Source organism: Prosopis cineraria, unplaced genomic scaffold, assembly GCF_029017545.1.
Source record: "Prosopis cineraria cultivar Desert tree isolate PC_DT_omini unplaced genomic scaffold, ASM2901754v1 PC3, whole genome shotgun sequence".
NCBI lineage: Eukaryota > Viridiplantae > Streptophyta > Magnoliopsida > Fabales > Fabaceae > Prosopis > Prosopis cineraria.
In genome coordinates this window covers 44,381,662-44,452,733 of record NW_026555334.1, presented here as the reverse complement: position 1 = coordinate 44,452,733, position 71,072 = coordinate 44,381,662, and the positions used below count along the sequence as shown (strand labels likewise).

The 71,072-nt window shown below is 34.5% G+C and overlaps 8 protein-coding genes and 1 long non-coding RNA gene across 18 annotated transcripts; 4 read left to right on the top strand and 5 right to left on the bottom strand.

Annotated features, from left to right (window-relative positions):
• Positions 1-2,208: 2,208 nt before the first annotated feature.
• Positions 2,209-2,809, bottom strand: LOC129304449 (monothiol glutaredoxin-S6-like). Its single transcript, XM_054944109.1, has one exon. It carries the CDS (start codon positions 2,688-2,690, stop codon positions 2,376-2,378), a length of 315 nt encoding a protein of 104 aa, XP_054800084.1. The 5' UTR covers positions 2,691-2,809; the 3' UTR covers positions 2,209-2,375.
• A 1,874-nt stretch (positions 2,810-4,683) lies between these two features.
• On the bottom strand, positions 4,684-5,371 carry LOC129307244 (monothiol glutaredoxin-S6-like). Its single transcript, XM_054948147.1, has one exon. The coding sequence runs from the start codon at positions 5,280-5,282 to the stop codon at positions 4,962-4,964; it is 321 nt and encodes a 106-aa protein (XP_054804122.1). The 5' UTR covers positions 5,283-5,371; the 3' UTR covers positions 4,684-4,961.
• An 870-nt stretch (positions 5,372-6,241) lies between these two features.
• On the top strand, positions 6,242-9,924 carry LOC129305168 (glutaredoxin-C11-like). 2 transcript variants are annotated; one of them, XM_054945131.1, is made up of 2 exons: positions 6,242-6,704; positions 8,776-9,924. In XM_054945131.1, the coding sequence occupies exon 2, from the start codon at positions 9,349-9,351 to the stop codon at positions 9,655-9,657; it is 309 nt and encodes a 102-aa protein (XP_054801106.1). In that variant the 5' UTR covers positions 6,242-6,704; positions 8,776-9,348; the 3' UTR covers positions 9,658-9,924. The 2 variants fall into 2 exon arrangements, with proteins under 2 accessions (XP_054801106.1, XP_054801105.1); XM_054945130.1 differs by having other exon boundaries at positions 8,771-9,924.
• Positions 9,925-13,288: 3,364 nt separating this feature from the next.
• Positions 13,289-14,282, top strand: LOC129306733 (glutaredoxin-C13-like). Of its 2 annotated transcripts, none has more exons than XM_054947462.1 (2): positions 13,289-13,614; positions 13,720-14,282. In XM_054947462.1, the coding sequence occupies exon 2, from the start codon at positions 13,758-13,760 to the stop codon at positions 14,061-14,063; it is 306 nt and encodes a 101-aa protein (XP_054803437.1). In that variant the 5' UTR covers positions 13,289-13,614; positions 13,720-13,757; the 3' UTR covers positions 14,064-14,282. The 2 variants fall into 2 exon arrangements, with proteins under 2 accessions (XP_054803437.1, XP_054803436.1); XM_054947461.1 differs by having other exon boundaries at positions 13,300-13,614; positions 13,698-14,282.
• A 13,189-nt stretch (positions 14,283-27,471) lies between these two features.
• On the top strand, positions 27,472-32,142 carry LOC129304696 (membrane-anchored ubiquitin-fold protein 3-like). 7 transcript variants are annotated; one of them, XM_054944446.1, is made up of 6 exons: positions 27,472-27,740; positions 28,044-28,093; positions 28,200-28,343; positions 29,060-29,137; positions 30,932-31,102; positions 31,237-32,142. In XM_054944446.1, exons 3-6 carry the CDS (start codon positions 28,244-28,246, stop codon positions 31,290-31,292), a joined length of 405 nt encoding a protein of 134 aa, XP_054800421.1. In that variant the 5' UTR covers positions 27,472-27,740; positions 28,044-28,093; positions 28,200-28,243; the 3' UTR covers positions 31,293-32,142. The 7 variants fall into 7 exon arrangements, with proteins under 7 accessions (XP_054800421.1, XP_054800419.1, XP_054800420.1 ...); XM_054944444.1 differs by having other exon boundaries at positions 28,017-28,093; XM_054944445.1 differs by having other exon boundaries at positions 27,991-28,093.
• Positions 32,143-41,756: 9,614 nt separating this feature from the next.
• Positions 41,757-43,130, bottom strand: LOC129305642 (aspartic proteinase nepenthesin-2-like). The gene has a single exon (XM_054945621.1). The coding sequence runs from the start codon at positions 43,128-43,130 to the stop codon at positions 41,757-41,759; it is 1,374 nt and encodes a 457-aa protein (XP_054801596.1).
• Positions 43,131-49,938: 6,808 nt separating this feature from the next.
• Positions 49,939-53,981, bottom strand: LOC129305314 (protein TRANSPORT INHIBITOR RESPONSE 1-like). Its single transcript, XM_054945356.1, has 3 exons — positions 53,332-53,981; positions 51,608-52,100; positions 49,939-51,504 (listed from the first exon to the last, which is right to left on the bottom strand). Exons 1-3 carry the CDS (start codon positions 53,793-53,795, stop codon positions 50,704-50,706), a joined length of 1,758 nt encoding a protein of 585 aa, XP_054801331.1. The 5' UTR covers positions 53,796-53,981; the 3' UTR covers positions 49,939-50,703.
• Positions 53,982-62,192: 8,211 nt separating this feature from the next.
• On the top strand, positions 62,193-62,700 carry LOC129307451 (uncharacterized). 2 transcript variants are annotated; one of them, XR_008592371.1, is made up of 2 exons: positions 62,193-62,292; positions 62,460-62,700. It is a non-coding gene; the product is annotated as an uncharacterized LOC129307451 (long non-coding RNA). The 2 variants fall into 2 exon arrangements; XR_008592370.1 differs by having other exon boundaries at positions 62,247-62,363.
• A 2,383-nt stretch (positions 62,701-65,083) lies between these two features.
• LOC129306452 (tubby-like F-box protein 3) lies at positions 65,084-69,349 on the bottom strand. Its single transcript, XM_054947066.1, has 6 exons — positions 68,382-69,349; positions 67,327-67,414; positions 66,988-67,117; positions 66,726-66,905; positions 66,052-66,531; positions 65,084-65,636 (listed from the first exon to the last, which is right to left on the bottom strand). Exons 1-5 carry the CDS (start codon positions 68,733-68,735, stop codon positions 66,063-66,065), a joined length of 1,221 nt encoding a protein of 406 aa, XP_054803041.1. The 5' UTR covers positions 68,736-69,349; the 3' UTR covers positions 65,084-65,636; positions 66,052-66,062.
• Between the last annotated feature and the right edge of the window lie 1,723 nt (positions 69,350-71,072).

Sequence of the window (71,072 nt, the reverse complement as noted above, 5' to 3'; positions counted from 1 at the left end):
AAAGCTTAAAAATGACTTACCCTCCATTGCATTATTGGTTCCAACGACTGATGGGCATATGCGTCTGGAGAACTGGGATAATTCAGTGACAGTAGTGCGAGGTCAGTTCTTGGCATCACCTAGTGGGGACTTCCTAAGGATTCCTCCGCGACTGCTCGTCATGTCCAATTTTTTCTCATTGATGTCTCGCCTTGAATAATATTCTAGGTAGAAATTTTTTTTTTTGCTTTTTTTTTTAAGTAAAGATAATAAAGAACGAAAGTTAAATGTATGAACTAAGCAAGGGACATTTCATTTTGAGATATCATTGCGTTCGGTTGGCGTGGATGAGAGGATGCAAGTGTTTGATTGCAGATACTGGTTTCAACCTGTTTGGCCGATCACGTGGTACATGCAAAATCGAATTCTTCAAGAAATAGGGTGAGTTTGTGAATGGTCATGTAACCTGAGAGGTCCTTTTTTCTTAAGGTTGGTTGGGTTTGTTCTATTGTCAGATATAAAAGTGTTAATGGGCGGATGCGAGCTATATGTGACCGTACCCATTACCCACCCATACCTGCTTATACCCATTTGCATCTGTTCCAAAACAAGTGCAAACGGGTATGTGCAAGTACGGGTGGGTCTGGATCACCTGTTTGGCTGTAGCACCCACTTTTTTTTTTTTTAAAAAAAAAATCAATTATCCTTTAATTTTAAGAGGCAGTTTACAATTCTAAGTATGTAACCATGAAAAATTACCAAAAATGTGAGAGGATTCAGTAAATTAAAACATAAAGAATAACCATTCTTTACAGAATAAATTATTCTAAATAATTACCAAGTGTGTTCACATTACAAGCCAACACATCATTCTGAATTTTTGATTAAGCAAAGGAACAGGCTAAGAGAGAATATTACACCCATAAATCTATGAGAGCATTTTGAGTAAAAAGACAATATAACTAGAGTGAATCAAAACACATAATCAGGGCAAAAAGAACACATTTGATAAGGATTATAAGAACATGTAACCAGCAACTCAAGTGTATCAGAGTTTGCATTCAGATTTATGGATGAAGTCACGTCAAGGAGAGGATGAGACCAAAGAGTTTGCTCAAGTCAAGGAGAAGATGAGATCACGAGAACGAGACGACTTACTTGATGGGAGATAGAACAGTAGAGGTGAAGGTGAAGTTTGCAAAAAGGTGAAAGCCGAATAAGCTAAAATCTCTCGCAGTCTCTCTCTGAGGCACTCACACCAACAAAGGAGGGAAGACGATCGAAGGGGGCACTAGGCATGGGTGAGGACGACTGGCTGTGGGTTGTGGCTAGCGATTGGCAAAGGTGAACCATAACAAATGAGAAGCTTGAAGCAAAGTGGAGGAGATTGCAGAGAGGTAGCTCAATCGAGGTTATTTGCTCAGTTAGGGCATAGCACGTAGCACGAGTTGAATGATGAAGGCATCACACTTCTTGGCCTTCACTTTAGGAGTTGGGCCCTAAGTTTCTCAGTTTTTGACTTTTTTAAAAATGTCACCCCAAACCTAACTGAAGGTAAAGGCCATGATGAGAATGGAGAAGAATTGAATAATTTAATTGAAAATAGCTAATTATATACGGGCAGATATGGGCCACCTGTGACCTTATCTATTACTTGCTCGTTTATGGTTATACAAATATATATTTGCTTATATCAGTTTATTTTTCTTAGAGAACATGTATGAATTGACCCGTTTAAGTACAAGTTGGGCAGGTTTGTGCACAAATTGCATACCCCTAGTCAGATACTGAATTTTTAGTGTTTGAAGCAGCTTTTCCAAAAGTTCTCTGAGAGGAGCTTATTAAGTTGGCTATCTCAAAAAAACGAGCAAACGTGATTCCAAGCACACGTATGGTCAATTGGTTTTAAATAAGGTGTGCTCCATTGAAATCACACTAAAAAGGGGATGTTAAACCTCATGTGCTCGTGCAATTTCAGGACCAAGGACTCAGGCACGAGTATTATTATCTAGAGAGGAACCTCGTGCGAATCACTGGAATGCATAGATGCATTCACATACCATTTCTGTCTCTGCCAAAATCACCATTTAATTGCCGTTAATTTTTAAGATCGCATTATTTTAACGTCTGGATTCCCTTATATCTTATTGTCTTAACTTAAAGAGACGCCTTTCTACAATAATTAATCGAAACAATTGTCAACTAACTGGAGCTTTGCATCATATAAAGTAAAAAGTAAACCTTACGCTCGCATTACAGCAGACATACATTATGTTTTACAAAAGTTTCTCGTGAGATGCGTTGACGGCGCAAAAAGACACAAGACGAAAGAACGCTGGAAAAAAGGGCGTGTGAAAGGGATTACCACACGGGGCGTGAGAAGCTAAGAGAGAGCCTTAGACAAAAATAGCTCGAGCCTTTAAAAGCAGCTCATTAAGCTTGTTTTGAACGTTGAGACTTATGACTTGAGCGGCACCGCCGATGAACTGCTGGCCTATGAACACAGCTGGTACGCTTGGGTTGCAACCCAATTGGAGCAGTGCTGTCTCCACCTGTTCTTGCTGCCCCTTTGGCAATTTGTCAACCTCTATCACTGTGGGGTTTGCTCCAAAGTTGCATATCAGAGCCTTGACTGAGTGGCTCATGCAGCAGCTGCTCTTGCTGAATATCACCACTGGCCTCTCACCAATCAACCTTCTCACTGTGTCCATTATATATGTATGTATATATAGATTTCTGCTTACACTGAATTTGGTAGGTAATTGAACGCTAGCTAGTCCTCACTCCTCAGGCTTTTTGCTTAATCTGCTCTGTGGAACTTTGTCTTCGGAGCAGGTCTGTTTATATACTAGCTGCCTCGGTTTATTCTGGCATATATGAGATATGATTGAGCATTTTCCCCATGTGGAATAACATATCGGAGAATAAGTCTTGTAAAAGTTGTGCCATCTATGGGTTCCAAAAAGGTGCCATTTCGTTATACCTTTGTGCTTTTCTAGAGCGAATGAATGAGGAGTAGCTTATGATGAGCAGTTATATGTACATCCATCAATGGATCCAACCCTAGGTATTGACCATGTTCAGGTTTCCTCTTCATTATTTGCATTTGCCTTAAATGAACAGGTCATTTCATATGTATATTATCACATTTCTTCGCAACGTTCGCTCTATTTTGTCATTTTCCCTTGAATAATTATGTGTTTTGGTAGCATCTGGGTCAGTTTAGAGAGAAGATGGGGCTTATCATTTTGGCAACAAGTAGAGACTTTTCATGTCTTATCAAGATTCGCATGCATCCATTTCAAATCTCGAATACTGAAAGCTTACTAAGAAAAAGAAAAGATGCGCAGCCAGGAGAATTTGCCTTTTTTTTTTTTTAATCTGGCCCTTAATAGCATGAAAATCCACACATATGTATTGACCGTACAGGAATGGGGAAGATGCCTAGAAGATGTTCTCACACAATAAAACTTAGGCATCGATTGGCGGCTTCCCAATACCATATTCATATTACGTGCTACATTATTTTTCTAGTATTAACAAACCTATTGACTAAGTATATAAAATTATCTTACACAATGTCTTATAAATGGACTCATGTTTTGATTTAATATATGGCTCTGCAGGTTAGCTGCACCATGTAAGCGAATGCTGTCACTGACATTAGTCAATTTAGTGAAACACATGGGAATAAAGAAAGCAGAACAGAAGAAATTCTTTCACTATTCGATCACGGGAAAAAACAAAAAGGAAGGAAGAAAGAAATCTGAGGGGGGTGGTGTTAAATATTATATCTAATTAATTAGTGTGGCTTTGCATCCATTTATCAGATCTTGCTTTATCTTTGCCAGGCATTTGATAACATTAAAAATCACTTTATCATTCCGATATACATAGTTGATCTTCTAGCGACAGAATTTTCCACGTGCCTGCAACTTGCAAAAGCACCCCCTTTCATTAGTCTCAAAGGCACGTTTTAACTATTCGCATAAATGGCTCAAACATAAAGCAAAGGGTCACTTGAGTACGACCATCTCGTTCTTAAAACGTTTTCATTTCAACTGTTAAATCATTTATCTTCAGATCGACTTGGAAAAATATGCATCAACTCGGTTTTTTTTTTCTTTTGTGAAATGATATTTTTACTGCTACTAATATTCTCGCGTATAATTTCCTAGCGCAACATCAGGACATAAAATTTACATAGAAAAGTAATTTGACAGAAATATTCCATCAGCATATTATACGGAAACAAATAGATGCCGATTTCTTCTCCAATGACATTAAGTTACAGTGAGTGCACCCTTGTTGAATGCTCTAAATGCTTCTCTTCGGATGGTGCTGGTGGGGGTTCAGCATATCTAAAAATTCCTTCTTTTTTTACCAATATTTGTTTGGGCCATTTTTTTTATCAATATAATATAATCACTGTTAGCCAACAAAATTCTTTCGGTCTTTCCCCCCTCTTTTACTCAGGCTTGTACCTTTCGTTGTTATCAGCAACTCGTCTACCGTGGCCTGAAGTATCAGTTTCCAATTTATCAGGGGAGCTTGCTGGGTTTCGTTTTTATGTTGTGGGCGTCCATCAGGTAAACATTACCCATTCATGCATTCTTTCTTCATGCATGAGTACTGTTCTGTTCTTGATGAGCCGACTATTTTATATGATAATGGCGATGAAGAACATACAGGAAAAGAAGAAGCTAAGGCACGATAATGATGCGATTGAATAATATTTTAACAGTCAGAAATGCAAGCATGCATTCATTTTGTAGAAGAAATTAAACCACCAAGATCTTCATTTTAATAAAAAGACAAGAAACTAGTTTATATGCTCATCAGGGGGGTTGTCTCTGTGTGTGTGTCATAATACTCTTCAGTCAACAATATATATATATATATATATATATATAACTGCCATATATAGCTGGGCACAGCAAATTAAGCCTCTTATTTGAACTCAAAAGAACGTTGTCGATGGATTACTTTCTTTTCCAAATCCAAATAGCTTTGGCATTCATGAGGAGTGGGACGAGCTCATTGCGGAGATGGAGGCTCATGATCTGGTTAGCACCACCAATGAATTGTTGGCCTATGAAAACAGCTGGAACACTTGGTTGGCATCCCATTTGAATCAATGCCCTCTCAATCTGCTGGCCGTTAGCCATTTCATCAACCTCGTACACTGTCGGGTTTGCCCCAAAGCCACTTATCAGTGACTTGATGGAGTGGCTCAAGCAACAGCTGCTCTTGCTGAATATCACGATTGGTCTCTCACCTACCATGCTCGTGATCACCTCCATGACTGCAAAAAGAATTGATATGCAGTGCAATAACGTGTACGTAGCTAGTGATTGAGTAGAGCTTGGTTATGTGGAAACTAGGTTTCATCAGAGGCCTATTTATAAACTGAAAAAAGAATAAGATCGTATCAGAAAGTTGGCCTTTCGGTCTCTGAACTGCACGTGTTGTCATTGTGGATAAACAAGTTGCCTGCTAGCTAGCTGGTGTAAGGTCAATCTAATGAGTTCCGAGCACCTTTCTTCAAGAATAAGATTCATGTGGTTATGTAGGGAGGCATCTTCTTTGGGCAAATCGATCCCTGATTATGCCTTATCTTAGTTCACGACGGCAATAGATAAACCTGTGAACTTTTGTCATTTTGCTAATTAGAATTTTCTGCGTCTGTTTCGTTGCCTCTGTCAGTTTCGGAGATCCAACTAAGATTTACCTATCAACTTTTCTGGGCCTATTCATCCTACGATTCGCAGCCCAAATTGAACTCACAAAACATGATAGAAGCTTGTTGAAAAGGAATATTTATTATTGGGCGTTAAAAAGCGAAAGATCAAGGGCACGTACGTACTATACGTGTGCATCTATATCTGTCTTTAGTGAGGTACATACACGTACTACAATCAAATTCGATCGTCGTGTATGTAATCGCAGTATATATGGCCCAAAGGTACACTTGCTTTAAACGATTAATTCACTTGATGTGGCCGTCAATTTCTAATTGCTCCGACCACCTGAAGTGAAGATAATGTATAGGACGAGAAGATCGTGAGTTGATAAGAGGAATATATGTGAGCAGATAAGAAAGCGACAAAGATTATAGAAAGAGAAAAGGGACGAATATTAACGAAAGTGGAAGAGAGTTTGAGATAAAGAAAACGAAGACGGTCCGTGGCATGCAGGCATATTATTGATGAGAGATGATGAGAAAAAGTGATGCGCTATAAACATATGAAAAATGTTGGATCTCAATACAAAATCGAAATCTCAAGTCTCAAGATATATTCTGAGATTGATAGATCATCACAAATATATGCGTGTCAGTTTCAGCGGATTCTCTAATCTTTGTTCATGCTGTTTCACGTGACAGAGTTGACATATGAGAGATATCATTGGCGGTGAATCCGCAAACGTTATAGAAGATCGCTGTCTCTTATTCTAGGGTCTCCGTGCATTGTCAGAAGTGATGGAAACGGGGAAACCTCTTAACTGTCTGAAAATGGATTCCTTCAAACTCATGGAGAGCAGTCAGATTTTCACCATGAATTGGTGCTCAGAAGGAGAGAGGATGGGGAGCATGTAACGTCGTCGATCAGCTGTGAAATGGGCGGAGCGCTGTTGGACGTTGTGTTGCTACCGGAAAAAATCAGTGCTTTGCCGTTGGTGATCATATGATCCAATTTGATCCCAGTGCTGAAGATAAACGACAGGTAATCATGCATTAGCTTCAACACTACTTCCGTTGATTCCGCCTTGACGGGCAGTTTCATTAATTATATGAAATGATTAATTAGTATGTATTCTTAATTTCATTTGATTAAAACAATCAGAATTAGTTTTCCACATTCAAATTAAACTCATATTAGTTTAAATTAGTTTGAACAGATAAAAATAATCAAGATATCCTACATTTTGAGAAATCTGGAGAATAAATCTTCGTAGATGTTAATTGACCACTCTCTCCTTCATTACTCCCTCCCTCCCTCCCTGAATTTAATATATAAGTTATTACACATTTTGAAATATTGATATCGAATATTAGTATGTTGTATTGATAGCATACAAGGATTCAAGCAATATAGGGTGGATTTTAAGTCATAGCACCTACTTCAAGATTGATATAAGTTACAGGATCAATATATATACTCCTTGGAAGTCACCATTTTCAAGTTTCAAATCTTTTACTGGAATAAAAAAAAAATTCGAAACTCCTTAACCTTTATATAAAAATTTAACAAGTTTCTAACATTTCAAATAGATGTACATATTTAAATAGCATTATTTATTTTTTTTCATTAACATTTAATGAGAGGTAACAATAAAAAGCTTGTAATAAAAATTTAATAAGATGACTTATAAATAAAAAAATATTATTCTATCCTTATTTTATAAGTAAAACTAGAAAAGTGTGTTAGCATATATAATATCATATATATACTCCTTGGAAGTCACCATTTTCAAGTTTCAAATCTTTTACTGGAATAAAAAAAATTCGAAATTCCTTAACCTTTATATAAAAAACTTAACAAGTTTCTAACATTTCAATTAAATGTACATATTTAAATAGAATTATTTATTTATTTTTTTATTAACATTTAATGAGAGGTAACAATAAAAAGCTTGTAATAAAAATTTAATAAGATGATTTATAAATAAAAAAAATATTATTCTATCCTTATTTTATAAGCAAAACTAGAAAAGTGTGTTAGCATATATAATATCAGGAGTGGGCCGTGGGAGTAGGAAATCAGATAGATCTATCTGGAAGGAGTCCGGACTCTGCCATACTTGGGCGCCCGCGCAATGGGTCATGTGTTCTTGATGTCCAGCTAGTGACCAATGAAGTGTTTTTGTGGGGCAAATCAAAATGAAGAATCACAGGCCCAAATATTTTCGCATTGGGCCGAGTCCACAGAAAAGATTTTCCCAGTCCGGATTTGAAGCTTGATCTAAATTTATTCTCTGATGAGGTTCAATTATATCACATTTTGGCCTTGAACCGAGATTAATTTGCTCTCCTACTTAGATGCCCCATATCTAAATCAGTATTCCTTACGATTAAATCAACCAGTCCTTCTAGTAGGTTCTGACATTCAAGTTGACATTCCCTTCCCCATTAGTGGAGATACTTTGAAACAGTGAGAAAGAATCTCATACGCTAGGGACATGCTTGCTACTTGCTAGGATTATCGCTAGGCAAGCCGCCCGATCATGATGCAGAGCCCTGGAATTTATACCCCTGGAAGTTGGAAGGTGGAATCACAATTATGAAAATCACGCTATAGTAATAGCACTGGGATTTTTCATGCCATGCTCACTGTGCATGTAATTTTGAGATTAAGCAAAGAATCCCGTCGATATCTAAAGGGCCAAAGAGAAATGGTTTGTATTCCGTGAATCTGATGCGGGGACCAAAAGTGTGGAAGTGGAATGCACTGGATAAACTCTATCTCTCTCCACATCAGCCCTACACAGAATCAAACACACCAAGTTACAGAAGATGGCGAGAGCGAGAGCACGTCAATAGTCAGAGCATTTACTTAGGCTAATTAAAGCTGTACATGCTTCTTCCATCTAATAATCATCTCCCATTTATCGATCTTAGGATATTTCCCTTTCTTCAAGAGTTTTAGTTAAGCACGGTGGCCTCGCATATGGCTGGCAAAAATGACACCTGGGCTTCCTTTTTGCTTTTATTCGGGGTCTCTTGACCTTTGCATAATACTCATTCTGATTGGATAATGGATTCCGCTATGATGGCACATTTTGTTGACAGCGCAGCACTGGCTCTGTCCCACCAGCCTCTTGAAGCTCGCATGAATTGCTGCAAGAATAATGTGTTGATGCTGCGAGCTAGGGCCGAAAGAGTTTTCAGCTGATAACAAGTAACAACAATGTCTTATCCCACCACTGATTGCTCTTGTACGGACAAACCTCCAAAGAGATTTCAATAATTGTCGTTTACAGTGTGATGATATATAAATTTATAATTATGCAAAAAGCAATTTGGTCATGGCAGGGTCACCATCGACCAAATGATCAGGTGGTAGCATTCCCCTTATCCAAACAAATATCTTAACCTACTTTCTCCCCCCCCCCCCCACAATCCAATTAACCAAAATTAATTTGTTTCCTCTGCTTTTCTACAATTATATAATGCAAATCCGGTGATCCACTATCTTCAACCAACCACTATAAATACTGGAGAAGAAATCTCAAAGTCCACCATAGAGGAACCTGAGTGATTGCAATATTCCCCCACACTCATCATCATCTTCCCGCTCTATTATCATATTATAGATACTTCCCGAGCTCATACACGAAAGCTGATCAGAGAGAAGTCGCGGTAAGACAATGGACAGAGTGAGAGATTTGGCATCGAACAAGGCTGCTGTGATATTCACCAAGAGCTCGTGTTGCATGTGCCACAGCATCAAGCAACTGTTCTATGAGCTGGGAGCCAGCCCAGCAGTGCACGAGCTCGACACTGATGCGTATGGGAGAGAAATGGAGAGGGCTCTGAGAGGCATGGGCTGTAACCCTTCAGTTCCAGCAGTCTTCATTGGAGGAAAATTCGTGGGCTCGGCCAAAGATATCATATCCCTCCACGTCGACGGCTCTCTCAAACAGATGCTTATAAATGCCAAGGCCATATGGTTTTAATCAGCAGGCTTGGCTTCGACCTTTTCATCTCAAAGAAGCTCCCTGTACTACGATCACACGTGATGCTACGTAGTGTAAGAGGAGTGGAGTTCTGATGCAAGCAATCTAGTCTCACTGTTTTTACATAGGACACCCCTGCTTTTTCTTGTGTCCTGTTAATTTTAGAGAATGAAGAAGTGTTCATAAAAAATAGCCTTTTTTTGGTATTTTCTGAAAAGGCTGACTTTATATATACATATATAACCACTACTGTTTAACAGTTAATTAGTTGAACCTTTTTGTCATGCATGGTCGACGCAGCTTTAAACTTCGAGTGATCATCATATTTAATCTCTTGGGTTACTTGGTGAATGAACCACGCTTCAAGTGCACGCCTTATCCAATCTCACCACCACTTTCGGGAGGATTATATTTATTTATACTCATTGATCAAATCAGTGTTTCAAGTGAACAAAAAATGGTGGGATATGGGCATAGCATGATATTTTCTGAAGGAGAATCTGCTTTTTTGAACAGCGCAATAGTTCTCCATCAAAGTCACGTCCACTGATAATAGGATCCAACGTCAAAATTATAAAACCCCAACATATACACAAATGCCTATTATTTTCACTTTCAAGGACACGTAGGCGTTGATTCCTCGCCACTCAAATTGCGCGCACCTTGTGCAGGTGCTGATCTTCCACCTGATTAATTAGCACCTAACGTGCATGGGGGCTTTCTTAAGCTTGACACGAAAAGGTGATGCTATATGGCTTTTTGTCTCTTTGGCCATTAAAAAATCTCTACTTTTTGTTCTCTCCATGTATAGTTATTCCCACATATCCATAAAATTATCACGAAGGCTTATTAGTCTGACCTCCATACGCGATTTGTATGCATGTAGACCAAGCCGTCATTGTTTCTGTTGCAAAATAATCGGCCGGCTGGTGCGTGTAGTATTGGTTATCAGTTAATGGTTAATTAAATATGCTTCTTCGTATATTCTGTATGAATTCTTGAAAAGAGTTCTGATGCTCATAATTTGCAAGCTATATGATTTACTATAGATTTTATTGTATTTTGTACTGAATAGTAAATTGATTTTTCATCTATTGCACGTAATGAAGAATAATTAAGTGTCTGCTAAATATTCTAAAATAAGATCAAACCTTTTCCAGACTAAACAATGCATTTTGTGCCACAGAGATATATATTTATATGATCCTTGTAATATGAGGACCGATCGAGTTAATAATCAGGACTTATTTTTCACGGCAGTAGGGTAGTGTGGATTCCAATTTCCAAGTATCTAGTTGGTGCGTGATTTTTAAGTACTTTTATGAGCATTTTTTAACATTAATGAAACTTTACTGGTTTTCATGAGTTCTCAGAATCTATCTCACTTAAATTTCTATTGTATGAAAAAAAAATTAATTATGCTCCGTGCATTATGTGGCCAATCTCTCTAGACCACGTCCATTATGTCTACGGGTCATATATACACTATTGGAAATATTTTTAAAGCTTTTTCGAACGACAGTATGATGTTGGCAAATGCATTTTAATATTTTAAGCAAATAGGCTTTATTATTCTTGTATGTTGAAAGGAATACCGTGGGGAACTAGTTTGCTGCGTTCAAACATATTAGCGTATTTTGTTATTTCATAAAAATTTTAATGTTGATGAGTTCAGTGTGATTTAGGATCAAGTGGTTATAGCTGTGAAACTAGCCAATTGTTAACAACTATCACATTCACCATCAATTGAAAGATAGTAACTATATATTTATTGAGGCATTTTGCATATAATTGGACGAGCAAGAATACGATATTAATGTCTTTTCTTTTTGACACAATATAATATTAATGTTTTAACTTTTAAATAATAAAAAAGATTGACGAACCTCATTCAAGCGAGCAGCCCACTTCCTTCAAGATTACATGGGCTGGATCAGAAGTGGCCCCTTTTAATCAAGGTGGTTAACAAAAAAACAAAACGACACCGCCTGCTTTGTAGTGGCGTAAAAAGCGACGAACCCTGTTGACCCCCGCAAATATTTACCTCCTTATAATCATTTGAGGTCATGCTTTAGAAATTATTTATAAAAATTTTGTAGCTAAACCTTGCCTACCATAAGTAGTAGAAGAAGAAAATTTGATCCCCATAAAATAATTTTGGATCCGTCACTGAGTGTATATATTATATACATGTATACACACATAATGTAGCCATGTGTGTCAATTAGCCAGGACACTGAGCAGGACTCATACATAATCTCGAATCCATGCTTGATTTTTTAAGTTGTGCTTTTCATAAAATTACGTCCTACTTAAGTAATGTATTAAATAACTATATTTGGGTTTTATTACTGTTTGAAAGTGCATGCATGTGCCTTAGACAGGGACCTGCTCCCTCTTTAAAATTGTAATTTCGTCCATAAATTAATTACTCCACATTCCTTTTAAAATTATCAAGCATACATATTTACAAATATTATTTACTCTTATATTTATTATAAAAATAAATTTATGATGCAAATCAAATTAAGATATGTTTTTAAAACTTCTCATATATATTATTTTAATTAATATCTATATTTATATTTAAAAAATATTAATATTTATATTTTATATAAATATTGTCCTTATTATTAATTTTTCTGAGTTTATCACTTATCTTATTGGCCAAATAATGATGAAAAAACTTTTATTTTTCAGTTTATTTGAAACTATTTTCTTAAATTTTGGATTTACCCCTCATTTAATGCATGACAAGACTGGGAATATATACGGGTATGAATATAGTTTGTGTCAAGTGGAAGATATCTCTTATTGAACATGAGCACACCCAAAGATACCTGTTAAAGTAAAGAGGAATCCGAGACCAATTTGACCACTCGAGGGGATTCACTTGCCATGCAAATTAATTTGGAAATGAGAATTGCTTTTTTCACTCTAAATTAAAAATGGAAAAAATCAGATACAAAAAATTCAGACCAATTTGATCACACACACTCCCCCCCCCCCCCCAAATTCCCCTTCCTTCCCCGGAAAAAATCACTTGTCATAAAAAATGCACGTAACACAATGTCATCTAGAGCAGTGACACCTTGATGAGAGAGACAGGCCCATGCAAGCAAGCGCGCATATATATATATATATATATATATATATATACAGAATCATACATAATCAAATCGAAATCTGTATGCATCTGAGCAGGCACATTATAACGTGACGAATAATATGCTAGATTCTAGGCTCTCCCAATGATAAAGGAATGGAATTTCTTTCGCGCTCTTTTGCTCAAAGAATATCGTACACGTGTGTGTCCATCATCGCTTCTCTTCTCCACACACGAGTGCCGGAAATGTAGAGAGAGAATCGCAACACGAAGAATCAGAGCCACCGAAAGCCATCTCAGTCGCGATCTTCTGCATGTACAGGAGATTCTAAGCAGTAGATTGCGAGAATCCGAGTATAAATTGACAACCTCCCCGTAACAGCCTTCCCTTCTTTTGGATTAATTCGGCCCATGGTCAGTCCAACATATACCATTTTCATCTGTTATTAATTATACGGTTATATATGCTCTCGCACAGCCTGTCTATGAATTAATGGAGGCTTATGCAAGAAATCAATAGCATCATTTCTTCTTCCAACTTGTCGAGCGCCCAGTGTGATAAACTAACTGTGGTCTTTACCTCCCATGGGTTGCTTTAGTTGGGCATCTAAAAAGCACAACCTCTTTTAGACGTGCTTTGTTCAAAGACACAGGTCTCTGCTATAAGCTGTCCCTATAAATAGTCTAGTACACTAGCTCATTTCAAATGACCCCGAGCATCGATCATATAATTTTCTATATATTTCCCCACTCCTGCTCCTTAGACATCCAACCCCAACACAAACCATTGGATCGAATTCAGCTTTTGGATTCGGTCTGATGGTTTTGGAGTTCTAGTGAGTCTAATTAAGGTAATCTAATCCTCTATGCTCAGCTGGTTTTTTCCTTTTTTCCTTTTTTTGTTCTGTCTTTACCCCTTTCGTGTGTGGAACAGAATAACATTTGTAAATATTCAGAAGAAGGAGGGAAGTACGCGCGTGGTTGAATAAGAAAGATGGACAAGGTGATGAGGCTGGCATCAGAAAATCGGGTAGTGATATTCAGCAAGAGCTCTTGCTGCCTGTGCTATGCGGTGAAGATTCTGTTCCAGGAGCTGAAGGCAAACCCTGAGGTTCATGAAATCGACCAAGAGCCTGAAGGCAGGGAAATGGAGAAAGCCCTACTGAGGCTGGGCTGTCCTGCTCCTGTCCCGGCCGTTTTCATCGGAGGGAAGCTCGTGGGGTCCACCAACGAAGTTATGTCCCTCCACCTAAGCGGCCAGCTCGCTCAACTCCTCAAAACTCCTCAATCGATCTCTTGAATTGATCACTCATCTCCTACCTTAAATGGAACAATAAATTGCACCCTTCACCAGGCTAGTCATCTTAATCAGTATTGAATGAGTAGCCTTCCCAGTCTCGTGTATGTTTCCAGTGTTTTAACATTCTAGCATTTCATTAGTTATATATAATAATGTAATCCCATATTTATATGTATGTATGTATCTGTATTCTCAATGAAGTTTGATCCATTTTATGTACTTTCTATTGGTGTCGCGGTGAAATGATTGTGCTATCAATTGCCTGTATGATCTGCGCTTCCGCTTATGTTGTTTACCATTTGACCAGCCACCTTCGAGTCAAACCCTGATCATAGGTTCAGGCGTAGCATATAACTCGAGCCATGCTTCTGGGGTGCTGGATTTGATGTGGGAGTTAGCTAGGGCTTTTTGGCGTTGGGACCAGAAAGTGAAGTTTGAGACAAAGCGGTGTAGTCTTCGAAATTTGTGTTAGGGGACTAAGAGAATATATGGAAAACGCATGTATAGAAAAGGAGGGGGGTAAAAAAAAACAAAAGAAAAGGCGTTGGGTCGATAACTTAATGCAGGGCGTGTTAGCGTTGTCCGCAGCTCCGCATGGTTAAAATTCTCCTCTTATTTTTCTGATATGTAGTGCTGAGGATTCTTCAAAGTTATCCCCAATAAAGGGAAGGAATTACATTCCTTACTTTGGAAAAAAGAAACTGTTATTGCATTTACTACTACTTTTATTCGTTTCCTTTTTCCCCACTAACTAAATGAGTCAATATCATCAAATCACGTGAGAGGATCGTGCGGTAGTCTCGCTCGAGCCAACAGCAAACCAAACTGTGAACCAGGTTCTGTGAATGAAAAAGCTTTTCAAAACGCGCGTTTTCCCCTACGTCCCATTATTGAGCTTTCGGGATATCTCGGCGAAAAAAGGCGTGGCTTGTAATAAGCAACAGGTAGGAATTAGGAAGTGTTTAACTAATTCCACTACAAGCTTCTAATTTTTCCCCGTGGAAGAGGCTTTTATTCTTTGGTGAAAAAAAGGTGTCGTCTGATTTCAACAAATAACAAATAAAACACATTTATCTAAAGAATGTTAGGTTTTACGTTGTATATATCCTCCGACGATAAGAGTTTTTAACCGTCAGTTTGTTCAGAGAAATAATGAAATATATTTATAAGGTACTGCTCAACTGTTTTACATTGCGTAACAATATCAAAAAGTTGTGATATTTCCATAAAAATATATCTACAGGGCACCTTTTGGACCCGAAAGACATAACGATAAGGGAAGAACGTAACAGTGAATAAGTTGGTTGGTTAAAAAAAAAAAACCAGTGAATAAGTTGAATTTTTTTTTTAAAAAAAAGGTGGGTAAAGAGGCATGAGAGAGAGACACATTGTATAAAACCTGACTTTTAATGTTTATTAGGACGGGGAGAAAAACAAGAAAAAACAAAATTAGGAAAGAAAACTTTTAATAATGGTAAACAAATTTCTTTTCTTTCCTTTTCGTGATTTTCTCTCTCCTCTATTTTTTGACCTTTTGTTCCGTCCAAACTAATAGCCTTAGTTAAATTTGATTATAGACGGATATTTATTTGCAGATCTTGATATGATCAAGAGATCGAAAAAATTGGCAAAATAAAAGATCAGATATCGAAAAAGAAACTTCTCATTATGAATGAATAAAACAACTTTTAATAATCTATTATCAATAAGGAAAAAAATATAAAGTGTAATAACATATACCATTTAATTTGTTGTTTCTTTGATCACCGTAAAATCATTATTGCTCATAATTCGTAACGCATATGCTCCTTCGATTCTTAATAAACTTAACAATTTCATGCTTATTAAAAAAATATAGTTAAGTCATTAAAAGTTAAAACTATTAAAAAGGTAACTCTTTCAATTTTTTCATTCTTTGTAATCTATAACTATATAATAAATTGTTCTCCAGAAATTCAAATCATAATAGATAAATAAGTAATAAAATTCAAAAAGTAGTCACTTTAATTTTACCTTGTATTAAAGACAAAAAAACTTCTTTCGACAAAAAAAAAAATTTAAAACAAACTACTTTTAAAATTTATCTTATACTTCTTCTGGCCTAAAATATAAACACATTTTGACAATAATTGGTGTACTAGTAAAATCTTTGTCATCATGAGAATATATATTATTTTTTACATTCAGTTTCAATTTATGATAAGTGATGAAAAGATTACAACTAAGATTAAAAATTAATTGAGGTTAGGAGAAAAGTTTATGATTATAATGTGATTTGGGTTTAAATATTTTTTTAAAAGTCAGTTAGACAAACTAAATTTTATTTAAATAATTTGATTCAAAAGTCAGTTGACATATATAATTATAAAAATGAACATGAGTTTTATTGTATATATTTTTGTGACTAATTTGATATTTAAAAAAATGTTAAACTTGAAATTATATATTATTTTAAAAATAGTAGACTATAAATATAAAATATATTGATAAATAAAAAATTTTAATTTTCAAAAATGTAGAATTAAACAATGGAATTCAAAATATTCAATTATGGAATGTTAAAATAAATACCTTCTAGGAGGCACCTTCACACTTTCAAAAGCCAAACCAAAATACAAATTCAAAACGTTCAAGTAACCAAAACAATAAAGCCATGAACTTGAATTATATGCTTGAACAGAATTAGACATATAAAGTTCCAAACACAGGGAAGTAATGTAAAAGGAGGAGCTTAGCTTGGAGGTATGAGAGGATTTACACAAAGAAAAGAACATTAATCATTTACAGAAACATTGTTTATTTTTTATCCTCTGCATGTATATCCAATAATTATTTTGCCTATTTTAGATAGAATATCGCACTTCATAGGAAAAACATATGTAACCCAAAATTTAACAGATAACTATCACAAAGTTAACATATGCAGTCGCAATGGCACCTCGATCGATGAAACCCCTTGACCTCCACGCATGGTGACGGCGGAGATCACAAGTACAGTCAATGACATAGTAGAAAGAAGAAGGATGGGTAAGAGATAGTGAGGTGAAGACATAGCAAGGAATGATCCATGGATCAAGTAAGACGAGGCAATGAGAAGAAGAAAGAGAATCTTAAAATTATTTAAAAAATGCCCCAATGTTCTAAAGCCAAAGCTAAGAGCATGTTTGAATTAACTTCTAATCTCAATTAAAAGGGCCAAACTGAGGTTAGGATATAAGATGGTCAAAAAGTGTTGTTTGCATTAACAAAAATTATTAACCTTAGTTAAAGCTAAATGAGCATTTTTGAGAAGCCATCAAGGTTGGCTTTTTCCTCAACGTTGCATCAATCAGCTGGTCAATGGAAGCATTGATTGCTTTTTAAATTTTTATACTTTCTCCCTCTTTTCATTCATCTACCACCACGAGTTCTGCTTTTCATCCTTGTGCGTGTTTTCTTTATCCCATGACCTCCCAAGCTCTAAACTTTCTAGATCTGCTTAACCTTCTGTTGCTCATAAGTGGCACTGTCCAAACTGCTTTTTATTCTCTCTCTTCATTATTTGCTATCTCTTGAGCCTGTGGTCCCAAGCCTTCTCTTCGTCATTACCATCGGCCATGGTTGCTCTAGCTTACCCTTTACTCTTCCAAATCTACTGGATTTGATAAGAGATCATAACCATTGCTGACCTCATCTCTATTGTGTCTGTTGCTCACACTGATGCACCCATGAGACACGAACCTATAGCGATGGACAAGGACGAAGATGATTGGAAAAGATCTAAACACATACACATAACCACATGGATTGAAGAACTATAGTCGAATCAACATTTTCAATTGCAAAAGTAAAGAGCTTGAATGACGAACTCATGCCTCTCACGTTGGTGTCCAAATGAGAACAAAGAAGGAAGGAGGAAAAAAAAACAGGGATGGCAGTGTGTTCCCAGTGAGTTAACTTTTTGTCTCTAGCATTTTTATGATTGGAGAGGAAAGATGGAAAACAATCTGATTAAGGTGGGGCATGATTGTAATTTCATGTGGCTGAAAAAAATTAAATAAAATAAAACGAGACTCGAACACAAGACCTAATTGTACCAATACACACACACACAATATCATTAAAATGTCTCACCATTAATTTTTTTAATTTTAAATAAATTCAAGGTCATTACATTTGGAGTATAGAAGAATAGATTTGCAATTATACGAGAAATGCCTACATTTAGGCATATAAAAAATTATTCGTGATATAATTAGAGTTTAACTTGTAAATCATATCAAATGAATAGTTTATAATTGGTAAATTTATTTTAGCTTTTGACAATTGAATATTGAATATTTTTTACTTATTAATTATAATTTCAAGTTTATTATTTTTTACTTATTAATTAATAAAAAATATATATACAAAAAATTTATGTTTATTTTTGCCATTAAAAATTTCAAACTGGCTTTTGAATCAAATTAGCTAAACAAATTTTAGTTTATCCAATTGACTTCTGAAAAAAAAAAGTATTCAAACATAAATCACATTATATTAATTGACTTTTCTTCTAACTTTAGTTGCAAATTTTTTAATCCAAACACATACTAAAGCGAGTTAAAAGGCTCATTCCCTTGGGCTCTAGTTGAAGCACACAATGAGCCTAAAGCACATTGGTATTTTTATTTTATGCCAAATAATATTTCATCAAGACAATGAGCTTTTCACCCCTTAATTAAGATTGGGTGAGGAGTAAACCAATCACGTTCTAAGTATTTGAGAGGTGATTTGGACAGTGGTTAGACAATTTTTTAGGGTCATTTCTCTACTTTCCTTATACTTATTTAATTTATAGGCACACACTATAACATTTTAAAGTTATGCAATAGTTAACTCTGTAAGGGGTAAAAAAATGTTGCCTATTCTTATAACAAGTAACAATTTTTGAGTGTTGCACACAAGTAGTACTTTAAGTAACATATGAGCAGCAACACATAGAACAATTGCTTATTATCGAATAGGCAACACTTTTATATCTATTGTAAGCTTCTTCTTTTTTTAATAAGCAATATAAATTACTTGTTGTCCATGACATTTATGATTAGGCAACAAATAAAAATTGAGGAGAATTACATTCAAGTCCCATAAAAGGAAATTAATTACTATAAGATTCATTAACAACTGAACTCACATAAGAAAATTAATTACTACAAGGTGCATTGATAACTAAACTAAGGAGATTGATAATACAATCAATGGTCAATCTCCTTAGTTCAATTGTCACTGGACTTTGTAATAATTAATTTTCTTGAACGAGACTTCAATATAATTCTTCCAAACAATTGTTCCCTGCGTTATTTTCACTCTTACTTGCCCTGTTTTTTTTAATTTTAGTGCCTTTATTTTTTTTGTTAAATAATTATTTATATTAATTTTATTTTCTTTAATAACTTTTTAATTAAAATTATGATTGATGAAAACACAATGCAAGAATACTTCCAATCTCCCTCTAAACCCTAATACCTAAAACCTTTAAATCTAGTGAATACTCTCCCATTTGCCTATTTAAAACAATAGGGTCAAGTTTTAGTACCACAGCGGGTTGATAGTTTTGGAGCTATTAAGTTGGATAGATCTTTAGTTGAACCTTGGGAGGGTTCAGATCTAACCACTTTTATTTTCATAGCGAGTTTGAAAGCTTTTAGATCAAAGGAGATAAGGATACTAGTTCCAACATCAGAAGCAATTGCATTTATTCTTTAAAGCTTAACACACAGCCCTATCGTGAGCTTTGAAGCTCTTTGTAGGTTTAAGGTCTAAAGCTCTTTATCGTAATGGAAGGGGGTAAGTTTTTCTTTACCTAAAATGCTAGAATATAAATATATTTTATTGTTTTTATATTATTAATGTGATTGCTGTTGTCATTATTTTGTGGACCCACTAAGTGCCTTAGCTTTAGAAATGCTTATACATTTATTCATTTATATTACATATTTATGGATCCATTAATATAATTTCAAGTTTGGAGAGAGTATGAGCGGATTGTTTGCTCCTAACTTTTAGTAGCAAGAAATGATAAAGTTATCAGGTGTAGGTTTTAGATATATAAATAAGCTAGAAGCTAATTTTGTTTATGATTATTTTCAAGTGTTAGATAAAAGGTTTAAAGCATTGTGCTTGCCTCGGGTATATAAGACTCTCCTTGAGTGCTTAAAAGATGAAAGTACATCAAGTTTGCTATAAGGAGTGTTATGAAACCAGAGACAACTAGCGATCACTTTGAAGAGATTCCATGTACAATTTTGATTCATTGCTTTGACGAAGATTGTAAGGAGTTCAGGTCAACTCATCTACTTTATATTGCCAGTTGAAGCAAAGCAAGAGTTCTTTTAATGGCAGTAGACTTGATAATGTGTATTCCATTTTAAATTATTTCAATTCACATAACATGGAATTAGTTCTCACTAATGATTTAATTCTAGAGCATCTTTCCATTTAGGAAAGGGCAAATCACTAGATACACGTATTTTCTCTTTTCATTCCTCTTCATGAAAAAGCATTACATACTATTTTATCTCGAAAGAGATGGTAGGGGTATTGAATGCTATGAATATGATGAAAGGAGATTAGTAGATTATTTATTACAAGTTGTTCCCATTTTCATGTTGTAAAATGAGATTAAAAACTATTTGGTTTTGCATAAGCAATTGGAGGTACTGAAATTGAGTTTTTTTTAATCACAACTTGATGAAGCCTTTTCATCAACTTAGCAATATATATATGATGGGGAAGTCTTTTCATTGTTCATATTCTACTTTTTCCATTTTCTATTCTTTGAACAACTATGTACTTATTTACAGTTAGCCTTTAATGAAAATAAGCATTAACACATAGTAAGAATTGAATGCTATCTGATTTTTTCATGGAAGCTTCTTGGTAATGCATTATGCTTGTATGATCTTGTGAACATATTTGATTGTTGAAGTTAGAGAGAAACTATCGGTAGAAGTTGAAAGTACATTGCTATCCTTTTATTTTCTTTAGCTTGTATCTTCCCCTCTCCCTCTCCCTCTACTCACACACGCACGTACTCACAGGTAATACATACTAACTATTTTAACTTTCTTGATATTATTTGACCATGTTCCCTTTTTTGTGTGAGGAAGTGTGGATCGTGCATTATCTTATTCCTTATTCATGGCACATCGCTTACAATCTTCTATAACTTAAGTGGCAAATAAATGACCCTATATGTAGCAGGTTGTACTACTCAATATTGATCAACGTCTTTTACTACCTTGATCTCTTTCATAGATCTTCAGTATGACCATGTAGAAGTTAGAATAGCTTTATTTTCTTTTCCATGACAACAGGATTAGTATGGAAGTAATGGAAGCTCTTTTAAGACCCTCTTTAAGTGATGCACATGGTGTAGAAAAGTTAGATAGACAACCTCAACAAGTGTTCCACATTTTGAATAGGTTCATCTAAATCTTATATGTTTGTTGGTTTTTGTAGGTTAATTAAGATGGAATATTGAACAAAAGGTATATATACTATTTTTTGGTTATGAAACTAATAAATGGTTTCTTTTGTATTAGCTTTTCTCAAAATATAGATCAGTTGACAATTATGCATGAGGAAATGATCAAAGTAAAACCATAATGTGTCCTTTTAGAGTAGCTATTCAGGCTTGAAAGTTATATATAAATATGTGTGTGTTGATGTTATTATTATACTTTGGAAGTTTAATCTTATATTAGTATGTGAACTTTATGTTTAAGACCAAATTGAGGACATGATCTTATTGTGTGTCAATCTTATTACTATATTTTATTTGTTCAATCCAATTGAAATGATGAAATTCCATTTGTCATGACTTCAATGATGATTATGTAATATTTTCATGTAATATTGCTTTTATTGAAAATATTAATTTGCATGTTAAAAATAATATAGGCGACAAGTATAAGTTGTAAGAAGAAAAAAAAAGTGTTACCTCTTATATGTTGAGTAATAAGTGAAATTTGTAACAAAAATAGTACTTATAACAACAGTCAAAACCTGTAAAAAAATATTGGCACAAGAAAACTTTTGTCTTAGAATACTTCATTATATGCTAGAAAGTGTCATCATAAAAGTTAAAGGCAATATAAAAAAAATCATTGTAATATCATAGTAATAAATAATAACTGTTGCATATTTTCATACTCAAAAATTGTTGCCTATGTTGCCTATAGGCCAATAATAGGCAACAATTTTTTGCTTGTTGCCTAAAGTTGTAAAAAATTATTGCCTTAGACTTTAGGTTTCAATCACTTGGCACAAGTGTAAAAAGTATTTTTCAAGGTAGTTAAAAAGCTATTTTCATGACACAAGATGTAGTGTGGTGGAATTGAGTATAATAGTAATAAAAACATTAGCATCATTGTTCAATGATGCATAATAGTAATAAAGTTTCCCTACCGAATTGTCATTGTAATTGGTGTACTTATGGTGTTAGTTTTGGTTATAACTAGAGCCAAAAGTGTTATTTTTTGTGACAGTTTTATTCGTATACTACTGTCACTATACTTGATATCATTTTTTTAAAGCATATTCGGTATGTTATACATTCCTTACTTACAAAGACCTATATTTATACATAAACAATAGCTCCAAAGATTAGCACAAATATATTAACTAAACTTCTACATATCTAATACAAATACTTATCTAATTATCTATTATAATCTTGTCAATTTTGAAAAGAAACTAAACCAAATATTTCATATATTTTTAAGCTTTTACTCAGAATATGGCTTTAAAGTCTAAACTATTTAAATGTTGTAAATTCAATAAAATTATATGTATAAATAATAATTTAAATATAGGATGAGCTATAAAATATAAATCATTGTTAACAAATTATTACCTTCTAAAATGAGTGGGTAATATACTTTAAGCAATGATTCCATACATGAAAAGCATCACATGATAATCAAACTATACATTTCCTAGTTGTTGAGCATATTACTAAGAAAATAAAATTAATTCAATTCATAAAAATGATAGTATAATTTTTATTCTAATTAGAGAATAAATTTAAAATACTTACTTGCATATACATTAACTTGATTTTAGTTTTCTTTTTGTCAACTATATCCACTAACTTTCAATAATGAAATGAAGATCTATTTATCAAATATATACAATTACAAAAATATTTAATATATGCTAATAATATGACAAAAAAGAGTTATTCAAAAGACTTACAATTCAATCAATAGCTTCATATTGTAGCTTACTTCCCATTGTAATAAATAAAATAAATATATAGTATTTTCATAAGGACAAATGATAAGAAGCATTCAATAATTGCTACAATGTATTAGTTTATATTAATACCATATCATTAAGCAAAATTTTTATAAATTGAGAGATAAATTAGAAGTTTAATACTTTTTAATAATTGGTACATACCAACACCTCTTGTTTAACATATGCATTGACCTTATAATATAAGACACTTCTTGATTCACTTTGTTGATTAAAGTCAAGAAAGGAGACAAGGACCCATAATTATGTCCAACATCAAGTTGGAGTACAATAAAAAACTATTGCCTATACATATAGGCCATTCCCCCGTTATAACAATTTTTTTTTTACTATTGTCATAGCCTTAAAATGTTGTAATGATATCTTGTAATGTAGACCATGCCATACTTTTCTTAAAACTCATTACTTGTTCGTCGTGTCTCCATCTTTATCTACCCTCAAGGTTGGAGCTAAGATTTAACAATAAGTGAGGCCATAACCATAAAACATATATATAATAAAGTTTTCACAAATTTTAAGAAGATTGAAAATATCTAACATCTATATAATACTAAAAAAATTTAAAGGGTATGGTCTAAGCTAGTCCCCTTCTTTCATCCCTGCACTCTCCCATGACATGCCTTTGTTGTTGTTAGTGGGTTCGTGCAACTGTGGAATTGTATGTAGATCTACTTCATTTTTCCTCCCTAGCGCCTTTTTAGAATGTACTTTCTCTACTTTCAATAACATTTTAAAGTAGTTTTAAAATGTACTTTCATCTTTTTATTTTTTTTCAAACAACACCTCATATTTTCAAGGAGGAATGGTATTAAGGGCCTTAAAAATAGACTTTATTGCAATTTGGGCCTAAATGAATTTGATATTACTTTCAGGCCTCGGGGCCTTTATTGCCAATTTTCTTGAGGCCAAAAGTATGATTTTGCCCTTTATTTGATTTGAATTCAGAAAACTTGTGTGAAAAACTTGAAGCAATAGATTCTATCTCTTCTTTCTCATTTCTTTAGTTATCGCTCTGCCATTGTTAACCATCGATGGCGTGGACGAGTGTAGAAGTCTTGGCTATTAATACTTCAACAATAAATTATGATTTTTCATCTCTTTCCTTGCATTGAGTTGTTGTTGATCGCTGTAACCTTTAGAATTTAGCCTCTTGCTACCATTGGAGGAGGACTGTGCTAGTCGGGATCTTCCTCTCCATTCATTCTTCTTCCTTGTTCCTCCCCCATCATGCATTATCGTCAGTTCTCTCCCTTATTTTCTCTTACTTCGTATATCACCAGAAAAGAATGTTAACATTTAGTTTTTCCTCTTTCAACTTATGCTTTGTGCTAATAGACAATAAATCTTTGCTTTGTATTAGCCTATAGTAGAAATAAAGATCTAATGTGCTCCTTGTTTTGAACCTGAAACCCAACCCTGTGATAGTTCAAAACAATATGACTTTCAATTGATAATATATGAACCTTATATTATGCATAGTGGATATTGTGTTGTATATTGTTTATCTAAGTTGAGCTTTTTATTTAGCCTAGCCTAATGATAAATTAAAATCGCATAGACTTTCAGTTGAAAATATATAAACCTTGTGTTATGCATAATAGATATTGTGTTGTATATTGCTTGCCTAAATTGAGTATTTTGTTAAGCCTAGCTTTTTGATAAACTAAAATCGCATCGACTTTCAGTTGAGAGTATATGAACCTTGCGTTGTGCACAGTGAATTTTATATTGTACATTATTTTTCTAACTCGAGCATTTTGTTAATTCTAACCTACTGATAAACTAGAATCATATAAACTTTTAGATAAGAATATATGAACCTTGTATTATGCATAGTAGATATTGTGTTATAGATTGTTTGCTTACTTATGCATTTTGTTAAGCCTAACCTATTAATGATAAAGTAGAATTGTATGGACTTTAGTTGAGAGTATATGAACCTTGTATTATGCATAGTGGATATTGTATTATACATTATTTACCTGCTTGTACATTTTGTTAAGCCTAGCTTACTGATGATAAAGTGGAATTGTATGAACTTTTAGTTGAAAATATATGAACATTGTGTTGTGCATAATAGATATTTTATTACACATTATTTGCTTATTTGTGCATTTTGTTAAGCTTAACCTACTAATAAAGTAGAATTGTATAGACTTTTAGTTGAAAATATATTAACCTTATGTTGTGCATGGTGGATATTGTGTTATGCATTGTTTGCTTACTTATGCATTTTTTGAGCCTAGTCTACTGATGAAGTAAAACCGTATGGACTTTTAGTTGAGAATAAATGAACCTTATATTATGCATAATAGATATTGTGTTATGCATTGTTTGTCTATTTGTGCATTTTATTAAGTTTAGCCTACTAATAAAGTAGAATCGTGTGGATTTTTAGTTGAGAATATATGAATCTTATGTTGTGTATAGTAGATATTGTGTTGTGCATTATTTGCTTATTTATACATTTTATTAAGCCTAGCCTATTGATAAAATAAAATCATATAGACTTTTAGTTGAGAATAAATAAACCTTATATTATGCATAGTGGATATTGTGTTATGCATTATTTGCCTAACTTTAGTATTTTGTTAAGCCTAACATAATAATAAATTGAAATTACATAGACTTTCAGGTGATAATATATCACAAACTTTTTTTTTCCCTTGCAATCGCTTTTAACTAGCCGTCTTCATAGGAGACCACAAACAAGGAGAATAGAGTCTTTTAAGATAAGAAGATTTATCATTGTTCAAGATGCGAGGAAGCCGGACACAGTCGTAAGACATGCAAGAATCCTAACCTAATATGAGAAGTAGTTACATTATACTTCTTTTTTATACATAGGCAATTATAATTATGTATATGAAAGCATTTTCAATTAATATTTTTTGGATAATCAAAAATCACAAATATTTTTTGTTTATATATAGAGAAACAACTGTCAGATATTTAGATATAGTGCCTAACTTTTTGTATATATCAGATTTGAAATATTATGTCAAATTTCATGTGGGTATTTATTGTAGTACCTAGGTTAATACTAACATGAAATTATTCATATCTAATGTAATTGTTCTTCTTAATATTAAAAATGTATGGACTTTCTATTGAGCATGCATGGACATCGTCTTTGCATAGTGAATGTTGTGCCATGCATGATCTGCTTAACATCATTTTATTATAGCCTAGGCTAGTGAAATACTGAAAATACATTAATTTTTTGTTGAACACACATGGACATCGTCTTGTGCATAGTAGATGTTGTGTCGTGCATGATCTGCCTAGTCATTTTTGTTAGAGCTAAGACTAGTGAAATACTTGAAATGCATGAACTTTCTATTGAGCATGCGTGGACATCGTCTTGTGAATTGGGGATGTTGTGTCGTGTATCGTTTATTTCATTGTTTCGAGGATTCACACAAGTTCTGAATTCAAATCAAACAAATGACAAAATCGCACTTTTGGTTTAAAAAAAATTGACAATAAGGGCTCCAAAGCCTACAGAGCAATATCAGATTCATTTAGGCTTAAATTATAATAAATTTTATTTTTAAGATTCTTAATATCATTTCTCTTATTTTAAAAGTGAGAGAGTACTTTTTAAATATTAAAACTGGGTTATCGAAACACATCCTAATAAGTTGTGTCTGATGTCGATTTCTCTCTTCTCTCATCAAGTCACTTTAAGACTTTACTCACTTTTTGCCCAATCAAGTTCTCGAGATTTTTTTTGCTAAAAAAAATTAAGTTTTTTTTGACTATGTAGAATATTTATTATATTCTGTTTATATTTTATTCACAATTATGAATGCAATATTTTATTATTAAAATTATTTTTATTTTTTTATCTATCTCGCTGCCCTGGATTAACATGTAAGAAGGCGTAAGATGCGTCTCCCGAAGCAATAAAATCATGCCACATCATGGCTAGAAGAGTCACCAAAGGAAGGTCTTTGCCGAAAATAAAAAGAGAAAATGAAGGGCAATACTATTTATTTTTCCCGAGAGTTCTTTTGTTTGCAGATCTGTAGACGTGGCAGAGTATTAGTGGTCTACATCATCCATAGCCATATATACAAGGTGGGGGCCAAAAAAAAAAAAAAAACAAAAGAAAGAAAGAAAAATGAGAAGAAACGAAAGAAAATCGCTGTCGCTCGGTTCGGCAGTAACAAGTAATAGAGTAGCTCTTCACTGTTAGATCCTCTCTGAATCGGAGGAGGCAGATTTTGTACCGATCCTAGCAGCCAAGCCTCGAGTGAGAAAACGAAGAAAGAAAAGCGTCACGAAGAACCGCAACACCAAGAGCGATCATCAGATCTCCCCCTCCCTTGTGCTCTGTTAGCCCTATCGCTCGCATGTTCACTGATCCTCCACTAATGGCTTCTTGATCAGGTTATTTTCGTCACCACCTCTTTCGCTCGTCATGCATTTCTAGACCTTGGCACTATACCTTCTTTTTAAAATTTTAGTGTTTCTTGGGTTCTTAATTCCTGTACTAAATGTCACGATTTGCTTTCCAAATAAATTCGAGATGTCGTACATGGCCAATAAAGTTTTCGCATCGCTCTTGTACTGCGTAAACATGGGGCTCGAGAGTCCTGACCATTATGATTTCGGTTTTTCAATTTCGTTGTATATCTAGGGTCTGATTTGTCTTCAAATTCCTAGAATCGCATTCTTGGTTGAAAGTTGCAGGCAATCGAACAAAATACGAATTCACCAATTCCTCGTGCTTTATTTCTATGGTATTGCTTAGTTCTTATGGAATCAATTCTGATTAATAATATAATTAGATTGTGATCTTGGAGAATCCAATCTCCTTTGTCTGAAAAATTCCCTATCTGGACGCAGTGACATCTCTCATAAAAGATTGTATGAAGAAGTAATTAAATCATATGGGGTGTTCACTTGGCTGTACTGGTGCCGCGGCTGTTAACTCAGATGTGCGATATATGCATGTTTACTACGGTAAAGAAACTTTAGGCAGATTCAGAGGTTAGTTGTAATTTATATTTACAAATGATCTTTTGATAGCACATTAGCTTATATATTATATACTTCATTTCCATGTTTTAGTAGTTTGATTTCTCGTCTTTGAAAATGAAAATGGCCCATGTTTTGCCGAGAGTTGAAAAGTTGGAACTCCTCGTTCCACCCTTCATCTATTTTGTGCGTGTGTTTTGAAGGAAGGTTCAACTATTGTGTTTTGTGCGAGAAAATGCAGCACTTTTTATTCCATGAAAGGTGATGCTTTAATTATTTTATTTCCAAATATTAGAAATACACAGATACAATTTTTAAAAGTTGACTTATTTGAGTCCAAACTTATAAACTTAGCCAAACGTCTTGTTGAATTAAATTTAGAGTTCTAGGATTCAGGGTAAATAGTTGAGGTATGTATTTATTTCAGGACCAAAATGTACATGTCTTCTTTTCTCATTTGTTAAGTTTATTCCCTTTTGAAGAATCGAGCTGATTAGGAGACTGTTTATGCTAAAGTCTTCACTATGGTTTTAAGAGCTCACATATAATTGATTGTAAATGGACTGAAGTTATGAGAACGGATAGCAGGTTAGTAAGGGGAGTCAGAATTCGCTGTTTGTAGAAAGTGCTGTTGTGCTGTTATATAAGCTTGGCATAGTTATACACACGAACCATGGCTGAAGGAGCTGAGCAGGTTGAACTTAAATTCCGCATATTTGATGGAACAGATATAGGCCACGGTACTTATTCATTGTCGACAACAGTTGGCACCCTTAAACAGCAGGTGGTTGCTGAGTGGCCTCAAGGTTAGCCATCTTATTCTGTCATGTCTGTATGAATTCTTTTTGGTTGAGTTTAATAATATATACTGTGAGTAATTATTTGTTTAAATCAGAGTTATTGCTGATCAATAATCAGTTTGCACTCCTTGTTCCATAAAAGAACTGATCTATGATGTCCATACCCTTTGGTGACTGACTATGATACACATCCAACTTTCTGCCCCTGCATGGTTGACAAGCATGTATAGTTCAGGACTCCAGGCCCCTTGAATAAAAACGACATTTATGTTAAATTGCTACATTGATGATAACGTTATATAGCCAATAGATGTTGCCAAATGGTACACAAGATTAGAAAAATTGGACTCTATTATACTTGTATATCTAAAATTGGATATACTTGTATATCTTTACTGCTGAAACCTATAGAATCACATGATATTGGTTTTGTAATGTCGTTTTGGTATTCATGTTTTTCTATTATTGAGAGCTTGTTTGGATTAACATTTGCGGAATTGAATTTTGTATAAACAACAGTTTGCAAATTCAAGTTAGGTTAAAAGTCAGTTGTTGTAATGTGATTTATGTTTGAATACTCTTTTATAAAAAATCAATTTGACAAATTGAAAATGACTTGGATTATATGACTAAAAAGCAAATTTAAATATGTATAACAGAAAAGGACATGGGTTGGTTAAAAAAATAAAAAAATAAAAAAAGAAAGGCATGAGTTGTATCTCTCTCTCTCTCTCTCTTTCTCTCTGATATATATAAGTATGCAAGTTGATAAATTTAAGAAAAATATTAAAATTATAATTATAAAAATAAAATAGTTAATGTATTAATGTAGAAAATATTTTTAAATGCTAAAAAAACTTAATTAGATTTATTTAAAGAATATATATATGTATGTATGTATTACAAAAAATAAAAATATCATATTTGAAAAGGAAATGTGGGAGGATAAATAGGTTATTCAACAAATTTAAAATGCACTAAATGTTGCTAACGGTTAGATTTCAACATAACTAATGTAAAAGCTTTAAAATCTAGCTTTTGGCTTAACTATAATTGGGAAAGAAAAGTTCATTTGCCAACTTCTCTAACCCAAACATAGTTGTTTATCCCTAACTAGCTTTTAAACCTACAAACTATAGTTTAAGCCAACTAAATGGAATCCCAAACAAGCACTTAATCCCTTATCATGCATGTTTTGTGGCATGCATATAGAGCTGAGGAAGTATTAATTAAGTATATAGATATATAAATTATATCATGGATTTGAGTATTTTCCAAACATAAAAGCTATGGATTTAGTTTCCACTTGCTGGAATGAAATCTTACAAACTAAAAATTGGTGCATCTTTAAAGTACCCTTGGAAGATTTACATCAGTTAATGTTATGAGAACTAATGCATTGAATAACTCATTTTATTTAGTATATTGAGCCTTGTTAATTCATAAAAGGTTTGATGATCCGTATTAAGTAATATTTCTTCCTGTTCGCCAATCTTGAAACACGTATCCATTGACCCGAAAGCTTGAATTCTCTGTATCAGGGTTTCTAAATGAAAAATGCTTCGGCTGTTAAGTATCCATGCATTATGAGCCTGCTACATTTGAAATATTTATACATGTGCATATAATTGGCTCTTGATTTGTCTTCCAATTACGGAAAGTTATCACTTTTTTTTAAGATAACATTATATATAGAGTTGATATATTTGACAGCATGCTAACCAACCTTATGAAATTTAAGAAATCTCCATAGATACTGTATGTCCTCCCCACCTTCTAATGGAGTCTTTGCATTTGCAGGAAAAACAATTTCACCAAAATCAGCCGGAGATGTAAAGCTTATTCATGCTGGTAAAGTTCTGGAAAACAGCAAAACACTAGCTGATTGCAGAATAACTCTCGGTGATGTTCCTGGGGGGGTTATTACCATGCATGTTGTGGTGCAGCCTCCTGTAACTAAGAACAAGACAGGTTTGTTAATGTGCTTTAAATGAAGTAAGCTAAATTTTGTGTGTTCAGTAAATTCACCCGAGATCTGTTTGGAGGCTTTTATGCGTGCCCTTGTTTCTAAATCACACTTATTTTCCCCTTGGGTTACCATGCAGATAATAATCAGGAGGAGAATCAAAAGATGAATTCATGTTCATGTACTATCCTTTAGATTATGAAGGACATATGTGGCTGCAGTTGAATGTAACGTTGCAGTTTTGGCATTATAAGCTTGATGAGAAGGCACCTGGCTCTTCAAAACAAAACAGATGTTTGGCCTTACCAATCGTTTTTCTTGCTTCCATTTGGTTTTGAATCATTTTCTAGTCAGTCTTTGCAAAGAAATCAGATATCTGCATTGTAATGCTCGGATCTCAGCGAGCACAAATCGGAGTCTTGCGGGCCAGAAAACATGCGGACCTTTACTTCCAAAGTGTGACATCATCGAAGGATAGAATCCTATATTTTTCACTTTTCAAAAGTTTGAACACATATTTAGACGTACATGTATAGTGAATAGAACAAGGCAAGTTAGGATTTGTGTCTGACGCGTGTGTGACAGTATGAGGTAGCATTTCATTGGATGAAAATTGAAGAGACAATGAAGAAGAAATATTATATTGGATGAAGGTAGCATTTCGTTGGAGTGGAGTCTGGGCTTCAGGTATGTTGGTATGGAATGTGATTGTATCAAGTGGATGGGGTTAATTTGGGGCTAAAAGGATGCTCTGTCGTGCTTGAGTGCTTACTGTTAAGGGGTGGTTCAGCTGTTGCCCCTCTTCCATTAGAGGAATCAAGTGGCTCTTTGTTCCCATGAGATGGTGTTCGGGTTGAAGGTCCTCCACAAACCTCTTCTGTTCGACTTTCTCTTTCTTTTTTTAATTTTAATTTGAAAATTCAAGCTCTTTCTTTTTATTGTTTTCATAAAAGTTTTGCATCTTAATTTATTTCGTTGCTCGAGTTTTTGGTTCGGGAACATTAAAATCAAGTCAATTTATTTTGTTTGAGATTGTAATTCACAATTTTCTTGTTCGACAAACTTCCCGTCGTTTTATTGACCCTTGTCTCCTCTCGAATCTGCTCGTTCCCCTTAATATGAAATAATTTTTTTTTTTTTTATCTCTCGCGAGTAGTAATCAAGTTAAATTGCTTTCTATGAATTCAAACCTTAATAAGTAAATAAGGGATAAAACTGAAAAAAATAATTACTCTAACTTTCTCTTTAATAAGTAAATTTTTACTCTAACCTTAATAAATTACTAAATAAGTAATTTTTTTTAAAAAAATACTCTTTATGTTCAATATTATAACACATTTTTAGCATAATTAAACTCTTAATGAGTTAGTTAATGATCTTTAAGATTACACAATTTTTTTAAGTTTATTATCAATATATACATACACAAATTTTATAGCTTCAATCTTATTGATAAAAAAAAAATGAATCTTATTAGTTAATAAGTTTTAAACTAATGTTAATATAAAAATTTCATTTAATTCATTAATGAGATTTAATTTATTTTTTTTATTTTTTATATATTTTTATTTTACTTTTATAAGAGCATTGATTCAAAAGCAATTTTATTTAAAAAAATAGACTCTCATTGATTAATAGATTTTAAATTAATGTTAATATGAAAATTTCTTTTGATTCATTAATGAGATTTAATTAATTTTTTTATTTTTCATGTATTTTCAATTTACTTTTACAGGAACATTGATTCAAGAGCAATTTTATTTTTAAATTTTTTTTATCGTTAGCATTAACTTTATCTAGTTAACCTTCTCCATTTGTTGTACTTTTCTATGCTTTTTTAATTTTTTTTATCAATGAGATTTAATTTATTTTTTCTATTTTTCATGCATTTTCAATCTATTTTTAGGAGAGCATTGTAAGGGGTGCCCTAAATTTAGATTTAAATCATCACACTAATTATGGTTAATTAAGGATTAACCTAAAAAGATTATTCTATAATAAATTAACCTAAATAAGTCATTAACATGTATTTTCACAACTATTTAAAACAAAGGATTTCAAGTCTTTACAATATTTCAATAACTCACACCATTCAATTAAACTTATGCAGAAACATGAAATTGATTAAGCATTAAGAAATATATTTCAACATGGGAGAACAACTTTCCCCTTTATTTTCCCTTTGCGCCCTACTCCAAATAGTATATATATTCACCAACACAACACTTGGCCACTTAAAAACTTTTATAATTAATAGCGGGAGGTTAATGTTTTAATTACATTTATCACAATGATTTTCATCTAGTCATCATGCTCTATATATTATCTATTTATTAATAGCTCATCATATGTATGAATTTTCCTTTTCATTCATGTATCGCTAACATCAATTACTCACCCTTGGATATTAAAAATATAAGGAAAGACCATAACAATATTCAAGTTCTTAAATCATGCATATAATAACTATTTTCATTTTCACAAGTATTTTGGTTTGCTAATATAAGTATAAGCACCAAATTACATTTCTAGGGGCCCAAAATATACTTTCACCCAACACAAAACTCATAATGCAAGTAGATCAATAATGTATTGTCCTGCTTGATAATATCATAAACTAAATATATATATCAAAATAAAAAAATGGAAGGCCTATAAAAGTGATTCTTATCACATGGCCTAACGCCTTTTTGCTCTATTTTTCTCAGATGAGCTAATTCCTGTAATATGTTAAAAGAAAAAGATGAGTATAACCACTCAATAACCAAGGTATATTAAAGTTATACAAATGCATGATAATTAATTATAGCAAGTGGCTAAAAAATTTATCAAGATAATCATGTAAACAATTGAGAGCTATTAGAGACAAGAGAGGGAAACTAGAGAAGGATTAAAAAATATCATATCTATTATTGAGATGAAGGTTACATTATATACACAAGGAAAATAGATCTTACAATAAATAGATAATACAATAATGACTAATAACTATATAATAGTATCAAATAATATCTCATGATAATAATTGAGATATATATACAATAATAATAAAAGATATTTGGAGAATATTCTAAATAACAACAATCATATTGATCACATTAACATCTAACTCATGTAAATAATTTTAAAAATAAAATTAAGTACAAAATTAGCACGATAGCCCACGAATACTACATGTTCGTATAAAATTGGCATAAATGCCCGCATATTCATTTCTCATATATTTATTACGCGTTATCATTTTTACAATTATAATTATAATCTCAATCATAGCCATCGATCACTCAAATGTTATAACAATAATGAAATACATGATTAATCTCTTCTTTATATCCCCCTTATTTTATTTGACATGAAATTCATGGGCCAACAACTGAAAGGGATCGTTCATGTGGTAAAACTACTCAAGGCCTTAATCACATTATGAGGGACTATCGGGTCAAGGTTACCTTACTCACTTATAAACACAATTTCTCCTAAATCATACACTATGGGGTGTCAGACTCAAGATTAACTCTACCTAAAACTTCAAGTAAGTCAGTAGGGTTAAGTCTCTTAATAAGAACAATGTTACAATAACCTATAAGGTAAATAGCGGTTATAACCTCTAGGATTAATGATTAATAGTCAAGTATCATATATATTTTACACAATTGTTAACTCTTTCACTAAGACGAACTCTCGCCATATGATCATGCTCATGAGAAAATATATTTCAATAACTTATAATTCATAATTAACCCACATGTTTTGCAATTTTCATGTTCAACCAGCATCAAGAATCATCAGATCTCAGTCACGCCTCATACATCAATTTTCATGCCACCGTGTAAATCACATTAGCATCATATGAAAACTTAACATACTCATACATAATTAATCACTATGTACAATTCACAATTTATTTTTAAAAGTATGTACATTATCATCAACCCTCAATTTCATTACTCAAAATCATGTTACATTATCGTATGAAACATAAATTAATATTAGCAATCCACATTATAAGGAAGCTTTTCTATTCATTTCTTTTTCTCCACATCCGACCATCATATTCAAATTCTTTATATATGTCACAATTAATTTGATCACAAATTATAAAATCTCAACAAGGCTACATATGCATTACAAACAAAAATTTTAAGATTTGAATATATATATATATATATATATGTTTCACAAATATAAACAATTAATTAACATATAAATGTATAAAATAAATTTTCTCTTGTTACCTCAGCCTTTGAGAGTTTACCACCCCTCAAATCAATACTTACAAACTTTGAATGGTGCCAAAAAATAATTAATTTATAATTAATCATATCACAATATGTCAATAATATTATTAACATAATTTACACTCATTCCAACATTTAAGTATTTTTTTTTGGACCTTAATCTTGACCTCTTGAATTTTAAAATTTAATTTCATATATTTGATTCTATCAACTTAGTTTAATAACTTACTTCACAATAATTTCATTGAAGTTTGGCTAAAATCAACGTTTAAACAATTTTCTAATATAAAAATTTTTCCTTTTTATTTTAAAAATTTACACTTAAAAATACTTAAAAATTATAAACTCAGTTTCAAGCCTAGAATAATAATTCTACAACCATAATAATATATTTTTCATTCCAAATAATCATCTAAATATTAATAAATCAATTTTTATTTTCAGATTTAAACAAAAATATACCCATAAAGGTCTAAAGTTTAATTCAAAAGCCCCAAATTCAACTCCCATCAACAAAATAATACTCTAAAATATTTATTATACTACCAAAAATTTTAATAACTATATTTATTCATCATAAATTCATTTCCTTTCAAACCCTAGATTTTTTATAATCTCAAAATCAAAAACTCAAGAAAAAATATAACTGAAAAAATTAAAATACTTAAGTAGTCTTAAAATATTTAAAATCTTACTTAAAGTATTTTATTATGGAACTTTGAATTAAATTTTTTGTCACCAACGCACGCACGCTCTGTTTCTATTCTTGGCTCCTCTCCGTTCGCACAAGACGGCAAGGGGTGAAGGGGAAAAAGGGAACAGAAGTGAAAAAGAAAGAGAAGAGGGGAGTGTGAAATAAATTAATAGAATGATGTGGGTCCAAATCTTACTTTTTTTCATTTCTCATTATTTTTTTTGTATACACCAAACACACACTGACGGCATTTCCGTACCCCCCATCCCTCGTTTTTTTAATTTAATATTCCTTTCATTCTTTTTCTTTCTTTCTTTAATAATATTATTAATTTATTATTACGATTTCAATTTTTTTAAAAAAAATCATAATTTAGAATTTTATTTAGATTAAATTCAAATAATAATTTTCTAATTAAAATTATATATCTCTAAATATACTTTTAAAATTACTCATTTATCTTTAATTAGTTTAATTAATTTTGGGTTAAATTTTGAGATGTTACAAAGATTGATTCAAAAGCAGTCTCATTAAAAAAAAATTGACTCTCATTGATTAACAGATTTTAGACTAATGTTAAAATAAAAATTTCTCTTGATTCATTAATAAGATTTAATTAATTTTTTATTTTTCATGTATTTTTAGTTTACTTTTACGGGAGTATTGATTCAAGAGCAGTTTCATTTTTAAATTTTTCTAATCTTTAGTATTAACTCCATCTGACTATCTTTCTGCCTTCATTGTACTTTTTCATGTCTTTTCAATTTTCATGATCAATAAGATTTAATTTCTTTTCTTATTTTTCATGCATTTTCTTGATTCATTTTACTTAATATCAATCAACTCTCATCAATTATTATCCATAAATATTATCTATAAAAAAGAAAATAAAAATAAATTTAAATTTTATTTGGATAATCAATTCCTATCTTGTGGTATTGCTCCTTTAAATTATGAATGTTTTATCATACATTTTATGTCGACAAGATAACATGATGACTACTTAAATACTTTAAACAGGCAAAACTTGAGTGGTAGAGGCATATATTTGGTAGCCCTTTTGTTTTGCACATAAAAAAAGAAAGAAGAAGAATAGGAACTAAAAAATACAAAAGAATATAATACAATTAAAAAAGAGAGAGATCCCTTTGAATTCTTTCTTATATTCATATATATGGAAATACAATTAGAGCCGGGAAAATGGGCCGAGCCCGTCGGGCTAGCCCGTTTAAGCCCGTATAAGAGTAGGGCCGGGCTTGTAAATAAGACTCCAAAATGATAAATCGGGCTCCCGTTTAAGCTCGTTTAATCTAGGGCTTAAAAGGGCCTGCCCTGCAGGGCCAAGGGCCAGCCCGTTTAAGCCCACATATGTATTTTTTTTAATTAATTCTCATAATTTTTACTCTTTTTACATTTGAAAAAAAATTAAACTAAATGTTACTCCACATCACATGTTAGCCCATATTTACTGAGGATGGAAGGTAAAAAAGAAGAAGGAAAAATAGCAATGAAGAATCACTAATCAAAAATTATATCAGTCAAAAATCACTTGTTGTCAAAATTCGAGTAAATACTTGTGAATTCGAGTTAACCTTTATCGATAAGTATTCATTTAGATTTTAATAACAACTCATTTTAAATTAACATTTAGATGTAATTTTGACTGAGTATTATATTAGAATGAAATAATTTTTTGTTTGATTAAAAAATTTAAAAAAAATGAAAATAGTTAAAAGGGCCTAAAGCCCGCAGGGCCGGCCCTGAGCCCGTCATGTCAAGGGCCGGGCTTTAAAAATCAGGGTCCTAAAGGGAACTCGGGCTTAAAAGGGTTGGCCCTTTTAGGCCCGAGCCCTTCAAGGGCCGGCCCTGCAAGGCCGGGCCGGCTCTTTTTGCCAGCTCTAAATACAATTTATGTCATAATTTATAAATTAGTGACTCATTTATTTATGTAATAAAAAATGAGGAATTATTGAGAATTCTAATGAAGTGGTTCTTTTTTTTTTATTGGCCAATGTTCTCTAATCACTCTAAAAATAGATATTTTCTAAACAGGTTTTTTACTATAGGCTTAAGAAATAAAGACAAGATGTATACAAATAAATTATCCAAGAAAAAAAAATGATTGAGTAAAGAAACTCTTAAAAATTTGGTCATTTCAAATATGTTGATATCAATAATATCGATAATATTTGTTTTAAATTTTTTAATTCCAACCCTTGCAACTCACAAAAAACTATCTAGTTTTTATTTAATAGGGTATATCAAATGAACTATATTAATTACATTCCTTAATGAAGGATATTTTTGAAAAAAATTCATTAATTGTATTTTAAAAAAATGTAAAATACTTTATATTTTTAACCATTTAATTTAGAAAAAATCTTATATTTTTAAACATACGAAATATCTCGTATTAAGGATCGGAGTGCGGGTTTGGTTGTTGATTAAGCATTACCTGATCGGTTTTCTTGGGGAAAAACGCATTAACTAGATATCGTGATATTGAAAGAATTCAAGAATGTGTCAAGTGTGAATGTCATGGTTGGGCATCATCTGGTCACATTTATATATACTCCCCCCAGAATAAAATATATTAAAAAGTCAAAATGTTAAGACTAGCTAGACTGGTGACTCAATTTGTTTGGAGTTGAGACATTGGTTCATGATTTAATAATTTAACCGTGATTAAAAAAAAAGATCATGAATAATTTATGTTTTAAACAACATATGCTCAATATGAAAAGAAATAGTCATCCATGATAATAAAAATAAATATTTAAATTCAAGTAAAATAATGGATAGTAACAAGGATAATATCCATCAATATTTAGCCTTCCAAAATGTTTACAATTATATTACTTCATAATTTATAATTTAGAAAATATACACAGAGACTCATATTTCCTCGTTTTTCTTTCCTCCCCTGCTTATTTGATATGGATATGTATAAATTGTAATTTAAAAACACAGATTAAATTTTAATAAATTAAAAAAAAAATAAAAAACGTGTGAACGGCCAGTTCAACTGGTGCAACTGCAAAGGTTGACCGTTGACGCTTTAGAGTTCCTGGTCTAGAGACCTGGGTTCCAGATCGTGAGAGAATTGCATACGTATATATTGCCGCAGGATTTAGTCATATATAGATGTATTAGAAAAATTTTGAAACATAAATATATAAAATTTCGAACGTGCAAAAATTTAGTTGAAACGTTGAAGTAAATAAAAAGATTAAAGTCTAATTTTATCTTAGTATTCATTTTTTAAGAGTATTGGATATCTTGTACTATTAAATGGGACAATTTTATCTTTGAATTATTTTTTTGAAGAGCAAAAAACTCCTTCGTTAATAAACCATTAACTCAATCGTTATATATTAAAGTGACATGAGCGTGGGCTCACACACAGTGACAGGTAATACTCTGACTATATTTTTTTTATATTAATCTATCTTTAAACTTTTTTTTCAAAAGTGTTGAGCACCTTAAACTTTTTTTTAAAAAAAAACATTAGGCACCTCTAAGTCTTATTAAAAAAATTTAATAAATATTGCTAAAATATTTAATAATTTAAATATTATTATTTATAAATATTCATTCAAAATTTATAAATTATTTTTTAAATGTTAACAACTCAAATAACATTTTATAAATTAAGTGATGACTTTTTATTTTTTATACATCGATCTTTGACCTTCTTTTCAAAACAGTGTTTCATGGACATACTATATCAACATACAACGGCAGAGTTAATGGTTTATTAAGAGAGTTATTTTTTGCTTCTTAAAAAAATAATTTAAAAATAAATTACTCCATTGAATAGAGTGCCTAATAGTCCTAAAAAATAAGTAGAAGAATAAAATTAAACCTCAATCTTAAAATCGTAGAATTAAAGTTGTAACAAGTCCTTGAAGAAAGGATTGGGAATCATGGTGATGTCTTCTTCCTGGAGGGGCACGTATCCTTCATTCAAGTCCATCAACTGCCGCACGAAATCACGAAGCCAGTCCCCGCACTCCTCCTCCTCACTTTCTCGACCACTCTGCTGATTCTCACTCTGTGTTTCCCCTTTTCCTTTCCTTTTCATTTCATCCTTTATCTGCTGCTTCGTATCAGTGGCCTGCACATTCATAAAACATACATGACAAGATTTAATGAAACAGATACAGAAAGCGGCCGGGTCAGGAAGAAAGTTACGCGAAGAGCAAGAACGAGGCTCCTCTTTTCTTGGGTCTCTTGTCGATGTCTTGTTGGTGTTTGGTGAGCATCTGTTTGAATCATTCCGACGTCAATCTCACGTGCACAAGAATATTGGCAGTCCTGAATAAGCATGAAAATATATATTCAACACGTGAGGAAGGTACGAGATTTAAATAGAGCAGACAAGAAACCACACATACAATGCTTGCCGACGCATGATGATCGGTTGAGTTTAAAGGCATGGCGACTCCTTGTCTCTGGTATTGCCTTGCCAGGAAGAAGGAGTGTGAAGATAGTGTGTTTAATTATCTTGAGGGTCACGATTCGGAAATTTAATTTGAATCATAATTATGATATATAGCATATATACTGGCTGCATGAGATATCCTATTCATCACAGGATAATCTGATTTATTTTATTTTTTCTTTTTTGAAAATTAATCGCCAATCCACTAGACTTTTAATATTTTCCAAATTTAAGATAAGCTTAATTATCATGATATTTTAACAGATATTTTATTAATCTTACTTTTTTAATACACATGTCTGTCTTTTTTATAAGAATAAATAAATTATATACGTTCACGGTACCCTCTTATATAATTAGTTATATCAACAAAATTTTAAAAATTTTCACCAAAATTTTAATACAAGATAATTAATTTATTTTAAATTTGAAAAATTCGGTTATAAATTCTTAAATCATGGACATTAAATTTAAGCAAAGTTGAATGAAATTATATTGTATTAAAAAATCTTCATAGAAATCGATGCAGATTTAAATCCATATTGTAAAAACTAACTAAGAAAGAAAATTAAAGTTGCTCCTTCCCTTCATCCTTAAAAGCCAAAATCGTCAATGTCAGTCAGACTTTCATTATTAAATGCAGCAAGGCTTCTTGGGTGTGACTGTAAGTCTGTTACAACTAAAAATCAATCAGACATAACGCAAGTTTATTAAAGGACAGCGATTTTATTCCCCTCACTGCACGTTTATAGCCCCAACACACCAGTAACGACGTCAGCTAATGAAAATTTATTTCAAGCAATCAACGTTCAACCGTCGTATTCAAATCCGTGTCTATAGTTGAGGGATTTGGGTTCTCTTAGTTAACCATCTACCGCATCAAACTATCAGATTAATCATTGCATGGATTCCCTTTATTTCTCATTGATCTCACTACATCCATCATTATTGCAGAAACTACTCCACCACAGAGCCAGGAAAAATAAAACAACAATAAATATAATAAAAGTATCACCACTAACTAAAAATTTCTCAAGAACAATTAAGTTGGTAGTATAACACACTCCTTAGGCTAAAGCGAGTCAGCAGTAAACTCCCAGGACATTTGAACCTGAAATTTTTTTCTCTTGGGCCAAAAGACATAAAAAATTAAACCCATTAATGAAGCATGCACGGTATAAGAGAAGGGGTGGACACACGTGTCAATGGCAAGAAAAATTATTTTATGTAATGTTTATAAATTAAACGAGGCGAGGATACATATGTATCTGATATGATTTATTTCAGCCATTAGTGGCACAGTCTTGGGGGCCAAAATGCAGCTTGTTGGAGAGAGTATCGAATACGAACTTATGATTCACTTGCTGAAACGCACCCAACGTTGTCATGCTTTGATCTGCCTCTATCATCATACAGAACACCTCTTTCCCTCCTCTTTCTTCTCTCCTGAACGTTCCTTCACCGCTCACGTCCATCCTCGCGCCTTCGAAATACCAGTTCACGCCTGGTATCTTGCTGAATCCTTCCACATTCCTCCTCCTGTAGCACACTTTCCCTTCCCCTCCTCTGTACCTTTCGAATTCCGGCAGCCTTGAAAAGTACTGCTTCATCTTCCGCTCCAACATTTTGTACGCTTCTTCTATCACGTAGGAATGTGACGAGCCTGAATCCACCACGCACCCTCCCTTCCCGTCAGCTCCCACTTGGAACACCCTTGGATCAATACCAAGCGGTTCTCCGTTAACTCCGAGGTCAAGTAACCTCACAAAGTACGCCTCGTATCTTCCGTTCTTGAAGAAATTGATTGTCCGCGGATCTGTTGGCGGCTTTATGTCAGCTCCGAACCTCAAATACATTCTTGGAGGGGGATTCTGATTATGAGTCTGCATGATGTTTGTGAGACAGTAGGAGAATTTCCCATCGCTGTGTTTTTGTATTTGCTTCACGAAGGAACGATCTCCCTGGCCTAAACCAAACACGCCGGCAATATCGTAGTCTGCACTTTCCTTGGGGTCTGTGTTCTTGATCCCGCATCCGAAAACCACGCCTGGGACGGCCTCTGTTTGGGAGGTTGAAGTGGAGGGGAAAGAGAATGTCTCTTTGGCGAGAATGCCGGAGGAATAGGCTCCGTCGACGTACTTGACGGAGTAGGAACAGTGGTTTCCGATGCACTTGTTTGGCTTGCAAAGTGGGTGTTTGTTGCATGGCAGAGGGTCATAGGATTTGGACTTGTAGTTTGGGAACACTTGTTCCTTCTGTCTATAACAGGAATTACCTGGAAGCTTGCAATCCTCGCACTGAGTCCAGGTAAGGGAACTTCCGGTGTCCAGGATGAAGTAGTAGGATTTTCGAGACGACGCAGAAGGAGATTTTACGTCGAACGTTCCGAGACCAACTTGAACAACGAATGATGATTCGAATAGTTGTTGAATGGGAGGAGTAACGACGTGTGAAGCATTAATGGAAGGTTCTGATGAAAGAGGAGGAGCTACGGAGCCGATGCTTGCATGGGATGATATTTGCTCTCCCCTCCGCTTTGTGATTTTGAAAAGAGGTGATTCTGGGGAGAAGGGAGGAATGAGCTCCAGTGAGAAGCCATTGACGCAACTATGGGAAGCTTGCAGGGAAGACAGAAGGAAGAGGAGGAGAGACGCCATGGTCAGTGTTGTGGAATAAGCCATGAGTGAGCTGGGTGATAATATTGCTGCGCGAAGGTTTCTGATGAAGAGGAGTTACTTTTATACTGAAGAGAGGGGTGTATGAGATAAGGTCCAAATGGGATCCAGCTCCGTGATAAGATCCAGTATTATATTTTCCTTTCTTGTTCATGAGCAGTTTTAATTTGAATACATTTTAGAGCTCCCCGCAATAATTTATGCCCAAATCTTGTCATAGTTGCATTTATAGCTTCTTTGCGTATTTCAGGATCACCATCTTGAGCCCAGACAGACGTATAAATTTGAAATATAACCCTTACTATATTTGCTATATAAATAAAATTGGTTAACAGGAAATAGGTGAAGCTTCAGCTATACGATCGATGATGCCATAAACTTCTCCCAGGATCGACCTTTTCTTTTTCAATTTAGACTTGCGTATTATTAGTTTTTCTGGAGTAAAGATGCATTTTTAACCCTAAAATATTCTCCCAAGAATATCTTATATCCTATATTATTGACGTAGTATTTTTGCTCCAAAAGTAATTAAAACTTAGCATTCTCCGCCCCAACATTAAATAATAAATTTTGACTGTTAATATGATAAAGATAGTTTTACTATCTAATGGACATTTGTAAGCATTAATATCTAATGGACATTTGTAAGCATTTAATATTACACCAAATAGTTTAAGATGTAAAGCACCCCTCAAGAAATATTTCAAGGACAAAAATGTACTTTTATTCTTTTTTTCTAAAATAATACCTTAATAGAACGTTACGATTTGCAAACTAGCTGAACATGTTGTTGTTTGTATATTTAGTTTTTTGCTTCTGGCCAGGCTAGCTGCTAAGTATACTTTTTATTCGCAGTCGAATTTAATTATTTTCATCGCAACCTTACGAAGCGTAAATGGATGGGGTATTTGCTACAAAAGGGGAATTTCGAGCAAGAACGGATATTTGTCTATTTTGGACGTCAGCAAGAGGACACGGGATTTGTATACTTATACCAAGCCTATACTATTTCCTACAGAAACAAATCGTAACTTCTTTTCCTAATGGGCTAATTATCTTTACATATATAGTTAAAGTACAAATATGCCCTCAATATTTCTACCCAGACGCATCCCATGTTTTAGCTAAAATATTTTTTAACAAATTTCACCCTTAACATTTTTTATTTAGATACAATATCGTCCTCTTATTATCCTTTAACCATTTTGACCGTTGTCTTTGAGATTTTAAACGTTTTTTACTATTTGGACTGCCGGGTCATGATCAATGTTTGGTAAAATTTTCCTTTGAGTCGTATGCACTTTGATCACAAATTACTCTTGCATGATATTGATCCTAAATTTCCATCTGATCACCTAGTCATCCCTACCCTTCCCACAGAATGAACTTCCACAAACCCAGACCAGAAGACGAGAGAATCAATCATTACATCAACCAAACAAGAAAATCCCACAAAACCCAAAACCAAATCCTTACCACAACTTGAAAAGATCAACTCAGATGATGATGCAACAAATTTCTCTTGCGAAGGCATCAACTAATTGAGATTGAGGTTGGGGTATGTTCAAAGAATCTAGCAAAATGGAGTCACATCTCGAAATGAAGCTGCACTCATGTTCAATCAGAAGGGGCAAAAATCAAAGAACCAAAACAGAAACCCAAGGGGCAAAAATCACAAACACGATCAGAAAGCTCGACAAAAATCACATGGAGCAAAAATCAGAACCGAACCAAAACCCAAGAGGTAAAAATCACAAGCATGATCAGAAAAATAACAATGGAAAACATTCAAAGAACCATAACCAAGGGGCAAAATCATAAACACACGATCAAAAAGCTTGAAAAATATACAAGTAAATATTAATAGTCGAAAGGAGGGGATTGATTCTTGAAGTCAGAGGCCAAAACAGAAGTAACTGATTGTTGTGACTAAAAGCCATGGTTAGGGTAGTACGCTGGGTTCAGTCTTCCACTGTTTCTCATTATATTTTCTCCATTCCTCTTATATATTGTCGTACACCCTTTATCCTTCATCTTCCTTCTTTTGAATATGGGTTTCAAAACCAGACTATCCCCTCAAACAGGGGCAATTTTTTCGTTCTCCTCTCCAAACATTTCAAAACAACCTTTAAGGTTTTTGTTAATTGATTGTCTATTGGAAACATGATTGTTTTGAACGATGAGAAGGATAAATCCACTTCGCCGACCCTCCAAACAAGATTTTGGAGGTGCGGGACCAGGAATAAGAATGAAGAAGACAAAGAAGAATTGAGAGGAACGACAAAGAAGAATGAAGAAAAGCACACACCATTCAAGGCTTAACTGGAAGAAGAATGGAGAGGAATGAGAGAGATGGTTTTTTTTTTTCCTTAAACTCGTCAAGAACCCATAAACGTAGAATCGAAGGTGCCAAGTCACACGTTCTTCAATCGCCGTCTTCACCGGCGCTGCTCTAACTTTCCTCATGATCTGAACCAATAGAAGTGACAATCTAGTCTTCACATCAACTAAGCAGAGATGATTTGGGTTTTGGGCTTTCTAGACTTGAGATTTGGGAAGACGATGAAGGTGGAGAGGGAAAGAGACAGAAGAACTGGAGAGGCAGAGCGAAGGGGATGAATACGCGGCTACGAAGAAGAAAAATAGTTGAATAAAAAATGAATTATATTTTACATGACTCCACGTGGCAACTAGTGAGGAGATTTAACAGTCAAAATTACTAAGTTAACAATCAAATTGACAGTAGGATAAAATTGTGCCAAAGTTAAAAACGTTGGAGCAATATTGTTTCGAAAAAAAAAATTGAGAATGCACACGTATAAATTTATAAGTTAAATTCATACCTTAACCCTATATATATATATATATATATATATATTCCTGCCAATCAAAAAGGATGAGTGACTAATTGTTTTGGCTAGTTGCTTTTGATATTCAAGTTTTAACCTACCTTATAAACACACCAAAAAACTAGGTTTTTGCTAGTCCCACCCTCCCAATTCTTCATACCAAATAGAGTCTTAAGGTATTAGATATTTCATGAAAAATATTTTAAAAAGAAAAATACACTTAGTCATGATTATTTAAAATGACTTGATGAGAATCACACATTAGCCAAACAAAATCATCGGTATAATATTTGAAAATCATTATAGGCACAACAATCAAGAAGACAGTAAAAATTAAAAAAGCAAATTAAAAAAAAAACAATTGACAAAATGTCAAATAACGTTAACAGTTTAAAAATACTTCGAAATTGATTGAGGAGAATTTATATGACTGACAGTCAAAATCTACGTTGATGATAGAGTGATTCTAGCAGTTGTCTTGTAAAAGAACATTAAATTTAAGCAAACAAACCAAAATAGAGCGAAGCAGGATTCTGTTTTCTGCTACAAAGTTGCAGATTCAATGGAGAACAAGGCGAAAACTTTCATTTGTGAAAAAAAAGGGTGATTTTGTCATTTTTAACCTGCCACGTTTGATTTTATAACTCGTCTCCATTCAAATAAATTGCCATGCTAATCTTATAAAAAGTACGGTCTAATTTTTCCTGCATCCAAGAAACCACCCAGAGATGGAAGATTGCAGGAAATTTGGGAATTTGATATGCTTGCAAGATCTCATGAGCTAAGTTGACATCTTCATGTTTCTTATGACAAATATAATATGCGTTAGAGAATGGGCTTCTTAATTTAAACAGATCAACGTATTTGAGTTTAGATACGTTTGTTTAAATGCCGAGGAGAGTTTGGAACATAAAATAGTAAGTGCCGGTGAAATACTTGTGATCGATCGTACTAAAGACAGAGATGAGATGTAATTAAAGGCATGAACTAAGCTTGGTGCATCGGAGTTAAAAGAAGCATTGATTTACAAAGACAGTGAGACGAAGATGGAAGCATATAGCATAGATGTACTGAAATGAGAAGAAAAGCAGAGAATCAAAGGAAGGGAAGGTAAAAGAGAAAGAAGCAAGCACAGCGATAGACAGCCACAAGCCTTCTTGAGGGCCGCGGAGAGACGCAGAGGATCATGAGAGCGAGAGTTACGAGCAGAAGCATCACCAGTTTCGTCGTGTCCGAATTCCCATCACATGATTCTGTGCGGATTATCTTTCCCATCCCTGGCCTTCCTAATTCCTCATCTACCTGCAACACCAGAATCCTCGCATACACAGGACAATGTAATACTCATGCATCCCTATTGCCATGTGCTATCTTATCTTCTTCGCCAACTCTTCCACTGGTTCTGCGTCAAGGTTTTGGTCAATGCCTTTGTCCTTTATTAAAAAGACTAAGTTAGTCATGGTAAACCAAGGGGCATGCTTCCGTTTATTTCACGGTATCCGTCAGTCAGCGCCTCTTCCGTTTATTTCACAGTCAACTGAAATTTTCTTTTTTTCTTTTTTAAGTTGGGTTGAGATGGGAATGTTCAATGGAGGCCTCTTTGCCTTTGATACCTCATGCAGGGAGGGAAGGATCCAAATTGGCAGCTGTGGAGACCAAAATTCTTTCTGAAGTTTTGCAAATATAATAGATCGGTTATTGGATGATAAACTATGTATAATAAATTAGAAAGTAGAAACTAAAAAATAAACGCAAAAAAATTCTACCAAAAAAAAAATAACACAAGAAACATTTAACCAAAATCTTCACCCTAAGTTAATTACCAAAAAAAAAAAAGGATCAAATGTCATATTTTTAATGGTATGGGTGAATGGTAGTGTACAGTTTTCACATTTACAAGCCATCACACATAAGTAATTTGAATAGTAAATTAGCAGAGAAACTGAAAACTGTGCGAAAAATAACTCAATAAAAGTACCGGTGCAAAATATTTTTTTCTTCAGTATTTTGGGGTTTTTATTTACAAATCATTACATATTTTAAGACTGTAAGTTACTTTAAGTTTAAATGGTTAAAGAAGTTTAACTATGCTAAGCGAAAAAAATTAAATTGGGATCGAATGTAAGTACTGTTTAGTATTTACCATCACAAATATACATTATCTATTATCTGAGGTGTATAATATATTATCTACTAATATATAAATTTTGTAATAAGCCAAATTATATTGTTCAGCTTATTAATAATTTTTAATACTGACGGTTAAATGTTTGTATTTAGTTGTCTATGAACATATGTCAGTGTACAGTATGCACTAAATACGTAGGCTAGAAAGAAGGCGCGTGACTGAATTAATGCTCACGGCTGGCATTGTTAATTGTTCGGTAATTTGACATTGTTAATTGTTGCCGTTACGTAACTTCTAATCATCGTAATTATGGATATACTCTGTCTATATATATACGTCGTGCAAGTCAAAATGATGACAATTGAAGTCGCCATAATTAACAGGAGAAGACAGATAGTGATATCCATCATTCATCCTCTTGTCCAGAAAAGATTACATCCATCATTTACCTAATACCCATGGAATCACCATCTCTGTCTCTCCATTTTCTTCTACAATTTCATATCTTCCAGAATTGAATTCAAAACGCACTATATGTAAAAGGTTGAGAGTATATTTTAAATAAACCTCAGCCATTAGCTTCAACTTCAAGGAATAGGTAAGTATTGCTGTGTTGGATGAGGAAGGTTTTGTTGTTTGGGCTTTGCTGATGGTCTTTATGGAATGTGGACTTTTGTTTTTTGGCCGAAAAATCCTACATAAACAATTACTCTTACAAATAAAATCATTCTCTAGTATAAAAAAACAATATTAATAAGACGATAGCTCTTTAAATTACGCTCATATTTTAAAAAGGATTAATCTTACAGTTATTAGTTGTGAAAATACCTTAGACAACCGGGAAAAGAAATCATTCTTCCCCCCACTACAAGGCATATCATGGATGCCACATATTAAGAATTAAAAAAAAATCTTGAAAAATCAATTTATTCTTTAAATTTTGTCTTAATCCACAATTAACATCTAAAATTTTTCATGCATACTTACCCAATATATATTAACCAACGCAAAAGTAAAAATAGAAAATAACTCAAAATTTTAAAGGGGAAACTTACATACTTATTCTTGTGTTTAAAATATTTATTTTCAATTAAATTAGGATAGCTGAATCTTTTATAGATTATTTATTATATAGCAAATTCATCTTGTTAATTTTATTAATATATTAAAATTCACATATCTAAATTGAATAAAAATATATTAAATATAAAAGTGTTACCTAATTACAAAAAACTCTATGTTTTGGGCAAATAATAATGACACGCACAAAATGTTGAAGATTACGTACCATTTACATGCAATTATTTTGAATCAGATTTTATGAATCATAATTTCTCCAAATGGAATCTATCACGTGAGTGATCACTCGAAGTTGTCCCTCTCTCATAGTGAACAATTAAGGGAAAAAACCACATGTCATCACACCTGAGGGACGAGGCAATGAACAAATCACTGTTTGACGTCATTGTCACAAACTTTACAGGCAACGCAATTTGTTCATAGTGATAACTGCATTTTTCGAACTCATTCAAGAAAACATTATTACATTCTGATCTACTGATGAATCGCGTCATTTTCCGATTCATCTCATTAAATGTTAACAAAAGAAAATATATTATTCAAACTTGTATATTTAATATAAATAAATTAAAAATTTTAGACAAAATTTGATAAATTTTAAGATTTTGTTGATAAACAAAATACACGTAGTTGCCAAACAAATCAGACTCTCAAAACATATTAAGATTTAAGACTAGTAGTACAACATGGTAATATATGGCGTTGCTTCAACTCACGTTACAATAATAAATCATTTCCAACCAACAACAAAAATTGAACGGATTTGTTATTACGTCTTCACTTAAAATTTTAAAGCATTAAAACCTAGTTGAAAAAATGATAGGTAAGTCACATCCCCGTTTAAAGGAACGTAAGGGAGGCTGACGGGGCTATGACCCTCCAAAAATTGTTTTTTATTATTGTACACGTATAACGTATTTTTAGTCCTTCAACATTTATATGCACTTTGCACTGCATACCATCCCCAGCCTCGCTCACACGACGGAACCGGAAATCCAAGGCTCATTCTGGTAAGAATTTCAACTCCGATTCAATGGATTGAACGAATGCAAGGCTTCGGTGACATTAACATTGTAGACAAGGGAGATCCACAAGGCTGAGCATTTGAACACGAATTTTATTGACTAAATCTCAAAGGATTCCACAATATCAAACACCACCCATATAAAGGTAGCGAGCATGAATTACGCGCAAGTCCGCAGAATATACCCTGAAAGAAGAATAACGTGACTCCATCACATGCAGTTGCAAATCGCAATAACCAAAATTCAGTCTATTTATTAATTTACTCAGCCAGAGTGTAAAATGAAGGGCAAAGGAGCACGAGCCTCCGTATCCTCCGGTACATAGCTCAAACACCAACCACATCCACAACTGCACTTGTCCGAGCCTGGCAACAATATATTTTATCATGTGGCCAGCCTACTGAGCGTGTACCTGCCATTGACGATTCTCACCAGATGCGCCTGAAGTAGCGTTCAATCTACGCCACAATCGCTCAAGAAACCCTTAATGCAGAATCACCTTCCATTCGCCACACAAAACCAGGCATGTCCATTCTCGGTCCTGCTATGGTCCTGTATATATATAGTTTCTCGACGGGGCAACTCTCTGGCCTTGAATCTGGAGGTTCTTCCCTTTCATCAATGACTTCAACATTAAGCCTAGGCATTTTCTGACCCAACAGCTTACATGCTCCAAAGCTCACATTGCAGGAGGACATCCAAAGGGATCGCATTGTCTCCAGCTTTGCAGCATTCGCCAGGAGGGCCTTGTCACCAAAGGGGCAGTCCCTGACCTCCAGCTTCCTAAGGTTGTCACACCCAGACAGCACATAATGAAGCCCCAGATCACTATCTCCAGCAAAAGCCACAGAAAGCATCTCAAGCTTCTTCCCATAAGTTCCAATGTGCTCAAAAACACGATCAGTAAGAAGACCAGAAAGGGATAGGCGCAGAAGGTCCTTGCAATGCTTTACAATTGCTCCAAAGCCATCATCCAGTGGTTGAAGAGTGAGGTAGTCCGGTTTTCGAGGGTCAATAATACAAAGGCGAAACCGAGTCATGTTAGGCCGGTTTCTGGCAATTGTAATTAAGGCAGCATTAGACATCTGGCGACAGAAATAGAGAACTGACTGGAGCTTGGGGCAGCCTTCAGATACGGAAACGAGGCCCCTTTCTGTCAATGCAACATTTGGTTCTAACACAAATGGATCAGAAGGAAACACCCTCAACTCCCTCAAATCCTTGCATGATGCAGCAAGGGCTTCCAGGCCTGAATCTTCTATGTAATCCAGCACCTATTGAATTGAACTTAATTAGTACAAGACCTTGCAGTAGGGATCAGAATTGTGCATCAAACATAAACAAAGTAATGTGACACGTGTAAATTTAATAGCATACCCATAAACACTGCAAATTCCGGCATTCACCAACAAGCTTGATGAGATAGGGGCTCTCAGTAGTAGCATAACTCAAGTTTAATGAAGTAAGCCTGGAAGAGATAGGATAGACAGCCGATAGGTAGTATGGCATTGCATCCCAAAATCCAGATAAGCTCTTCAGTTGTTTACACCCTACAAGAGCTCTTGATAGGTCTGAGAAGACATCAGGTTGCATCTCACTTGAGTAAGTTCCCGTGCCTAACTCAACCAAGTTAGGCGAACGGCCAATTAGGTTGACTAGCCTTTCAAGGGGCACAGCACGGTTGAGGCGAAGAGACTGCAGGTTAGGACACCTAGCCAGCAGTCGCTCTAGGGCACATATACTCACCTCAGAACTTAAGCAAGAGATGTTAAGGGAAACTAACGATGAGAATGAATCAGGAAATTGACTTAGCCAATGGCCACTAAGGTCAGCCACTTCACTCTCCCGCAAGTCCAACTCCCTTAAATTCCTGCAATGCATTAGGAGCCAGTAGATATGTCAATAATGATGCTATCAAGATGCTTCACAAGCCAACAATACTTAGGTTTATGCTAGATAAAGAATGCAGTACACTAAATCGCACACAACCAGAACTTATGGTCAATGTCACTGACGATAACCCTGCCGTATTTAAAACTATTATATAACTTGGCTAGAGGAAAGAGTACAATAACTGGAAACTAGTTCTTTCTCTAGTGGTGCAGTCGCTCTAATCGTTATCAAACAATTATTGATAAAGAAGTATAAAGTTACTCTTCTAAGTAGGAAAAAGAATGCAGCTTGGGAATAAAATAATGATACATCGGGAGGAAGCACGACAGACATTTAAAATTCAAACATTTAAGTGAAACCAAAATCAAAAATCGTTGTAGAAAAGAAACAGCTCATGATCTTGGCTACAATAGATATTTAAGAATAAAGAGTACGTTCCTAGAGACAACAGAAGAAGGACAGAAAGCCAGAACTATTGCATGGCCTGTAAACCCGCCAGAAAGAGCACTCTAGGTACAGAGATAGTATATGTTCACGAATTGCCGCTAAAATCGCAGCAAAACGGAAACAGTACTGAAAAGAAGTATATTATGCATCAAACACGAATAGAGCAAGGGAAAATCCGCTGCGAAACGAGCCGAATACAGCATCACTGGGTTGTGCGGGTGATAGTCCCGTCCCTAAAGTGGGCATAGAACTGGTGAATACGGGCGAAGAGAACGATATGTTTGCCATATTCACCAAGACTTTCAAACACCAGAAGCCATCAAAAGCGAGATAGATATAATTCCGAATCAAAGTTCGAAATGAAACGCGATAAGCAATATTGCGGAAGTATTCTTGAAGAATGTGGCCAGAACTAGGAGCCACAATATTCAACAATATCTATCACTTCGCTAGACTCAAATGAAAAAAAAAAAAGTTCAGCCCAATGTGACCAAATCAGCGCAATACTGGGAGAAGCCTCATAATTATTCCTAGAGACTAGAACTACCCAATGGTTCTTTCTATGTGTTTGTCCGAGACGAAAGAATATGTTAGGAGCATAGTGTTGGTAAAAATCCACAAACTGCTGCACCAAAAACAACTACTTTAATTAATTCTTTCGCTTGCCTCCCCCTCGCTCCAACAAAGCACGAAGTAAATATGAAAAACTTAATCAAGTCCAAAAGGTTGAAGAAGTAAAAGCCCGAGAAGAACGTAATCACCTGCAATTGGCAGCAATGGCGGCCAGTCCATCAGTGCTAAATCCCTCGCACGAGGATAATACCAAGACTCGGAAGTTTTTGAAAGATTTGGAAATCAGCTCCAAGCTCTCGTCCGTGATGACCATCCTCTTGAGCCTGATCTCCTCCAGCCACGGACAGGCACCAGCCATAGCTTCGATCCAAGGGCAGGCATAACCACCCCACTCCTCGGGAACCAAATTGAAGTCCGCAAAGTGAGGCTTTCCTTTGAGCGAAATGGATCTCAGCTTAGGGAACCGTTTGACCACCATGGCAGGGCTGACAGCATAGCAGTTGCCGACGAAAATGCTCCTCCTGCACCAACGTTCGATCTCGTACCACGACTTGCAGACCAAAGAGATGGCGTTGCGGTCCTGGTCGGAGTGAATGAAGGAGAAGACGTGCTCGAGGACTTCCTCAGGGAAGGAGTAGGCGATTCTCGGCATTTGGAAAGAGAAACGAGTATTCCCAAGGAGCGAAGCGGTCTGGGGAAAAGACGCGGACGAAGGAAGCGGGGCAGAAGTAGCGGGGCACCACTGTTAGATCTGAGACGCCATGGAGGAGGAGGAGCTCGCAGTCGGCCGGGTAGGCGGGGGGAGCGAGCGTGGGAGGGTGGATAAGGATTTTATTTTCGAGCGGGGTAAGGTTAGTATTTAACCAGCGTTAAAGAGGTGGTTAAGTTCCTGGTGGGGGAGTGATGGGCAATTATAGAGGCGACACGTGGAGAGAGGAAGATGAGGGCGATATATAGAGGGGAAATTATCGCGAGAGGAGGGTGATACCGACAAGAGAAATGGAGAGGGGTTGTGACGAAGTGGTATGATGCGCAGGGGAAGGGGATCCCATGATTCCGAATGCACGGCCGGATGGGAGAGGATACAGTGGGGACCACGGAAGGGTGGGGGTGGGAGGCGGAGATTAGAATATGAGATAATGATATGGAATCATGAACTCAAGTGTAGAAATCATGACATCATGGCCGTCCAATCATGCGCCCCTGTTTCATTCTCGCACTCAGGCTACGCCCCCGTCTCCCCCTTCCTCTTCCACTCCTCGCCCTTCATCCATTTCGCCCTTTCTAATCATCAAAATAACAATAAATATTATTAGTTCCTTTTAAACTACACTTTATTTCTTCCTCTGATTTACCCGCAGTTACTCAATAGCATTTTTTGACATCATTTTGATTCCTTTTCAAACCTTAAAAGTCCTATATGCAACTCGTGCTGTGTAGATTGTACGATTCTTGATGGAAAAATATTTGTCAAAATTAGTTGCTACAAAACTCAAACTTAACATTGCGACGTTACTAGCCTGGATTAAAAGCCAGACTGCAATAAATGATTCTTTAAGAGCTGCGCTCGAATCCCCTTAACTACAGTATCCGGCAATGCTGTTTACATGACACTGTATTTGCTGATGCATAAACAGTACTCCTTCATTTCTCCCTATATATATAATTTTAGAAATCAATTAACTATAATAAGTATGTTTAAAAATAAAAAAATAAATTAAAATACTCATATATTTAATCAAAATAAAATTACATTAATTCTCATGAATGAAAGTTATGAATTTATAATAGATAATTTAAAAAAATTATAATAAATACTTATTAAAATATATAATTTTATTATAAAAAATAAAATAATAAGTGATGATTTCTCTTATATATTGAAAAGGAGTATTTTCTTTGTCCTAAATTATAAGCAACTTATAAATAAAATAATATATACCGATAAAATTTATTAAATACACTTTATAACATGTTTTGTCAAAATAAAAATATAAATTTTTCAAAATATTTTTCCTTTAATACTCAATTTATAAAAAAATGTTAAAAAAACAGAATATAGTGTCATTGAAATTATATTTTTATTAAAGTGTTTTATATTTTAAAATATAAAATTCCTTCTAAAAATATTTTATAATTTGAAACATTCACGATTAATTAATTATCTATAGACTAGGAATGATAAAAATTCATTGACGACGTCCAGACTTGAACGAGGAATGCACTGGTCAATAATCCAGTGAAAGGGGGCGGTGGTGGCTAATAAGCAACCGAGAAGAACGTACCTAACAAGGCAAGCAAGTATCGTTGAGGTAATTTTGATCCGTTCTGATAGATTTGGAATATGTTCAGGACTCCCGTGCAAGGAAGAATTCTTTCCATGCACACGCTACTCTCGTTGAAAACAAATACAGTAATTTGGAAGTTATTTTATAAAACAGTGGCCACGTCCTTTATCTTTTTGGGAGCCATATGATATAATTACGCGGGATTCGTACTCGGAATACTTGCTGAACCGACACTTGTATTCTAAATTCGACAAGTCTGGAGATAAGTTTGGCTGCAAAGTTGAGCTTAACTCCGTATCTACCGATCAAATTCACAAACGAAGGGGATGCCTGATGAGGAAAATGAAGGAAGGAGGAACAAGGCGGACGTTGCATCACCATCAAAGGCCTGCTTTTTCTTCCTTTCACGAAGTACGGTCACATGGTTAAATCCCTTCCATGACCATCTTCTTCTTTTATTTTTGCCAGCGTGGCTCCTATCTTCATGCAGTACGTCCTGCAATCCGTAACAAACAAAAAATGAAAAAGAAAAGAAAAGGCAGGTCAATGTCGTGACCAAAATTATTGGGGGCAGTGGCCGAGGAATTGACCCGTTTACCCTTGATGATAGCGGGAGGAGGGGAGGGCGAAAATGACATCGCATGTCCATAGAGCTGTCCCTGTTCCCAATCAACGCCTCCTCTTTCTCTCTCTTCCTTTTTCTATACCCATCTTGCTCTCCCACCACCAATTTTTTGTTCACACTTTTTCTATCCTTAATTCTTCTGCAAATTACTAGCATATTAATTGTTACGAATTACAAGTAACCGCTCGTTCTTGTTAAAATGAGGCAGCTGAGTTGTCTCGTTAGTACTGTGCATCTTGTATTTTACTGCAATGCCATTTCCATTTTATATTATCATTTCAACTGGTACGAATTCTCGAGGCCATGCATGTTTTCACTCAACAGTTACTTGCTTTGTACATCGGGGGAAAAATTATACTTCGGTAGTTTATCTCTTTTAAACAACCATAATAATTGTTCTCGCGGAACAAGTTCATTTGAACATAAAGTATGCCACCTCCAATTTTATATATAAGTCACTTTTAACTTTTTTTTTCTTAATATAGAACAAGGTTAATTTGAGAAATTATTTTTAATTTTATCCATTATTTTTTTATTATTGTTTGATCAATTCTTGGAATATAATTTATTGTGATTATTAATTACAAAAAAGAATAAGATTGAAAAGTTGTATATTTTTTAATAATTTTGATTATATAACTATATATATATATATATATATATCATTTCTTTGTAAGCCTTGAAGTAAGTGGTTCGCCTTGTTTTGTATTAAGAACCGGAGTAGTGTTTCACAGGAATTAATAAAAGGTATTAAATTATTGATATTGTCTAATTAAGTATTAAATTCAAGTTCTTATATTTGCCCTTGGTAGATGCATCATTTTTAAAAGTATTTTCTCATTCTCTCATGCAACTGTTTACCTCACGTACAGATAATTATGAGAAGGTGAAATTGAAAGAAAATAACTAATAGTCAATATTGTTATGAAAAGTTACTTATAAAGATCACAATCAATATTTTTCATGGACGAGGACTTGTATAAAAAACTTGATAATTGGTTTACTGGAAACTCACATTTTCAAATATACAATCTGGTGGAGGGCGTGGAAATACCGAAATTAAATAGTGATGAAGTTATAATTATTTTAGTGGCTGAGCTCGGTGGTAGAGATTTGGTGCGGGGGTGGAAAGCTACGTTAGTTTATTAAATTAATCAATGATATAATTAATGCGGACTGACCTTTTCATTAGTGGAAGGGTCTCCATCTTATCATTGCTGAAAGTTTAGGCTCTTTATAATGCCCTCCTCGATCTCTCTCCTTTTCTGTCTGTATCTCCAGGCCAAGCCTGCGTATACCCCTTCCATTTTTTCAAACCGCATTAATTAAATTATTCCTCACTCTTATCTTATTTATATTAATTCGTCCCTCACAAGCAACACAGCAAAAGGAATGGCTCTCGTGAGCGACCTGCACCTAACTTCTTTTGACCATCAAAAATCATCTCCCATTAAGAAGCCAATCATGCCATTAATTATATTCTGAGATTACAATGAGATGGCAATTAGCCAGGTTTTAACGTCATTGACCACTGTATCACACGACCTCCACTCCTGAGACACGTTATCATTGACTCATTACCAATCATTCAATTTGAAGATTACAAGCTTCAAAAATAAATATCCCGCCATGATAAGAACATTGGAGATTAATCCCATCATCTTGTTTTCTTTCATCTCTCTCTATTTTCTTAAAAAAAGAAAATAATCTCGCAAGCAAATCGCTAATCAGTCTCTTTACTTAGTTACAAAATGTTTCACTATCACCGTGAATTGATAAAACACTGGACTGTGCAGAAAATTGTGGAATCGTCGAATATTTTATGTGTGCTTATATTGGAAGAGATCGACGCAGAGCGTACCATGTAACATGAGCGTGTTCACATCACGACTTTTGCCGAGAAACAGCTGTCACGATGCATTTCAGAGTAACAATCTATTTTGACATGTCAAAGAAACAAGTGTTGGCGGATCATAATTAATTTTTAAAAATAATCGCCGCGGGGGTAACATGCTTATCGGGGGAAGGACGGGCTAGCACGGGATTGTCAGATCTGAACGCAAAACGGGAAGGAGAGAGTCACGTAGCGCGTGAAAAGTGAAATTCCGGTGCCCTCGCTGCCATTTCACAAGGGAGAGATAATGAAAATTATATATTATTATTTTTTCTCCTTCAGAGAAGCTTTCAATAATAAGAATATTTGAAAATTGGGTTTACCCATGGGGATTCCTTAGAACTTAACAAATTAATATTTAAATTTTAACTAGAACTATATTTATATTTAATATCTGATCATGTTTTAAGTATACTTACTTTATATTTAAATCCTTTAAAATTATTATTGGTGAATTTCTGTAAAGTTTTCCTTTAAAATATAGAGAAGATTTTATATTTTATTAAAAAATAAAATTAAGTGAAGATAATGAAACAGAAAAACTTTTACCTAAATTAACTAATTTCAACTTCAAAAGATTAAAACCCAATTACTTCCGATAAAAGAATAGAAAAATGGAAAAGCTGAGAATTACAGCAATCATTGCATAGTGAAAATTTTAATAAAAATTCCTTGACTATAGTTAATAAAAAAGAAAATCTCAAAAATTTTAAAATTTTACTGTAATCTAAAGGCACTGAAGTAAAATTAAAATATTGTGGTAAACGATAAAATTAACCCTCTCCACAAAACATACCCGAACGATGCAAACACGAGTTGTTCGTTTTCTTACTATTTATTATTTATTACCCTATATTAAGTTACTCATTGTTCTACTACATGTTATTTTCATACATATTATTGTTTATTACCTTACATTAAGTTATTCATTATTCTATTGTCTGTTGTTTATTCCTTACTTTCAATTAATTTTATTCCAAATATTGTCATTATGGTAACATTAATTGTTTATTTTTTTACATACTATTATTTATTACTCCATATTAAGTTATTCATCAACTTACTATTTGTTGCTTTACCATTACTTCTAGTTAATTTCATTTCAAGTGTTGTTATCATGCTAATACAAATTTCTTCATTCCCTTACATATTGTTGCTAATTATCCTATATTAAATTGTTCACTGTCCTACTGTTTGTTATTTATCCATTTCTTTTAGTTAATTTTATTTTGAGTGTTGATATTATGCTAGCATTAGTTGTTAGTTTTTCTATATACTATTATTTATTACCCTATATAAAGTTGTTTATTATCTTACTGTCTATTTATCCATTTTAAATGCCTAAAAACAATGAAAAAAGTTGATTATTAATTAAAAGTAATAGACAAATAACAAACAATTTAGCAATAAATAATTTAATATAAGATAATGAACAATAATAATATATATGAAAATGACTAACTTAAAGTAACAAACAAACAACAATCTTACAGCAAGGACAGCTAGATAATTCCTCTCAACATTTTAAGTTTACTACGGTATCCTTACACCGTAATGAAATTTCAGAGTTTTTGAAATTTTATTTTATTAACTATAGCTAAAGGGTGTTTCTTGAAATGTTGCCTTTTCAATAACACGACCTGCTGCTCATTTCATTTCATTTCATTGTCACCGACGCCGACATTGTTGAACTTCTCTCTGACGATGTTTTGCTATTCGCAAAGCAGCTTCCTTCTGGATCGTGCCCGCCAAAGTCCAAACTGATCGCATGCCAAATAAATAATATATCACCACGATCATATTTTATTAGTATATGCTACTTTATTTAAAAAATAGCACTTCAATAGTTTATCCGCGCACGAAACAAACGTTTTAAGATGCATATTCGACTTTTTAGCTCCACAGAGTAATGCTTTTTGGGGACGGGATGGGACACTTGCTGCGAATGTTGGGAGAATATTGAAACTTCAGTGAAGACCCATCGCAGGCAGGGACAAAGCTCCAATTACGAAACGGAGATTAGCAAGTTGCTTTCTTAACCTTGCGGACTATTTGAGCCCGAATAAAATGCATCGATTCTAGTGGAAGGTTGAAGATTGGATTCATCTAACCTGTACATCGTGAAAAAACGTGATTCAATTCTATCCAGAGGAAGAATAGGCAAGCAAATGAGAGAGCGGCCTAGATTTAGTCTGGCCAACAAAAGCGGCGGTGTTAGATTAAGTACGATTTTGACAAGAATCAAGTTTGTTTTTTTTTTTTTTCCTTGGCCGCATCCAAATTAAATTAGATAGGACTCGAACAAGATAGACACCGTGATTATTAGTTAGCGTAAACATTTGTCATATATACATAAAACTGGGGCAGGGCGCTTCGGCTGTTATACCCTCCGTTTTCATGATTTCAGTCTAACTATAAAAGTAGAATCATCCGTTCATCCCCATCTTCTTTGGACACTACTTTCTAAAAGGTTGGGCTACTCATTGAGCTATTCAAAGTTGGAGCTCCTGTGCCCTGTTTTAAAATGATGCAGCCGAATTATGCAAGCCTGGCTGGACAGATGAATATTCAAACTAGTTTGGATCCTGCGTTATGAAAAGCTTATTCCTTTATGTTTATACTTCGTCCCGCTAGGAGACAAATTCTAATTGGGCATGCTCGTTGTCACTTCCATTCAAAATACTTTCCATCTCTGCTTTCCCATTTTGTTTGACAATTTGGATCAGACACGCCATCCACGCCTTCTTTTCTTCGCTTATTATTGCTATATTCTCGAGCTGTGAAATTATAATCTTCCTGTTAATCCTGTTTCACACATCTCTATTCATTTTAGAAGAGCAAAATTAAGCTTTTGCACCCCCCTCAAAAGTGAGTGTGAAAACAAAAGCATCTATTTTGTGTGGTTTTTTTTTTTGGGACGCGTGTAGAAACAATATTTGTACACTCACGCGCATTTTCTTCGTTTTTTTTTTAACCATGTCTCATACATGGTATGGACAAATGGTGAATATATATATGTATATATATTCGCTTTTTATCATCGTCCTACTATGGATAACATAAAGAAAAAGCAGTGTGTTGAAAGTAATATGAATCTGATAATTAAAAAAAAAAAAAACACACACACTCACACACACAAGTTGTCGTTCGTATCAACTCAAATATATTATGGCAGGAAAAAAGGCCAAAAAAAAAAAGGAAATTACGAGGAAGACACGTGGACAGCTGTGGGAGAGAGGAATTAAAAGGCGGGAGTTGTTATCAGTTGTGCTGGGTCCAGCTAGCAAACAGCGAAAGGTTAAAAAGTATTGTGCAATCCCTTTCCAGTTGACACGAAACAAATTAGTAGCAATTATATGGAGATGATAATTGGAGAAATGAGAGAGAGATTGATTATAGAGAGAAACGGGATTGAATGAATATCCTGTACCACAGAGTTTGTGGTACACAAGTTAGTTAACGGGTAACATCATTTGTTATAATTGTAAATACATGGGACCAAATGTGCAAGTGTAGGCGACTCTCAAATCCTCCCCCAGACCTCCCCCTCACTAATTGAAAATACAAGAAAAGGAACCGCGATCGAGAGACGTGTAAATCAAGAGCCGTGGGTTCGAGTAATCAATTTCATGTGTGGATTTGATGTTCATTTAAGCGTTGTGTGGTCCACAAGGTCCAAGCCTGAGGTGGATTGCTTGGATGGCTCTGACTCATGGACTCTGCTACTTTTGGACATGAACGGACCACTTCGTCTCACCAGGACCACTCACACTTGTCTCTCGGGGACCAGCTTCCTCTTGACACTGACCTGTTCCTCAAGGCCCAATTCACCTTCCGTTCCCATTTCATGCTCTTCATTCTCTCTCCCCTTGATTGATTGAATTCCCAACTCGAACGTAAGAATGATATGTCCTGCCCTGATTTGATTGCAAGTTCACGCTTCTGGGGTGGAATTTGAAGAGACGAATAATGGGAAATCCAGAGAAGCTCATCAGAGGAGGGCTTTCGTTTTCCATCTCCGGTTTGATTGCTCTGGTGTCATTAATAATGAGGCATTGTACACTGAACAGGGTCCTCACACATTCCTTTCTCTATCCTTAAAATCCAAGTGGTGACAAGGACAAGCATGGCAGACAAGTCGGTTGTATTGAAAGTTAATAACGAGAATGGCTTTTAATTATGGGAAGGGCATTTAAGAATCTTAAGAAATTTTAGAAGCGCATTCATTTTCAATGCCCAGCACATAACTAAATGCATGTGTCGCCCGTGACATGAAAGATGATTGATCAGATGAAAGAGGAACGTCACAGTTTCTTTCGGCTTTCTTCTCTACGCTAGCTCGGTAAGCTCAAGCACCCCCCATAAAATATTATAACTGACGCTCTCAGCTCCTGGCCACCTGTAGAAGAAAAGGTCTAGATCTTATAATCTGAGACTTGATCATGCATTTTATTTGTTTAGATCTTGGAGAACTTGTCCTTATTGAGAATGGTTCGTTTTGTTTTGTAGGGTCGATATTAACACGGATCTAATAGTCCCTCAACCCATTAAGATGGCTTAATCATCCCTGCACTTTCCCATCAAGTTTGTAAAGGCTCGATTGTTTCCCTCTTGACGCGGTAATTAAACGGCAGGGCAATTCAAGCAACTTTTTGTCCTTTCCCTTAATTAGGGACACTTACACCTACAAATATACATTTACACATCCTGCAGAATTGTGGAATGAATTTTCATCTCGTTGACAGGGACTTGTTTCCATGTTTTAGACTTAAGTGTTAAAAATTTTCATGTAACCCTCGTCCCTTTTCTCATTTTACATCCCCAAGTAACGCGTCTCAATTCTAACCAAGAAAAAGAATATTCATCTGGACTTAGGCCTCCAGTTACTTTCATCCTCTGAAAGATTGGGCCCATGTCAAAACTAGGGCCCAAAGATATCAGTTCACCGTCACTGGGTCCATACAAACTTCGGCCTCAAAAACCGAACTGGACCAAAACTGGCTGTGAGAGACATGAAAAGATAGTAGCCAGGCCAGGGTTGATGATAGATGAGTTTCGTTGCTCAGTCCCCACCACCCCCCCCCCCCAAAAAAAAGGAAAAAGAAAAAGAAAAGAAAAAAAGGTTTTTTTTCCCCGTGAAAAAAAAAGGTTTCACTGTACTGCTTAAAGTACTTTCTGAACCATTGTGCAAAAGGAATGCTTAGAGAAGTTGATCAATGAGTTGGAGAAGGAATGCAGAAGATTTCTTTGGGGTGACTCTGATGAGAAGTGTAATATTCATCTTATATCATGGAGGGTAACCTTGCTTGACAAGAACAACGAAGGTTCAGGAATGAAAGACTTATCTACTCAGAATAAAGCCTTCATTTTTAAATTCTGTTGGAAGCTGCTGACTAACGAACAAGCCCTTTGGGTTCAAGTGATCAAATCGAAGTACAGATGTGATGGTGTTGTTATTTCAAATGTCCGGGAGAAGGCAAAATCTCTCTCTTGCTTGGCGCAGTATTTATAATTGTTGGGAGGAATTTTCAAAAGGGGTGGGGAAGAGAATTGGGTATGGTATGAACACCAAGTTCTGGACTGATGGATGGGAATTTTGTGACCAACCTCTAGCCCAGCTTGCAATTGAGAACTCCTATAATGTTGAGAATATAGTGGCTGACTTTGTGACCACTACTGGGGACAGAGATTTGAGCAAAATGGAAGGATTTTTGCCTAGTTATGCTGTTTACCGTATTGCTCGTACTCAAGCCCGAGAGTTGAGAGAGAAGATAAATATGCGTGGAAACCATCCACTGATGGTAATTTTAATGTCAGATCTGCATATAATTTTCTTGTTGCAAGTAAACAAATTGTTGCGGGGGCCATTTGGAACAAAATTTAGAGCTGGCCTGGACCCAAAAAAATCAAGGTGCACCTTTGGCTAGTTGCTAAAAATAGACTGCGTACAGCAGAGCTACTTGCAGAACGAGGACTTCAGCATGAAGAGCTCTGCCCTCTAGGTTGCTCATAAAAGGATATTGTCATGCATGTATTCAAGGATTGCCTAGTTGCCGAGGAGAGGTGGAAATAGCTTGTCAAGCTTGAAGTTTGGGATAGATTCAAGTCTTTGAATGGGGAAGACTGGATCTTGTGGAACAAGAAGGAACAAGCTGGACAAGAGTTTACTAAACAGGCACCATGGGAGGCTCTCTTTGGTTATATTTGTTTGGATATCTAGTGTTCTAGATGTAAATATTTATTTAATGAAGTGAGTGAGGAAAGAAGTTCTCTCTCTCTCTCTCTCTCTCTCTCTCAGCAAAGAGGAAAGAAGTTCTCTAAAGAGGCTATTTTCTATAAAGCGAAAACTGACAGGTGCCTATTGAACACTTCCATCACGTTATCTACGCCTGTGATGAGATCTAACCGTAAATGGCTTAGGCTGGAAGGTAATAATGTTTGCCTTGACATTGACGGTTCCTACAAGAATGGCATTTCTAGACGTGGGGCGAAATGGGGATGCTGATTAGATTGTTTAGTTTTCTTCGGATGTTGGCAATTATCTGCCAGAAATTGTTGTATTGATTCAAAGTGTTAATATGTGCTATCAACCTCACCTGTAGGAAATTCATGTTTTTACTGATTGTGCCAAGACAATTAACCTTTTTACTAGATATGATGTGAGTCAACACCCGTTCAAAGGTGCTATTGAGCAAGTTAGGAAATATTTGACTCACACTAGAAGTTTATCTTTAAATTTTATGTATAGGAAAACACATTTTTGTGCGCACTTATTTTCTCAGAATGCTTTATCCTTTAAAGGGAGTCTTTATGCTTTTGATCAACCACCTTTTTTTTTTTTTTGTCAAGAAGCAGTGACTAATGAGAAGATTAGGTCTTACGTAATGACTTGAACACTATTGCGTCTTGTTTGGACTATTGTACTCTCTTTTATTAAAAACATAAAAAACAAATAGAGTGCTATGGACTTTTATCCCCTCCAGCGTAGTTTAGCTTTGTAATCTGGGCTTGGCCACCTTATGTACCCCCCACCCAAAAAAAAAAAGCCAAACAAAACAGCGCTTTGTGGACACCAGTGATTTTTCCCCATAGAATGCACATGGATGAAGCACTAGTTACAAGCATAGCAAGACTGACGAGGACTATTTCTTTTTTTTTAATCTTTTAACAGCGCAGTCAAATAGAATGTTAAATATCAGAAGAATCCCAGCAATACATAATGACAGATACACACTTTTACATCTGCAGTTAAGGAGTTCAAAATATCGTTATCACGACTCTTACCATCAACATCCAGTCTTCAGCCCCAACTTTCCCCTCCCTTCATGGAGAAATGTCAAGTGCCACTTCCGCCAAAATCCAAACTTGGAAAGTTTAGGACCTCTCTGACGGTTCATTTAGCAGAAAAGAAGCTCGAATGCAAAAATAATGATGATGATGAAGGGAATTAAAAGAAAGCAACTCAGGAAATATGGCAAACCAATCGCAACTGAGGTTGTTCACAAACTTGAACACAAAGAAACACAACCTAGAATCATGGGTAAGTACACCACTCCAGATCATCTTCCACTCAAGCACAAAAGCCAAGGGGGAAGCCTCATACTCAAAGCCGAAACCCTGTTGCCAATGTCTGATCCGAATCTGCATTCCCAAAATTCCAACCAGCACAGTAACGTTGGCTAACATCTGCCAGGACAAGTCAGCAACTATATATGTCACAAGCATGGATAGGAATCAAAAAGCCATTTCTAATATAAACACTACGATCATATTATGGTAGCATGATTGTCAATGCCAAACTGATAGTAGCAACAGCAAGGACATAGTCACCTTTGACCACGAAAAAAAAAAAAAAGACATCGTCACAACTTGCCAAAGGATTCATAAATTGCTGGCCAAAGCAATAATGATCAATGCTCAGAGGCTCAGATAGCATTAAATATGACTTATAAACCTTCCACTTGGCACGCCAGTAAAAACTTTATGATGAGCAAGTTAAGACAGCCACGCCCACTGAAAATGCTTGAAGAGACTCCAGTTCCGAGTGAGGATATTAAGATACTGCCTCTTAAAACAGATTATTCTATTAGGAATAAGATACCTGTGTATCAGTCATTCACAAGCAATCTTGGTATCAAAGCTGCTAAGACATATTGCGAATGCTTCAAAAGCAGATATTGGATACTGATAGTCCATAGTGAACAAATCTTTCCCCACTTTTCCAAACTGAAGAATAACATTTTCCTGAGCCTGTTCAGAAACCCCACTCTTTGGAGAAGCAACCAGCTGGAAGTTTTTGACAGAAGCCACAGTCACTCGCCCGTTGAAGTTTAGACACCAGCATTGGAGTTGCTCATGCCACCTAGGGGACTTATTTTGTAATACCAGCATTCCCTTGTTTTGGGAAGACAAAGGTACCGATTGGAAGTTTTCCATGCGAGTTGATTTTGATCTAAAGAAAGGAATAGAAGAAGTATCAAGTCTGCTATGCAGGAATTGAGTTTGCGTAGGGGCCACACCTCCTGGCTCAACAGCTGAAGCTGGAATGGCATCCATGACACAATGCATTATCCTTGGGCCCCTGTAAACATTCACCCATCTGAATCTAAGCTATGCTAGATGTAAATGTAACAGAATGACTAAGCAATGGAATCACCTCCTAGAAGGGAAGAGAGGAATTTCAGATAATCATAATAAAAGAATATTACGAGTTCATGATTCCTGTCCACACGATTCTCTCTTTTCATGAGACTCTTGAAATAAAAATATCATTACCTGGAGCCCAGGACATTCAGATCGTATGAGACATGTGCAATGGGATAGTTGCCAGCAGGAACTCTAGGAGAAACTTGCTTGAGACTAACTAGTCTAGTTGAACGGGATTTAGTCACTCTGGCACCGCAAATTGGAGGGTGCGCATCATACACTGTGAATTTGGTACCCAGAAAGTTTGACCTATCACAAATGAAACAAGAGAGTAATTTTAGGCCCAAAAGTTACTACTGGCTCAGCAATGAGCAGTATCAGCAGGACTTACCTCAACTTTCCAATGTAAGTGCTACTCCCTCTAGATACATCATCGAAGTTTATAGAAATGATATAGTCCGTATGGGTAGGACGTCGACACTTGCGTGCAGCAAGAAGGAACTTGCCCTCATCAATTGAAGCTGCAAGAATCAACATTAAATTGCATCAAAATATATAGAAGGCAAAAAAAGAACGGAAGAAAGAAAGCAACACAATCAGGCAACTGCTTTTCTTCTTTGAATATTACATCAGTACAAGGGGAAAAAAAACGGCCATTACTAACCCAATTTACATGTATAGTAGATGCAATCAACGACACAGATTAAATTTAATTTCTAGTAGTGCGTACCTTGGTTTAAACTGAGGAACAGATAATATGTCTGATTACTGCGATTCCGTTTAATATAGCACTGAAGAAGAGAGCTCCTTGGACCAGGCTGCACAACAACCGTAAGAGATCAAAATAAATTTTATTTAATTAGAGGCATGAGACCTTCCTCACAATAAAATAGCCACCGATAATAAATCTACTTGAGGTAGATGTGAAGCAGATTCAACCAAAGTCACGCCTGTGACAGCAGGAAATGCATATAGTGCCAATTATATCATGGGGAGAATGACATTTGGCTTCCTTATAAGGAAATTATTGAGACATTAGTTAGTACTCTGAGATTCAACACTACCCTTTTGAGATTCACAACTATGCCATACAATATTAACAACTATACTTTTGAAATGGGTACCAAAGTGAAAATGATTTCCCTACACCAAGGTACAAATGTCATTCTCCCTCGTATCATTCTCAGTCTCTCACCCATTTTTCGGGAAGGTGGTGGTTGGGAATTCATGTCACCGTGAAGAGATAAACAAAGCCAAAGTAATGCTAATTAACTCTAAAATGGCCACCCATAATATAAGAAACAAATTATGAGCTTTATCAGCTGCAATTAAATCTCCCAAATCACCATGTAGTTTGTTTAAGAGACCATCAAGCCATTGCAACTGCAATTAAGTGATTACCTAATGTGCGAGTTCAACTATGTCACTCAACAACCTGCCTCTGATGTTTCATTATGCCTCAAACGAAGTCTGGGAATCAAGATAAAACATACAATTGCTGAATCCTGGCATGCTACTGCATACAAGTACATTGCCGCGGAGCAAACTAAATGTCGGCTAACTAAAGAAGAAGAAGTTGGACGAGTTCAGCTCAAAAGCCCAGAAACAAGCACAAGTAAATGGGCACGAGACAATTTTGTTTGGCAAGACTAAATTGCTACTTCAAACAGAACCTATGTGAAGTTATTAATAACCAAATATAAAATACGTACAGAAGAGCACCATAGATGCATCTAACGCTAGCATACATTGCGAAGGAAGTAAAGGCATGCGCATTAGCCATACCTGCTTCAAGGAGATTGGGAGCGTCAGCTTGCCAGATAATTCAGGAGATTTCACAATTTCTTTAATGATTTCTCTCCAGCTGCGGCATACACCAGCACAAGCAACCACATGTCTTCGGGTTGGCCAGGTATCTTCAGAGGCCTCAATCCTCATTAGCACGTCCCTCAGAAGCTCCGGGGGCATATTAGCCCAACAACTCTGCCTCAACCCATCGACAACCATCACATGATCCCCAGCATCGCGGTATGACTGTGACCGCGATCTCATCCCATACCCAAATTTAACCTCAAATCCTTTCCTTGAAATACTCCCAAATTCGCCCTTTATATCCTGGATGATACTCCTAAACGACATCGTCGCCTTTTTAAATATTCAAAGCCATTGTCAATTCATCCATTCCAAATCCCATCTTTTTACAAAAACCAGGCTGCCAAACGATAAACAAAACCCCAAAACGTGGAAAGCTGGAATTTTTTCTTTTAAACGAAAGTTACATCACAATAACGACACGGTTTTTTTTTTCCATGCAAAAATCAACTACCAAAGGCAGAGTGGCATACGGATTTAATACGGGAATTCGAAATCGAAAAGAACCTAAATTGAACGCAACGCAAAAGCAACCCCCAAAAAACAAAATAAGAGCCAATTGATCAAACACGGAACTTAAACTAGAGCTCCATAGCTTCCCCCTCCCCACCTTTACAAACTATCTCCCCTTCAAATCTTCGAAAGTCATTATGTCAGGTTGAGAGAAAAACGTTTATGGCGCTAATTGAAACACCAATCATGGAATAAATTGAACAATAAAGAGAAGCCGTCTAAACAAAAAAGAAAAAATCAAAATGAATTCTACCCCCTCGATCACATAGCGGGAGGGTACTGTGGGACTGGAAAGAATGAGGAAAGCGAAAGGGTTCCTGAGGAATCTGAGCTCACCATCCGGGCTGACCAGACGGGTTTGCACACAACGGCTTTATCCACATGGTCGCCTTTTTATCTTCTTTGTGTTGTCCTCGTGATGGATCGGGTTGGGTGACGATGATTAACCCGAATTGTAGTGTGTGTTTGGTTTTTCATTAAACAAAAAAATTGGTTTGTTAAAAATTAATTTAATAAAAATCACTTATTATAATAAAATTTATATTTAGATATATTTTTTATAAATTAGTTTGATAAATTAAAAATTATTTGAATTACTCCCTCCGTCTTTATATATAAAGTGTTTTTTTTTTAAAAATTGTCCTTAAATATAAAAGGTGATAATGATATTTTTTAATAATCGGGTAAACTCTTATCTTAAAAAATAAAATATATTATTAATTGTATGTTTTTCAAACCATCATCATAATATTAATTATGATATTATTAGGGATAAAATTAAAAAATTATTGTGTTTTATATGAGTTCAACTAAATAACAAAACTTTATTAGTATACAACATTTAATTAAAAATACCTTATATACAAGGACAAAAAGAGTATGTATAATAAAATATGCTGTTAAATGTATAATTTTCAATAAAGACATTGACTTAAAAAATGTTTCAAAAATGTGCTAAAAATTCTAAATAATATAAAATTTGATATGTTGAATAACAAAAACTATAAATTAATATGAAGTTTAATATATTGAAAATGTACGCACACACATATATATTTAATGGTTATTAAAATTAAAAATTAAAAAAATGAAACATTTTTTAATGGTATTGTGTGAAACTAGAAGGAAACAACAAAGAAATTGAAAGAAAATGGGACTTCTGTTTGAATTTTGAAACCTGAAACTGCTGACCATATAAACAAAATGAGGGTATTATGAGCAAAATTTTAAAATGTTTCAAGAGAGACTTTTAAAAATCTATTATTTTTTATTTTTGAAAAAGCACATTTAATAATAGTTTAAAAAGTTAATTTGAAATGGACCTTTTAAAAAAAATTTATAACCAAACTACATTTAAGTTCAAATTACATTTTAAAAAGATTTTCGATATGGTGGAAGTGAAAAACAGGCTGGTAATGTTTTGTCAGTTTTAAAACGCAAGTTCCTAAACTTAACAATCACTTAGTGGGAATCAAATCTTTATTTTTACTTTTTATGCTTGAGCATGAGAATTTAAATATGAGATGAAAAATGACAAAAAGAAAATGTGATTGTAAATTTCAAAATATTTAACACACTATTTATTAATTTATGTGATTTGAATTTGGACAAATATATTCCCTTTTGTTGCGAGACTTAAACTATATTCAAATTTTGTCAGTAAAAACTTGTAATCAAATTTTTTATTGTGATATGCTAAACACTTGAATGGTGTTAGGCATGTCAATATTTTGCTTTAAATACCATGAATTGAAATGTCTGTAAATTTGTAATACATGAAAAGAGAAGAATTAGGTCTATAGTTGACAAGCTTTCAAACTAACTTTTTGATTTTTATCCATTTTATGTTTCTACTTTATAAAACCATGTTAACAAAAAAAAGCTGGATTAAACTTACAAGTTAGCTTTTCAAGTTTATCATTTTTATGTCTCTAGCTTATAAAATCATATCAATTTACTTATAAATTTATTGAGCAAGATAGATATATATTGTATAGAACCTAATTCATGAAAGTGATAGGACCCAATTCAATGAAAAAAATAAAAAAAAACCAGTATTAACAAAAAAGAATAAAAAATACCAAAAATAAG

Bases quoted from the DNA above. Each gene is read 5' to 3' on its own strand.
- LOC129304449 (XM_054944109.1), bottom strand. From the start codon at position 2,690: ATGGACACAGTGAGAAGGTTGATTGGTGAGAGGCCAGTGGTGATATTC.
- LOC129305314 (XM_054945356.1), bottom strand. From the start codon at position 53,795: ATGCCGAGAATCGCCTACTCCTTCCCTGAGGAAGTCCTCGAGCACGTC. The intron at 52,101-53,331 runs GTGATTACGTTC...AATGCATTGCAG, and splicing joins GCCATTGCTGCCAATTGCAG to GAATTTAAGGGAGTTGGACT. The intron at 51,505-51,607 runs GTATGCTATTAA...TCAATTCAATAG, and splicing joins GGAATTTGCAGTGTTTATGG to GTGCTGGATTACATAGAAGA.
- LOC129306452 (XM_054947066.1), bottom strand. From the start codon at position 68,735: ATGTCGTTTAGGAGTATCATCCAGGATATAAAGGGCGAATTTGGGAGT. The intron at 67,118-67,326 runs GTACGCACTACT...TGATTCTTGCAG, and splicing joins GTTCCTCAGTTTAAACCAAG to CTTCAATTGATGAGGGCAAG. The intron at 66,532-66,725 runs GTAATGATATTT...GAATGTTTACAG, and splicing joins CTGAATGTCCTGGGCTCCAG to GGGCCCAAGGATAATGCATT.
- LOC129305642 (XM_054945621.1), bottom strand. From the start codon at position 43,130: ATGGCGTCTCTCCTCCTCTTCCTTCTGTCTTCCCTGCAAGCTTCCCAT.
- LOC129304696 (XM_054944443.1), top strand. From the start codon at position 28,244: ATGGGGTGTTCACTTGGCTGTACTGGTGCCGCGGCTGTTAACTCAGAT. The intron at 29,138-30,931 runs GTTAGCCATCTT...TTGCATTTGCAG, and splicing joins GGTTGCTGAGTGGCCTCAAG to GAAAAACAATTTCACCAAAA. The intron at 31,103-31,236 runs GTTTGTTAATGT...GTTACCATGCAG, and splicing joins TGTAACTAAGAACAAGACAG to ATAATAATCAGGAGGAGAAT.
- LOC129307244 (XM_054948147.1), bottom strand. From the start codon at position 5,282: ATGGAGGTGATCACGAGCATGGTAGGTGAGAGACCAATCGTGATATTC.
- LOC129306733 (XM_054947462.1), top strand. From the start codon at position 13,758: ATGGACAAGGTGATGAGGCTGGCATCAGAAAATCGGGTAGTGATATTC.
- LOC129305168 (XM_054945131.1), top strand. From the start codon at position 9,349: ATGGACAGAGTGAGAGATTTGGCATCGAACAAGGCTGCTGTGATATTC.